At 38.7% G+C, this 72,089-nt stretch overlaps 1 protein-coding gene across 2 annotated transcripts; it reads right to left on the bottom strand.

Moving 5' to 3' along the window:
- Window positions 1-23,447: 23,447 nt before the first annotated feature.
- Window positions 23,448-58,695, bottom strand: LOC306864633 (divergent protein kinase domain 2A). Of its 2 annotated transcripts, XM_079408758.1 has the most exons (4): window positions 58,259-58,695; window positions 48,308-49,182; window positions 30,285-30,588; window positions 23,448-25,233 (listed from the first exon to the last, which is right to left on the bottom strand). In XM_079408758.1, exons 2-4 carry the CDS (start codon window positions 48,959-48,961, stop codon window positions 24,902-24,904), a joined length of 1,290 nt encoding a protein of 429 aa, XP_079264884.1. In that variant the 5' UTR covers window positions 48,962-49,182; window positions 58,259-58,695; the 3' UTR covers window positions 23,448-24,901. The 2 variants fall into 2 exon arrangements, with proteins under 2 accessions (XP_079264884.1, XP_079264885.1); XM_079408759.1 differs by lacking the exon at window positions 48,308-49,182 and having other exon boundaries at window positions 23,451-25,233; window positions 58,259-58,689.
- Window positions 58,696-72,089: the final 13,394 nt, after the last annotated feature.

Genomic DNA, 72,089 nt, shown 5'->3' on the forward strand with positions numbered 1-72,089 from the left:
AAAAACAGAAAAAAAGGGTTTCATAAAAACCAAAGAAACACCCATGACACTCATTGTGCACCCGAAATAGAAAAATGGTTTTATGAAGAGATTTCATTATTGATTTAAAAAAAATTATAATAATGACATCAATGTAAATGCCTGTTCCTGTTTTCTTTTATATAAAATGCAAATGCAACATAAAAAAAAAAGATCATGTGACATAGCATTCATTAGCACTCTGGACATTCCTAACACTCAGTCTGTCACTTCTCAGTCATGTGGGTGTGATAAAAGCTTGTGACAGCGGGTGAGAAAGCTGTCTGTCTTCCTTCTGTCACCCTTAAAACCACAGAGCCCTTTCTCTCATGAGGTGCCATGGGCTTTATATCACCTCTGAAACAGAGGTAGACAGGCCCAAGGCAGGAAAGACACAGTTGATTCAAATAAAGTTACCGTATAAAACATTGTCAAACATTTAAAATCTACAGTACTTAAATTCTTGAGAAAGATGTGTATATTTTATTTTATGTTAAATATGAGTTCAGATGCAAAAACCTCTAAGTGCTGTCTGAAATTTTCTTCTAAAATGAGCTTTTTTTTATCAGGCTCCTTTGTGTAGGTTCAGTCATTTCACATTAATGGCAATGCATAGGTTATTTGTATTGCTATTAAAGCGAACTGAACATAAACATAGGAGTCTAATGCTAATTTTCGAAGAAAATTTCAGACAGCACTGTTCATATATATTTTGGTATTATATTTTTGCATTTTCTATGCTGAATTTATAATGGAAATAAAATACTGCACTTTTATTTGAAGCACTTGATTTTATATATAAAATAAATAAATAAATGTGACCAGGTGATAAGGTTTGATAAGGGTCAAAACCAGTCATAAGGGTCAATTTTTCGAAACTGAGATTTATACATCATCTGAAATCTGAATAAATAAGCTTTACATTGACATATGGTTTGTTAGGATAGGACAATATTTGGCCGAGATACAACTATTTGAATATCTGGAATCTGAGGTTGCAAAAAATAAGAAAAAAGAAAAAGAAAATTGCCTTTAAAGTTGTCCAAATTAAGTTCTTAGCAATGTATATTACTAATCAAAAATGAAGTTTTGATTTATTTACAGTAGGAAATTTGCAAACTATCTTAATGGAACATGATCTTTACTTAATGTCCTTTTGGCATAAAAGAAAAATGGATGGAAATTTTGACACACACAATGTATTATTGCTCCAAATATACAGCGACTTAAGACTGGTTTTGAGGTCCAGGGTCAAAAATATATAAAAGTCTAACATATACATTGTGAACAAATTCTGCACGTCTGTGTTGTTCCCTAAGACCAGATACAGCACCTGAACTCTTAAAGTACCATGGTACAATGATAGTACCAGACTGTAATAACATGCTACTAAATAGTCAGTAGGTGTATATCATGGTATTTGCATGTTATCCCATGATACTTCAAAGAATACATAAAACAAATATTGTATGTTAAAAAAGTGATATGCGTGTAATATTGGTATTATCCTAAAAAAATATAGAGTAGCTCCATATATTTTTGCATATTAGTACTCACAAATTAAAGAATAGAATAAAATAGAATTATATCATGAATGACTGATTCTATTCTAAGCACGTTTACTGTTTATTTAAAACCAAATGTCAAATCCTTAAATGTTGCTTTGATCATTTCTTACTTGATAATAACACAATACATCTGTTTAATTGAAAGACTTTCATTTTTTTCCAGTAAATATCTATTTGTCTGTTTGATGGGCAGATTGTTTTGCTGAAGAGCGGAGTGTATTTCCAGAGCTAATATCACCACAACCACTGAAGAACTGACACTATCACGCTAATAGAAATAAACGCTGTGTGCCTGAGCTATATTTAGAGTTTGTCGCTGCATAATTTGGTGATGATTATACCAGAGTTGCATCGCCTCTGCGTGAGCATAATTTGTTCCTTGCTCGTCTTTTTTTTTTTTTTTTTTTGACAAGCCCACTGGCCACAAGAGGACTGAAATGATTAAATCTGCAGCTGTGAGGACTCAATAGTCACTCAGGAGCAGCGTCGGGAATGAGAGCTGGACAGGAGGCCTCAACATGTTGCTGACATTTGTTTTAAATATTGACTTCCTGGCTGTGTTAGTGCTCTGCACATTTCATATTTCTAGTTGAGGAGATGGATGAGGAGAGAAAGGAGATGTAGTGTGAATTGGGATTTGTGGAAGGAGCGGTTTGGAGGTAGTACTGCTCGTTTGTGTGTTTGTGAAAGTGTGTAGGAAGGATAAGGCATTCTCTGAAACCCAGCCCTACTGTCTGAGAGAGAACTGTAGAAAACTGTTTGAAATTGTTCTCAACTCTTGCTTCGCATGAACAGCCAGGCAAAACATTCTGCATGAAAACTCCAAGCACATTAGTCTTATGGCTATGAGAAGAAAAAAATAAAATAAAATAAAATGGAAAGACAAGGCCAGTTCAGGGATAGTTTACCACCCCAAAATTAAATTGTAATTAATTACTCACCCTCAAAACCCATAGCACCCGTTCATCCTCAGAACACATTGAAGATATTTTGGTTTCACTTTATGTTGATGGTCTATTTAACACATTCTGTTGACTATAAGTAACATTGCACCTACTGTACATTTCTACTAACTCTCATTAGAGTGTTAGTTGTGTATGAGTAGACTGGTAGGGTTAGGGTTAGAATAAGTTGACATGTACTTGCAAAGCTACTTACAGTCAGTAGAGTGTCTGTTGGGAGACCATCACAATAAAAAGTTAGCAGATATGAAGCAGACAGTCGAGAGTCTAATGAGAGTTTGTTGACATGTAGTTGCAACATTACTTAGTGTCAACAGAATGTACAAAAGGGACCATCAAAATAAAGTGTTAACGATTTTTAAATGAAATCCAAGAGGTTTCTGTCCCTCTATTGACAGTTTGTAACTTTCACTTTGAAGGCCCAGAAAGGCAGTGAAAACATCATGTAATTAGTCCATGTTCTAAGGTCAGAAAACATTTGAATTTTCTCAGAATATACATTTAATATTAGTCATTTGTCAATGATTTCGAAACGATTCATTCAAAGCAGTTCTGAGCCTAAGGCCTGTAAACCCCTGTGATAAGCCTACTATGCTCTGAATTGTCGGCTGGCCAAATCGGTTGTGATTGGTACAGAGAGGAGTACTTCAGCAAGTTAGCAAGTGCCACCATTGACAAAGCATGCACCTTTACATAAAACAATAATATAGTGCTTCAATCTGTTCTTAAAATAATGACATAAAAAACAATGATTCTGCTTTCACAGAGTAGAACACAGCATCTTCTCAACATGATGTAAACACACTAACTAGCGGAAGTGTTTGTGGGCAGGTCAGAGTGTTCGTATTTCGCTGTGGGGATTATGCAAATGTGTTACCTAGTGACGTATATTGGTAACAGGCAGAAGATTCGTAAATATGACTCATTAAGGCAGTTCAGAATCGACTCTTTCTTTTGAGAGACAATATCGTTATTTATCATGCACTTTTTTTGATTAACAACTTTGCAGACTGTTTACATTGAAGGATAGCTACGAACTGCAAAACATTTTTAGAAAACCCATATGACCTGCTCCTTAAGATTAAGTCATTTTAATTGATAACCTGCACCTGTAATCATATGCAATTTATTATTTTACTGTCTCTAGTGTCCATTTTAGCTGAAAACTGCAGTGAATTGTATGTATAAGTACGTCTAAATGTAGAACGAGGCATATATTTCCAATGAGACTATGATGAATAAAAAGGTTACCACAATTAATTGTGCCATTGGACTTGTACATAAACACAGTAAAAAGCTTTTTTGTATGTTTGTTTATTTCTTTCCCCCTTCAGGAAGAATCTATAAGACTGTATATACTGTAAGATTCAAGGATTACGGTTATTTTGTGGTTAGATGTGGAGCTGACAGCTGCTGGACAGATGATTGTGAAAAGTAATCCCTTCAAGCAGAAAGAACCTCTCAGGACAAAGTTCTAGCCGCAACTCTGAAGTGTAAAGTTCACACTCTCTGCCACGGTTCTGAACTCCTGAACAGCCAGATGGTGGGAGTGGGATGGTGTTTATCTGAAGTATAACTCTAAATACAGGTGTAAACAGGGCCCAAAGAATTGATCACTCAAACTATCAAAAGTTTATGATTACATTGCATTTTTAATATAAATAATTTGATGACTCCTAGACAACATGTAACATGTTAGAGGAAAACAGATCAAGGTTTAAACATAAGAATATAATTGTTAACAAAGTAATTTTGTTCAAACTAAATAGGTATGGACTGCAATATTTATGATTATTATTATTATCTGTCACCTTTAATGACAACATCCTATATAGTAAGTGCAAGAATATGACTACGATGGAACACCTGCCTGTTTAATTGGCACACTATACATCCTCTTTTACACACTTAGACACTCTGGTCATTGCTTACAGGAGTACGCATACTGATCTTATTTTGATCAGAGAATAATAATAAGCTTCTCGTATTTCTGCGCTTTTGACTCATGTCTTTTATGCCATCCATTAGTGCCTTTAGGGGTAATTATCATGACTATATGAAAGGTTGAACTGATACCAGGACCTTTCTGAATGGCACTTCATCAAAGTCCGGCCACACTGTAATGGAGCTTTTTTTCATAGACTTCACACAGACCGCAGCTCTTTCTTTGACCTGCCATGTAAGAGGATGCTTGTCTGAAGGATGGGGGTCAAGTGAGCACCACCCAGATGATACCATCAGGCTAAGTGGAGGTTAAGGTCTATTTCCTGTCCGCTGTTTGACTCAGATAGTAGATATTTGCTTTTAGAACAACACAACTTGCATTTTCTTTGTGGTGTAAATATGTGAAAACGGCTGAGTAGAGGCATTGTAATCAGAGAGGAACATGCACCTCAGGTACACGCCATGTATTAGCATACTACCATAAAACACACATCAGTTTCGCAGTATAGGTCAGTGGCATACCGCAAATCTTGGGGCACTGCCACAAACCATGAGATGAGGTTCCATCCATAAGTTATCACATCATATGCAAACATTTGAATGGTGGTGCCTCAACGAAAAAAAAAAAAGTGTAAACATACTGTATTCATGCCAATTTGATGCAGCATATGCAGTATAAATAGTGCTCTAAATAAGCCAGTTTAACCATACTAATATAGACTACTATAGTTTTATACAGGACCCAGATGACAATATGCAAATGTTCTGTAATCTCGGGATACCCTGCTACATTTGACAAATGGCATGTTTTGAACATTGAATCCCACAATATAATGCTCTCAGTTCCCTATCGATACTCCACTCGTACTGCGTCTTGCTAAAGACGCTAGGGGAAAAAGCCTTTTTTCTCCTTTACTGAAGCCTTATTCAATCACGCAGTGAAACTGCACGATCATTGGTTTGTGCAGTGTGATAAAACGAACCAATGTGTCGGCAGCGGAGCTGCACGAGCCTATGGCGACGGAGCCCGCCAGATCCCGCCAGAATGGGCGGGGTTATCTGGCTATATAATCAGCCGTCTCGCCATAGGATCCTCAGATTTCTTCTCCTTCAGCGACGACATCTCGCCTTCGCTGATCCCAAGAAGCCGCCTCGCCGTTGACACGCCTCGCAGCTGAGCCAGAGACCTCCTGCCAGCTGAGACGCCGCTTTCACCGCGCTCCAGCCCCGCAGAAGCCCCGGTCTGTTCGCTGCCGCCATCCGGTGAGTGCTATAAAAATGCATATTTATCGGCGTTGTTGCAAATGCCGCAACAGCGAGTGTGGCTCGTGCAGGGGATCCTGCACGATGCAAAAGAGCAGTGAGCGCGTGCCGCCTGTCTGGGTCTCGCCCACGCACTGACTGCGCGCTTACTGAGACAGCTCGTTCGAGTATGAGTCTCGCTCTTCCCGCTCGCTGTCCGTCTCTGTGGAGGCAGCTCCGCTCTCCCGTTTCCCCTCTCTCAGCAAAGCTCGGAGAATGAAACATCAGAGCCACGGAGCTTCCTGCAGCGCTCGGATCCGCCGGTGTTCACACGTGAGAATCAGAGCTCCTCCTTCATTGGGCGGCTCTATTCTCTTTGGCGGACCGGAGTGGAAAGTTATGTGTGTGCGTCACTGAGACTGCGCTCACACAGGCAGCCTGCTTTCACCGAAAGCCGGGCTTTACTCTGATTTGCTCGCGGTCCTCTATGTAGCAGGCCCCGCCTCCCCCCTTCTCTTCTCCCAGTCACCTCGGAGACAGGAACAGCGAGTGAGGCTGAGCAATCAGGTTGAGTGATTTTTCGCGCCGGCTTAGCCCCGTGTGTTTCACTCTGCATACAGCGCTTTGATCTGCCAGCGCGTGTGGATTAGCGCGCCTCATTACATTGAGTGGCTCAATCCTTCTGCGCGCATTGTAAAATGCTGCGCTGGGCGGCCACCCACTCACGTTTATTTTCTCCCAGTCACCTCGGAGAAAAAGACGGTAAAATCGCATGGCTGGGCGTTCAGGCTTGAGTGATTTTTCGCGCCGGCATAGCCCCGTGTGTTTCACTCTGCATACAGCGCTTTGATCTGCCAGCGCGTGTGGATTAGCGCGCCTCATTACATTGAGTGGCTCAATCCTTCTGTGCACATTGTAACATGCTGCACTGGGCGGCCCCGACTCTCGCGTTTCTCTTCTCCCAGTCACCTCGGAGAAGGAGACGGATAAAAAAAAAAAAAAAAAGGCTTGAGTGATTTTTCGCGCCGGCATAGCCCCGTGTTTTTCACTCTGCATACAGTCTTTGATCTGCCAGTGTGTTTACACTAAGTATTAGCGCCTCTTGCAGCTCTTTGATCTGCCAGCGCTACTTTCATTATGAAAGCTTCAGTCTGTCCCTGCCGCGCTCACGGTCCCTTTCTTCAATGAAGGTGGCCACGCCTCCCCTGCTCTAGTGTTTCTACTCTCCCAGTTATCTCGGGGAAGAAACTGCAAGCTCCAGGGTTCGCGCGATCAAGCTTGAGTGAATTTACGCCAGGGCAGCCCCGCGTTTCACTCTTTGATCTCGGCTCGCCTTCTTCAGTGAAGATGGCCCCTCCCCTCGTCCGCTACGAGCGGATCTGAGAGGATGCGCGCGGCACTTTTGATCTGCTGGTGTGTTTACACAATGGTAATTAATACCCCTCTTCTAAGAGTGGTTGATCCTTTTAGGCAGATCGAAAGCAAGTTGTCACTATGATTATAACTGACAGCTTCAGACTCCTGACGCTTCTGGGCTGTGCCCACGGCCCAAATGGCCTCTGTCATGCCTCCAAACACCCCGTTTAGCTCCGGGTGCCGATGGCAATGAGTTTGTGGTAAATACTGTTGTGAACACTGGGCCCTTTCAAAAAGCGCCCACACAACTGATCGCTGTTATAGCAAGGAAATAAGACACAAACATTTTCAAAAGGGAGCACATTCCTCTCCCTCTTATCACGAGCTTCAGGTCCCCGCTTGGCGGCCTGCCACTCGAGTTTATCCAGCCCCTTGCCACGCGGGCCAAGGCCTGGAGGGCCATCCCCGGAGTGTCAGAATGGGTTATACGGATAATAGAACGAGGTTACTCACTCCAATTCGCTCGCAGACCCCCGCGCTTCAGCGGCGTGGTCTCCTCTTCTGTAGACGGCTAGAACGCTCACGTTCTACGTTCAGAAATGATGATGCTGTTGAAAAAAGGAGCCATAGAAATGGTTCCTCCAGCTCAGAGCGAATCAGGCTTTTACAGCCATTACTTCCTCGTTCCCAAGAAGGATGGCGGCCTCCGGCCCATCCTCGATCTCAGACGCCTGAATCGCGCCCTCGTGAGGAGGTCGTTCAGGATGATCACACTGAAGCAGATCCTCTCGCAAATTCGCTCAGAGGACTGGTTCTGTTCCCTGGACCTGAAAGACGCATACTTTCACGTCCAGATAGCCCCCCCATCACAGACGATTCTTGAGATTCGCCTTTGAGGGAGTGGCTTATCAGTACACGGTCCTTTCCTTTGGACTGTCCCTGGCCCCACGCACTTTTACGAAGTGCATGGACGCGGCTCTTTCCCCTCTCAGGCAGATGGGAATCCGCATTCTCAATTACCTCGACGACTGGCTCATTCTGGCCCAGTCAGAGGTACAACTACTCTCACACAGAGCCCTCCTCCTCAGCCACCTAGAATGCCTGGGGCTCAGGGTCAATTTTGCCAAGAGCGCGCTGTTTCCCAGCCGACGGGTGTCGTTTCTGGGAACAGTTTTGGACTCAGCTCAGATGAGAGCTGTGCTAGCGCCGGAACGCGCTCTGGCCATTTAAAAGCTCGCAGCCTCCTTCCAGAGCGGCACCGCTCGCCCCGTCAAAGCGTTTCAGAGGATGCTGGGCCTCATGGCCACAGCATCGCCGGTGCTACAGTTGGGCCTGCTTCGCATGCGGCCCCTTCAGCGCTGGTTGAAACCACGGGTTCCACCCCACGCATGGCGACATGATCGCCTACATATCAGGGTGAGCCAGGCCTGTGTAACAGCCCTGGTCCCCTGGAAGAACCCACGATGGTTCAGAAAGGGTGTGGCCATAGGGATGGTCTGCAGCAGGAAAGTTGTCACAACAGACGCCTCCAACATGGGTTGGGGGCGCTGTGCGAAGGCAAACCGACCTTTGGTCGAAGGCGGAGCAGAACCTCCACATCAACTGCTTAGAAATGCTAGCAGTGTGTCGAGCCTGCCAGTTTTTCCTGCCAGAGCTAAGGGGACGACATGTGCTGATCCGCTCAGACAACATGTCAGTGGTGTCCTACGTAAATCACCAGGGAGGTCTCTCCTCGAAGCGCCTCTTCCTTATGGTAGAGCGACTTCTGGAGTGGGCTCAGCTCAACTTGCGCTCGCTGAGAGCAGCACATTTGCCGGGCAGATTGAACCAAGGAGCGGATATGTTATCACGGAGCAACGTCCCCTCAGAAGAGTGGATGCTCCACCCGCAGACGGTTCGAATGATCTGGAGAATCTTTGGCAAGGCCGAGGTAGACCTTTTCGCCTCCAAAGACAACTCTCACTGCCCAGCCTATTATTCGAAGGTCAAGGACGCGTTGGCCCACGACTGGCCCAACCTCCTCCTCTATGCATTCCCTCCGATCGCTCTGATTCCTCAGGTCATCAGGCGAATCAGGGAACAACGACACAAGGTCTTGTTGGTGGCCCCCCTGTGGGAGAACCAGCCTTGGATGTCAGAGCTGACCCAGCTGCTAACCGCAGCCCCCTGGCCCGTGCCCCTGAGACGAGACCTCCTCTCTCAGGCGAACGGTTTATTGTGGCACCCTCGTCCCGAACTGTGGGCGCTTCACCTCTGGCCGCTCAACGGGAGCCTACCAGCCTCCCAGAGCGAGTGCTAAATACCATTTCTGAGGCTAGAGCCCCGTCTACGAGACGCCTCTATGCCCTTAAATGGGCGGTTTTCTCCGAATGGTGTCTAAACCGCGGTGAGGACCCCCCTACATCTGAGTTGGCGGTGATTCTGTCCTTCCTGCAGGAACTGCTGGATAAAGGACGCTCTCCCTCCACACTCAGGGTGTTCGTATCGGCTATAGCGGCCTTCCACGCCCCTATCGCGGGCCAATCAGTGGGCAGGGACAATGTTATCGTCCGCTTTCTAAGGGGTGCCAAGACGCTGAATCCGCCTCGGCCCCTTACTGTCCCTACGTGGGACTTACCCACTGTGCTGAGGGCCCTGAGGGGCCCTCCTTTTGAGCCGCTCCAGTCTACGAACCTTCGGTCGCTGTCGCTGAAGACTGCTTTGCTACTAGCACTAGCGTCAGTCAAGCGAGTAGGAGACCTGCAGGCGCTCTCTGTGAGCCCTGCCTGCCTGGAATTTGGGCCAAACGACTCCAAGGTCGTCCTAAAACCAAGGCATGGATACGTACCTAAGGTACTTTCCACTCCGTTCAGAGCTCAGGTCATCACACTCTCCGCGCTTCCTCCCTCTGAGGAGGACCGGGAGTTCATTCTGTTATGCCCTGTTAGAGCCCTACGGATCTACTTTGAGCGTTCCGCCTCCTTCAGGCGCACGGAACAGCTCTTTGTTAGCTTCGGTAACCGCGCCAAGGGGCTTCCGGTCACGAAGCAGAGACTCTCTAAGTGGATAGTGGATGCCGTTACGCTGGCTTACTCTTCCTTGGGCCTTCAATGCCCCATTGGAGTACGAGCCCATTCGACTAGAGGCATTGCCTCGTCGTGGGCCTGGTCTAGCGGTGTGTCCATTACAGACATTTGTGTGGCGGCCGGCTGGGCCTCGCCGTCCACATTTGCAAAGTTTTATAAGTTGGATGTACCGACCTTACAGGCCAAGGTCCTATCTGCTTAGATGAGTATGACTTATGTTGTGGGAACATCCCTAACGGAGATCTCTTGACTGCATGGGCACTCAAGCTCTCTGATGGGTTCCTTACATATCTCAGCCCTGAAAGTGCTGAGTATGCGAGGAATACATGGAATGACCCGGGCCGAGCGTGACCTCTATGAGCTCAGCTCGCTTTAGCCCGAGTATACTATTATACTTCCCTCTGAGCATGTAATGCTTATGGAGATATTTTACACAGTCGTTCCTCTACCATAGCACGGCGTGATTGAATTGTGTTCCCATAGCGTCTTTAGCAAGACGCAGTACGAGTGGAGTATCGATAGGGAACGTACTCGGTTACTATCGTAACCTCGGTTCCCTGAGATACGGAACGAGTACTGCGTACTTTGCCGTGCCAGGTAGCTGCACGACTCAGTCGTCGCTTCAGTCGAAGTAAACCTGAGGATCCTATGGCGAGACGGCTGATTATATAGCCAGATAACCCCGCCCATTCTGGCGGGATCTGGCGGGCTCCGTCGCCATAGGCTCGTGCAGCTCCGCTGCCGACACATTGGTTCGTTTTATCACACTGCACAAACCAATGATCGTGCAGTTTCACTGCGTGATTGAATAAGGCTTCAGTAAAGGAGAAAAAAGGCTTTTTCCCCTAGCGTCTTTAGCAAGACGCAGTACTCGTTCCGTATCTCAGGGAACCGAGGTTACGATAGTAACCGAGTACGTTTGACTTCCTATTTCTAGTTTGGCATGGTTTTCGCATATGATGTAGTTTCACATATATTTAAATAAATTACTTAATTATTTAATTAAGTTGCATGTGGTCAATAATAAACATTAAGAGTCAATAAGTGAGTCCAAACAAAGCTTATAATGTACACGTATCATTTTGTTTTCTTCACAAAGACAGCCCAAAACCAGAATACCTAAGACACAGACCTACAGACAAATAAGAAAATAAAATTGATAAGAAAAAATGAAAAACTCAAATAGAGAAATGTAGATTTAATTACAGCATTAAAATACCCAACAATCAGGTCTTTCTCCCTTAGAAAGGAAATTAAATAAATGAATAAATAAATAATAAGAGACTCAAATCCAGGTAAAGATCTTAAATTTTTAATTTGACAAGTATTCACTTATAAGACATTTTCATTTAAATCAGTTTACAAATTAGAAATACAACAAAGGGATTCATCCCAAGGACGTAATAACATCAGATGTGTTATTAGAGTTCCAAAACACTGAAAGAGTACAAACTAAAACATGGAAGGAAGAAAGAAATAATTAGAGGATTTCTGGAAAAAAACACAAAGACAAAAAGTAACTAGACCCAGACTATATACATCTGTATTTGTATCCTCTTGGTCTCAAGACCAAGATGACAAAAAAATACTGTCCATTTGTCATTCTTTACTCACCTTTGCATTGAGAGTCAAAAGACTCATGGGGCCAGTTTTACTAAACAGGGCAAATTAGTTAGGCAATTCCAAAAGAGTGCCAATGGATGTGGAAATTTCTGCGGGTGATTTACTAACAATGTGCAAATTAAAGAACACAGATGCAACATCTAATTTACAAATCAACACAACACAATATACCAAGCGCAGAGCAAATTAGCGTAGTCGCAAATACAGAATAAAGAATTAAAGAAGCCACAGTACATTGAAAAGAACCTGAGGTCAAAAAATGAAGGGTTGCAAGAAGTTTTGATAGAGCTGGTATTGCGTGACTCTTAGTTGAGGGTTCCAAGTCATCTTTTATTTCCTGAAGCAAATTAAAAGTAACATGGCTTAGCAAAAGATATGTTCGGATAATGTGTTCTCGCATTGAAAATAAATTAATACGTGTGGAAAAATTCTCTCACTTCTACCACGCGCTCTCTGTTCTCTGCAGTGATTCCTCCAAGCAACGATAATTGCAGCCATTTCAAGCGTAAAATCATTTAAGACATGCTTTGGGCGTTAAATAATGGCGCAAAAACTAGTAATTTGACGAGCGCAAACATCAGTAAAACGCGTTGCGTGATTCATTTAAATACTCTCCTCCCATAAATTTTGCGTCTGAAAGGGAAATGCCTACAAATGCATATTCAATAAGGTCAGGTGCAAAAATAACACACCTTGTCACACACCTTTTCAGCGCTAATATTTCACTATGCGTCTTTAGTAAAACCTGACAGTACTATTTTAATGCCAAAAGACGGTTTGTGCTGGCACAAGCTGTTAGTAAAACTAGCCCATGATTGTGTAAGTTAACCCTTCAAAAACACTAGGGTCCAATCAGTAAGAACCATCCCTTAGGGTAACATTCGGCTGCATGCACTGGTGCTTTAAAGATGCCTCTCTGTATTGCATTCCTGAACAAGCAGATGGGCTGCTGTAACCCTGTCCAAACCTTGTATTGACCCCTGCTCACGCTGACCTTCAGTTGAGGATTTAGGTAATCCAGCGAGTGGTTGGTTTCACTCATGATAGTGTGTGACCCACATTCTGTCTGTAATCCTTTTGTTCCTAAGATCCTGATCTAATCCTTTGTGTCCATTTCTAGTGGGCATCATGTACACTTACACCTGTAACAAAGAATTGCAGGTTTAACTACTGTTAGCTAAAGACCTTTCAGCATATTCTGAATCATCAAAATCCAATTGTACCAAGAACCCAGAGAGATGAGAGATTATCTCCAAAAGCTTAAAGCGTGACATCACAATGCTCTACTTGGAGCTAAAAATATTTCCTCAAATGGACACAAAAGGAACAGGAAGATCTGCAAGGCTTGGCAGCATGACACAGAAGAGTCTCAACAAATTTATGTCCCCTTTGCACCATAGGAGCCACTCAGACAACAGTTTCCTCTTAATATGCATTGAGGAATTCAAGATCTGCTTTTGTTGGCAACCAGGAGTGGTGTAGCAGTTTCACATTTTTATCTGCTTTTCTGCTGCCAGAGAATCCCTTTGTGGTATTATTTCAGCAGTGCACCTTTGAAATTATCCTTGCGATGGAAGGTGACAAAAGTTGAGAGAATGTGACATGATTCCTACCGTAAGCCCATCAGACATCCAGACTACAAGAGTACAGGATGAAGTGGAAAGACACGGGAAGCTCATTCTCTGCAGAGTCAAGCAAGATGCATTTAAGGAGCAATTTGAGACCTCCAACTTCACATCATCCTCACAACTCTTGATCTCAATATTAAGAATGCAGTCTTCCAGTCTCTTCGAGAGGTCTGTAGGCTAAACCTTGGACACATGCAATGTTTTCTTCAACTCTCAAAATGCATCACACGTCCGAGCCGATAGCAGCGAAACAAGTCTCCTCTTGTGGCGCAAGCAAACGCCACAACCAGACCTCTTAATCGAACACTTTTGGAAGTGCCAAGGACATTTTAGCAGCAACCTCGATTGCATATCTTTACTATGGCGCCACTAATGGATGGACAAAACTACACTGGTGCAAGACCCCTAGAAGGACACCAAAGGGGGTGCTAGGCAGATGTGAAAAGCATCTCATGTCCCTCTGGCAGGCATACCATTTGGGGTCACATCAGTGTAAATATAGCTCAGGAGGGGTGTGAGTATGGAAGCCATGTGGAGTTTGAGTGTGAAAAGGGGCCTTGGATGGGGTGCACATGGTGAATGCTAGACAAGGGCAAGTAAAGTGCAGCATATGGGGTCATGGGCCTCTGGTACATCTCTCCCCCGCTCCATATCAGCACTTCATGGTCTACACATGCTGTGCATACTCTCATTGTCAGTTCAGACCACTCTGTAAGACTATTAGTAAGCCTTGCAGCAGTAAAAAAAAAAAAGAGAGAGATGTATTGATCGATACAATAATGGAAGTAGTGTCACACCATACCAGGAATCTGTCATCTGATGTCAATGGATTTTCTCTAATGAAAGGACACAGTTTCTTGAAGAAACTGTGAAGGACACTATATAAAGATGATTTGATTTTGCTTTCCAGTATACAGTAGGCGGAAAAAAAATATGTGACAAAAATAAGTACAGTTCTCATGTGTGAGCCTGGACCACAAAACCAGTCATATGGGATATTTTTTATTATTTTTTTTATTTTATGCATTTATTATTTTAATTGAGATCTTATTTTAATTAATCTGAAAGCTGAATAAATAAGCTATCCATTGATTTATGGTTTGTTAGGATAGGAAATTTTTTGGTCGAAATAAAACTATTTGAAAATCTAGAATCCGAGGGTGCAACAACATCTAAATATTGAGAAAATCACCTTTAAAGTTGTCCAAATTAAGTTCTTAGCAATGCATATTACTAATCAAAAATGAAGTTTTGATATATTTATGTAAGGAAATGTACAAAATATCTTCATGGAACATGATCTTTATTTAATATCTTAATGATTTTTGGCATTTATAATTTTGATTTGATGAATTTTTGGCTATTGCTACAAATATACCTGTGCCACATGGTACTTGGCTTTGTAGTCCAGGGTCACATATACTGTGAATTTGGACATACTACTTTTGTCACTTAAGTGTAGGTAAAATGTGGATAACCTACTACTTCTGGTGAGATTCTGAAATGTGCATATGATGGACACTTTAGTATTCCATGAGGCCTTGGAGGAAGATATGTGAATGGCATTGAACCGTCATAAATTAAGCTGGTAGGTCACATAATAATGACAACATGGGCAAATGTAGTACGTCCAAATTACATTAATTGAACATACATATATATATATATGTATATATATGTATATAAATAAATGTATATTTATTTATTTTTATTATTTTATTTTTTTTACTTATTTTTTTAGCAGTCGCTAAGTAATTGCTTGTTCAAAATAAGTACCTACTCAAGAGAGTCTGTGATTTCGCTAGTCCATCTCCAGGAACCTTATTCCAGTAGCATACAGTGATGCAGAATTCACAGCAGAACACTAGCTGACAGTCGGACTCTATGCAGTGTTACATCATCAAAACAAGAACTCTAATGCAAAACACAAGGGCTGAGGGTAGCATTTGGTATATTTGGAATTTGGGCCTGCTATTGTTGATGAATGCCTTTTAAACCTTACCTTATAATGCAATCACTCTAAAACATCATTAGGTGTAACCGTCAAGTAATTCGCAACAATTCTCCTTCCGCTACACTTTTTTTCCTTCTGCACAACCTGTAAACACAACACAGCTCACTGACTGGACAGTGCAGGTAATGAAACCCTTTGTGACCATATCTACCATAGATTAGCTCTGACACAGGATTTGGTTACCTGCATTACCTTCATTGTTATTCTTCACATAAGTGTGCATTTCCTCCAGTGTGAGCATTGGATCGTACATTGTTTTTGGCTGGGAGTAAACCTCGGATAAGAGCACACGCTGAAAAAACGATGTTTATTATAATGAAGCAGGGTGTATGCTAATGTGACTGGGGAGATAAGCAGGGGAACAGGAGATGGGGGAAGGGGGCAAGGGGGGCTCAAATCATCTGTCTATCCAAACCCCTCCGGTGTGGATAATAATGTGGGTTTAAGCTGCAGTGCGGGTGAGTAATGGAATTGCACTAGGACCTGTGAACCCCTGCTGGGTAAGCTCCAGACCTCTCCCTGACAGCTAGCCGGAGCTGGATACGAGATGGACAAAATCATCTCAGAGGTGGGGAAAGTGACGTGTAGCTAGGGTAACAAGCACAAAAGGAAATCATTAACAAAATGAAGCACCCAGTGCACATGATAGAAAGTACTTCTTTAAAAATGGGTTTCCTTATTCAAACTAATGGTGGATGGAAATTTGGACAGACCTGAACTCTGTTTCAAACCCTACTGATCTGGCCCTCAAATGGAACCTAAATGGCAACGCTTACCTGGTTATTTATGGGTGGCAAAAGCAGTCATTCACACGATTGTTGTGCTTCTCATATGAAGTGCACAAAAGATACAACGGAGAGTCTGATACTACAATAAAGTCTGATGTTAGCATATTGTTAAGCTAATAAGATGATATTCTAATACTGGGAGCATCAACAGTAAATCTGCGACAGGACTGCAGCATCCAGGAATTGTTGTTTCATGCCACAGCTAAAATGTAAAAGCTTCAGTTAAATGTGTTATTGTCCTTTCCAAAAAAAAAGGAAGTATTAATATATGATTGCATATCCATCCATTCTTCATTCTCCAATCCACTTGCACTATATAGGGTTGCAGGGATGCTGGAGGTTATCCCAACATCTCAGGCCCTGGATGGATGGCAAATCCCTCATCGGACTAACCCACACTTCACATTCACAATTTAGGACATTTTAGTGTATCTAAATCACCTATGATGGAGGAAACTGAAGCACCCAGAAGAAACCTAGCACAATACGGGGAGAACTCCAAAAAGAAAGGCTTCCAGGCTCAGCCAGGATTTGAATCAGGGAACCTTTGCAATGTATTTTTTCTTTTTTTTTTTTACTTTTCTAAGCACGTGTAAAAACCGTATAAACCTATTTTGGAAGAGGAACCCAAGCCAGAATATCATAAAGCTCATTTGACTTTTTTTACATTTGCCATTGACATACACTAGTAAAATTTTCTTCTCAACATGCAAAAATCTAGTTTTGCTGCCCACTGTTTGGAAGTGTTTGGAAGCCTATGATGCCAAAAAAAAAGGTTGCTTAGGTGAGCAGCTCACTGGGTACAGAACTTTTATGTTCTGCTTTTATATGTGTATTCAGTCAGCGGTTTTAACCTGACTTTTAGACCTCCATGTATCAAATATTTGGGATGTCATCATCAGCTTTACTTTGAAGATGGCCATTAAATCAGCTTTCATGCTTTGTTTGACCCTAACCTTTCAACAGGGAAGATCATTTACACAAGCAACCATTTTACCACCTGCTATCAACTACTGCAAACCCTCTGTCAGAAAAGGAGACCTTATGCACTGCCAAACCATATACTCTGGAGATGGATTTGGACTAGATCCTCAGAGTAAATTCTCCCGACCAACCCTGACAAACAGAACAACCTTTCCTGTTTACGCTGGCCAAAGTTATTTCCCAACAAATACACCCAGACTTCTCTAAAAACGCTTCCTCTCTAGCGTACATGCACTCCCTCTCTTTCTCTGGCTCAGCCTGACAAGCACTAAATAGACTTTTTATCAAGTTAGCGGAGCAACGGTGAGCTGGGAACATTTCCTTTTGTCGCTGTTCATTTTTCTTTCCATTCTGGCTCCGTAATGGAAGCCAGGGAGGTTTCTCACTTTCTGGTCTAAATGAGATATCTGGGCCTTAACACAAGCCCTGCTTTCTGACAGGCAAAGCTGGAGTTATATTCATATTAAGATAACATATCCCAGAACCTTCCCAGCATGCTTCTTATTAAAGTGCTTCTACTGATAAGCGAGAAAGTTGTGATTCAGAGGTGGTAGATTTTAGTTGCCCTGCCATTATTGTTGGGATGGGATCAAATGACAAGCGGAACATTTACAGGGCTGCAAATCATGTGGCCGACAACACAGAAACAAACTTTTGACTGTAGGCATAAAGGCTGCTCCACTTTGGAGATTATTTTGGCCAAGAACTGCCCGCTTTGACATTTGGATGAGTGGTTTAGGGAAGCTTCATTTGAAGCAGTTGATAACACAATAATACGCCAGCATGGAAACAACTAAATTAAAATAATTGCACATCAGTGTTATTCTGTTTCCAGATACATAAAGCACTTAAGAAAATTGTGAAGATGTGTTTGGACTTTGTAATTAGAATTGTATTTACTTATTTACTAAACTGCTCACAGTGCACACATAACTGTCTCAAACAAAACTAAGAAACCAAACATCTTTTAAACTTACTGTATGTTACCACTAACCTGGTAATATTTAGACAATCTAGAGATTAGTTCTTAGAATGTACTTGAAAGAGTACTAGACTACATTAGAAGTAGCACAAATAATGTATACACAAGGCACTATGAAGGGAAACAATCATTACAGCTATGTTAGGATTGTTTTATATCAAAGTCAAAAGCATAAATACTTGAAAGGGACTTTTGGAATTATTATTTTCATATGGTTCAACTCATGGACATTTCACTCCCAAGATTCTTTGCACTGGATTATAACCTCTCAGTCTGGGCCATTTGACATAAATCTTCTGAAGGTTTGCCAAGTGTAACATAAATTAAACCTGCAGCACCTGCAAACAAAAAAAAGCCCCCTGATGGCATGGTTTAATGTATTTTATTATTTTTCACTTTAAACATTTTAAACGTCTGACTTTTTATTGTTTTGTAATTGACTATGGCCATTGTTGTTATGCTGTAAATTAGTATAATCTGTTTTTGTTTTTGTTGTTTTAATATAGACAGAATTGAAAAAAAGTAGTATTTTAATAATTATTATTATTTCGCATGACATGGATTTTTTTTTATTATTATTATTTCAGTATGTTCCTTGAGGTTTACTTATAATTTTAATAAAGTTTTGTTGTTGTTGTTGTTTTGTTTATTACACAAAAACACATAAATATGTGGGAAAACTATCCACTTATTCCTAACACTGGAAACCTTCTGATATACAAAGACGTGGATAAGCTGTTTTAACCAAATGCGAATAAAATCAAATCAAAACGAATGTACTTTGTCTTATTGACGACAGACTCAAGTGCGTGGACTGTGAGCGGACGCACATCTGAACGTGATTTTGATTTTCACTTATGAATAGTCAAATGAGCCATTTTTGGAGCTTCTTAAGTGTCATCGTCCCACCTGTTGGTGCTCTTTTTTGTTGTCTTTTTTCTTACATTACAGTCTTTTAGAATCAAAACTTTTTATAATTTTGACAAAATGCATATCATTTGGATATACTATATTACCATAAACCAGCCGTTAACGATCTGTCCATCACGGACTGTTTTTTTATTTCTTTCTGCGACTAAGTGATAAATAAAATTTTGGTCGAACAAGCCTATTCTGATCGACTAATGGTTATTCGACTATTAGGGGCAGCCCTAGTTTATAATGAGGAGGACGTTTTAAGCTATGAAACTTGCAGAATTTTTAATGGTACAAAGACCTTTTATATGCCAAAATATCAAGGCAGATTTGATTTCTCACTTCATGACCCGTTTAAACATACAGAGCAATGTTTCATTCATTCATAACTGAACATTTGTTTACTTCTACACAGCTGAATATATGAGCCTAAATACAGATATTTTCAGCCCCAAGGCACTTTATCAAACCAAAGCTTTCACTGTAGAATTGAACACACCCCTTGTAAACATGATTTCCAAAAGTCTGTGAACCCGACTACCAGAGGTTGCATAAAGCCAGCCAATCAGATATGAGCTTCCATATCAGAGACTTACCAGAAACCGGGCTTTATTGTTGAAAAGCTTCCTACAGAGGCTTTGCAATATTTCAATTCAAGACAGCATCGCTCTGCAATGTTAAAAACTGCCTGAATCAGAAGATTTAGTGTGAGATATGAGTTTTAAATCATGTACCACGGATCATATTCAAGAAATAGAATTAGAAGAAGCTATTTGAATGATTCTTTGAGATACCGTATTTGACTCATGAGAGACAGCAGGAGTTTTTAAGCTTCCCCTCCTCCTGTGCTCTATCGTTAAAAGAACCGGGGATCGAGTCGGTTCAGGCTCGTGTTTATTTCAACAAATGAGGATGGTACGGGCCCCTGGAGTCAGATTCATTTCCTGCAGTGCTCCCCTATAAGCTCACACTATTGGAATTATTCTGCTCCATGAAGCACTTTAAGAAGACAATGTGTGTTCGAGTGTCTGTTTTATGATGAATACCGCCAACAATGTGTTTGTCAAAACAGAGAAGCATAATTATAGACTGGCAGACATGGAGATGTTACAGTACATCTACATCTCTCTCTTTTTCTCTCTCACACACACACACAAACAAACACATAATATAGCCACTTAGCAGTTCCTCCCAGCACCTCCTATATGCATAGATTCTGAAATGTGTTTTGGCTCATGTGTTTTGTTATGTGTTTTCAAGTAATTATTTTAGCCAGTGAAACATCTTTGAACATACACACAACTTCTGAAATGGGGATTGCTATCAGAGGAGCTGCTGCTGTAGTAATGAAGCTGATCCTAATAGCTGTCAGACTCTCTTAGCTGCAGCACAGGGACTCATTCCAGGTCGTATATGCTTCACATTAGCTAGAATTTCTCATCTTCAACACAGCTGTCTGGATAAAAAAAAAGAGCATAACATTTGGATGTGAAACTGAAAAAAAAAAAAAAAATTAGGTGCAGCTGTCCTGTCCCCTTTGCAGAAAAACAGACCCAAAGCATAATTTTTCCACCTCCATGTTTGACGGCGGGGAAGGTGTTCTTGGGGTCATAGGCAGCTTTCCTCTTCCTCCAAACATGGCGAGTTGAGTTGATGCCAAAGAGCTCGATTTAAGGGTGCTTTCATATCTGTAGTTCGGTTCATTTGGTCCGGACCAAAGGCAAAAAAATTATACATTGTAGCCATTTTTAGCCGTTTTGGTTCCTTTTCACACCACACTGTTTGCTCTGGTCCGAACCAGCTGAAACGAACCAAAATACAGTCACGTGACAACATCCGCTTCACTTGTTGGCTAGATGTGTCTTTGAACGCATTCCCTAAACTGCTTTTCGATTGGTCAGAAAGAGCGTGCGGGAACATTCCAACGGTGCTCCCGGAAGTAAACAAAGACCGGAGTAAAATGCAGCAGACAGCACACTGCTATTTTGATGCTCCACACCTCCTCACAACCCCAAGTTTCTCCGCGACCTGCCATGCTAAACTGCAAACTGTCAACAAACACTTCCGCATCCTGTAATGACGGCAGCTGGTTTAGTCCAAAAATGCGCAGTTCTTTTTGCAGTTGGGTCTGTTTGAGGTCGGATCGCATTCTCACCACAAACGAACCGCTCCAAGGTTCGTTTGAAAGGGTGCCGAGACCATGCTCTCGGTACGCTTGTTTGGTCCGCTTTTGGTGCGTACACGAGTGCGATTGCTGCTTTCTCACCTGTCCAAACGAACCGCACCAAGAGGGAAAACAAACTCTAGTGCGGTTCAAACAAACTAAATGAGGCAGGTGTGAAAGCATCCTTAGTCTCACCTGACCACAACACTTTCACCCAGTTCTCCTATGAATCATTCAGATGTTCATTGGCAAACTTCAGACGTGCCTGTACATGTGCTATTTTGAGCAGGGGACCTTGCGGGCGCTGCAGGATTTCAGTCCTTCATGACGAGGGTGCGTCCAATTGTTTCTTGGTGACTGTGGTCCCAGCTGCCTTGAGATCATTGACAAGATCCTCCCGTGTAGTTCTGGACTGATTCCTCACTGTTCTCATGATCACTGAAACTCCACGAGGTCAAATCTTGCATGAAGCCCCAGGCTGAGGGAGATTGACAGTTATTTTGTGTTTCTTCCATTTGTGAATATTCACACCAACTGTTGTCACCTTCTCACCAAGCTGCTTGACGATGGTCTTGTAGCCCATTCCAGGCTTGTTTAGGTCTACAATCTTGTCCCTGACATCCTTGGACAGCTCTTTGGTCTTGGCCATGGTGGAGAGTTTGGAATCTGATTGATTGCTTCTGTGGACAGGTGCCTTTTATACAGATAACAAGATTTAAATTGATCAATTTGAGTTTGAATATCATTTTTGACATTTTACGCAATGGAAAATTTACCTCAGGTCTTGAAAATAACCTAAGGACACTAGAGCAATAAAACTGTGAACTATGAACAAGTAGGCTAAGTTTTTTCAAAGGCAAATATTATATAATTCACTGTGTATGTATTTGGATAATGCTAAAACTGCTTTATTTATTGTACTAGAAACGTATCCGTAAATTTACCCATATCATCGAGAGTCTGTCCATACACTCTTCTGATTGGCTGGGATACTTGATTCATGATTGATTTTGTCTTGTCTTGCTGTGTCACTGTCTGATGTGAATAAGTACTAAAAATTACATTCTAAATGAATGTAACACAGACGTACTTCATTCGCTATGTTGTCATTGTCATGTGACCTATTCACTGCCTCATGGCATAACACAAACCTTTTTTTTTTTTTTCTAAATAGATGTCAATGGAGGATATAGGCTTTGGGAACACAGCTTATCATTTAATGAATCAACAGCCCATCAGCTAGTTTTGAACATGCCATTAAACATTTGTTTTGACTCAATCTATCTTTACAGTTTACAGCAAAAAAATGTCACAGACAGTTTTACGACAGGATTCAGTTGATGGCACGTCTTCTCATTCATTTCTGCAGTATCCGTAAAACAGTGACTGTCGCACATCAATGACAGAAATTGAATCATCTGTAATGTGATTGGTTATCAAGGCACATGTGATCGAAGTTGATCAAGTTGCTTTCTCCAGTGGTAGAGGTGCAGACCTTGGTATCTCCCCCCGAAAAAGACCATCTTTGGCAAAGTGTCAATTGTGTGCACATTTCAAAAACTCGCCAGTCATAAAAGTAATCCAGGTACTTTTTATGAGCACTGTGAATTCGAACATACTACACTTCACACATGCTGTTCTTCGCCTACTATTGCATAGGGAAATAGTCTATGCGATTTTGGGTGCAGACAATATCTAATTACATTTAGGCAATACATGGTGTAATAGTGACAAATGGTATACCTAGAGATGACCATGTACACAATACCCCCCCCCCCCCCCCCCCCCCCATTTCAAATCTTAGAGGGATAGTTCACCCAAAAATTAAAATTCCGTCATTAATTACTCACCTCATGTTGTTCCAAACCCGTCAGAACTGTTCATCTTTGGAACAAAAATTAAGATTTGATTTTTTTGATGAAATCCAAGAGCTTTCTGACCCTGTATAGATTAGACAACAACTCAACTGACACATTCAAGGTCCAGAAAGTTAGTAAGGACATCATTAAAATAGTCCATGTGACATCAGTGGTTCAACCGTAATTTTATGAAGCTACAAGAATACATTTTGTGTGCAAAGAAAACAAAAATATGAATTTAAAATTATGAAAACATAAAATAATAATTTAGTTACCTTAATAAGTTCAGGAAAATGCAGTCGCATCCAAAATAATTTAGACAACAGACACTGGAAGTATATATATAGATTCATTTATATATTTTCATTTATTCATTGATATTTAAACAGACTAAAAAGTTGTAAATACAACTTCTGAATGAAAGGCACAGTAAAATCAGACACAGCTGATATAATACTCAACTGAAACAGAAGTACAGTACAAAAGCGGACAGTTATTTATTTATAGCACGCAAAAAATCTCTCACGTGCCAACACCTAACGAGAGGCCATCCGGACACCGGTTTAGATTTGACCAGAGTGGAGGGATCTTCACTGATAATGGCTGATGGACACTTATTGCTTTGACTCTGACTAGCCAGAACCCAAACAGCGAAATAAAAAAAAAAATTAATTTCATTCATTTGCACTGGCAGAAACATCAAGTTAAAAAGTGATTAGCTAGCTTTCAAAATCCAGGCTCAATGGAGTGATGCTGTCAGTCAAGCGCTAGCGTACTTCATTATCTAACGCATACTCATTAGCATACTGATCTAATTCATTGGTCCACCAAGTGCAAAATCAAACCAAGGAGGGGGAAAAAAACAGCAGGCTGATGGCTCAAAGTTAAATGATCTTAAGTGTTAGAGACATTTAATTAAATTTTGATTAATTCAATTGCAGAGCTGTGAAATTGAAATGTTAAGATGGATTTTAAAGATAGAAAGTTCCATTTCAGCCTGTGCAGATGCACGTTCACACGTCAAGGAGTTGATAGTGCCACATCACACCGTGTGCCGGTACATTATTTATAGTTAATGGCCAATTAGAGACCTGGACCCCGCTCTGATTTAATAGCACCACGTAATTTGGATTCATTGTGGCCGTCTCTCTGGACTTTGCTTGATTAATACAAACACAAATCTTCGTAACAAGTCTAACCGCATTCATGAATTTGCTCCGGGGTGGTTTGACTACGCTCGGTTTTTAGGCTCTGCCCTTTTAGTTCAGAGGTTTGAGTTACATAGAACCAGACTCTTTGGTATATGCAAAGCAATTCCAACTCATTTCCCCTCTCCAATCTGCTCTAATTATGTACAGACTTCCACATCCTCTCTACCATCTCAAAATTATGCTTTACGCTAAACTCATTCTTCCTGGAATGTAAGTGAATCAATTAGGCAGAAGACGTATGCTGAAAAGTTTTGGACAGAGTTAATGCTCGTGTACTGACATTCCCAGCTGCCTTTCGAGGTGTCGTCATTTTGCAAGTAAACAGCGAGAAATCGGAGGATGTTGACAATGGTGACATAACCGCTGCCTTTATTGCAAAATAAGCCATTGAATAAAAGCAATGAACTCAAGATATTTCAATAATTTAAAGATAAATGTAAGAGAAACAAAATGCACACATAACAGATTGTGGTGTGAAGGATGATTGGTCTGAGATAGTCACAGAAGATCCTCAAACCCTAAAGATGTCGTCGGACATTGATGGGTGAATGTTGAGCGTTGCCAGGGATGGGCGGTCATTACCTAGCGGTACCGCTTAGCTGGGTTAGGTACTCCCGCAGTTCTTTAGCTGCCTGGAATCGGCCGTACCGCTTTTTAGGGTTGGCGCATTCGTCCAACAGGGCTTTGAGCTGGCCGTCTTTGGCTATGTGTGGCGGGGGGTCGTGAAGAAGTCCGCCGGAGCTGCCCCGCCACACGGCATATCGAGAAAGCAGATTTTGACAGATGGCGTAATAATTGTGGTCCACTGTGACCCGCGAGCACAACATGTCTTTAGAGAAGGAGAGACAGGCCTCCTTGTCGCACTCCTCAAACTTGCTCTCGTACCAGACGTCGTAGTTCTCAGGCTTATCTACAGGAAGATGACAGAAACAAGAGTAAATATGTAGTAGTTGAAGAAAATGTATCACAGACAAACCTTATTTCATGTTTTGTAGGTTTTTGTAAAAACTACGACAAATTTCAAAATTACGTAATGCTTTTTTTTTTTTGCACATTCTAAAAATGAATACAAAAATGCAATTAATTCATACAATGACTTGATGTTTTAAATGGCTAAATTAAAGTTAATTTTGATATTTAAAAAGTCAGGGTGATACAACTGCCCTGATATCATAATGCAGACAAAAAAAAAAAAAAACATTTTAATAATTATATTAATAGTAGAAATAATTAGTATTCACTTTCTTAACTTGAATTATTATTTCTTAGATTTAGTTTTTTCTTGCTATTTACATTTATTTATTTCTATTTAATAAAGATACTTATTTGGCACATTATACACCATTTTAGATTTGACATACATACATACATATATATATACACACACAAAGTCAGTTTTTTGCAGCTAGTCTGCTGCAACAGAACACAATGTTCACAGTGTGGCAACATTTTGTCTTGAATTGTCTTTTCACAATTACATCATTAAGCGTGTTTTAGGTTTGACATTTCTTAAAAAAAAAAAAAGGCCAGTATTTCTTAATTTTAAAATTGAAAATAATATCTGCCTTTAATAAATCATATTTGGACACACTCATTCAGTGTCGATGGACCAAGAGAGCAGTTTGTGATTTAGAAATAGCACAGAGGCAATCAGGTGGACATTTCTGAAGTACAGCATGTTCCTTCCTTAATAAAGGGACACAAATTGGTCTGTTTCTTTACCCAGAACACCGATCCATACAACCTTCATCTTCACACTTATTTTTCAAGAACTTGGCAACCGGTGCAAATAAATAACAATCTCTATGATGGGAAAGTCTTTGGAGTTGCATTAATGATCAAATCGATTAGAGTGAAACAACCCAGGAGATGCCAACCCCTAATCATGTTTGAGAAACTCGATGCACTCCAGCCCCTGTCCTTCCTCAATGACTCAATCCATGTTTCCGGCATCAGGCTCTGCCTCAGGCCCCAGACCAATGCCTAAACTCAATCATCGCTCAACACAGATCTGCAGATGCTGAGAGCCAAGGTGAAAAGATGTCATTTACTCTGCTAGACGTCTGTGTGACTGATGTGTGATCAGACCCTGTCTTACCTCTAATGCACAGATCTGTTACATACGTCTGTGCAGCAACACCAAGACATATGAGGTCTTAATGCAGGTCTGTATCTTTGTGTAAGTGCATATAGGTTTAAAGACCATGAAAGACCAATGCTTATTCTCGGTAAAGTACGTACAATATCTGTAGCATGCAGTTAATTAGATCAGTTTCTTTTCTTATTTTTTTTTCCTCTTAGCATTAACACCCTTACATTGGAGCAAGCAAGCATGCAGCACCACAAATTAATGCTATATGAAAATATAGCCACAAACGGCAATAATTACAGTCAAAGCACATGGAAAGAGGAAATGACCATGATTATTACATTTATTGTAGAATATATATCCTGAGGATGCAGTGCTTTGGGTGACAGCATAATGCTTAAAACGCTTTGTTCCAATAGTAATTACATTTATTTTGTTTTTATATTTTAAAACAGTTAATAAAGGAGTCACTACTGCTGTCAATGAATGTTTAAGTTTGCCGTTAATAATTTGCTTTAAAGTGCCCTATTATGCCTTTTCGAATATTACCTTTCATGCAGTGTTATGTAGCAGTATGTGAACATACACTTTCTGCAAAACATTTTTTTATAAATAATAATAATTATTAAAAGAGTTACATTTTTATAGGGTACGTGTTCCAAAAGTTTTTGCTATTAAATTAAACCATGCAATTTCACCAAAATTGGTACGGACTACAGACATTTACGTATTGTGAAAACACTTAATGGAACTTTTTGAGAAATGTTGTGCAAAAAAATATAAATGGAATAAGACAAGTAAAAAAAAATAAAAAATACAGATCAAAAAGAAGAGCATGTCAAAGACTTTGTCGACAAACTCTCAGTTTGCAATAACTGCATACTAAACATACCAATCGCAATATAGATAAAGCTTAACCTATAAACATTTTACAGTCCTCTACATTATATTCAAGTCTGAACTCAGGTTGTCCTCATCTTCTGAATCCCCTCCCTCTCTTCCCTCCTCTTTTATGTCTTTACAAACACATCATCGTAATCTGTGCTGTATTATGTCTGGACAAGACATCTGCCCGTTGCAAGGATGGAAAGAAGCTACTTGATCATCTTTAGCAAGCCAGAGAGACAAATGTGATTGTGAGCGTCAGTGGAGCGGAGCCATGCTCCAGATCAAAATTCATTTTAGGCTGTGGCTTTCCCTGCGTTGCTGGTTTAGACAAACATTCTGTATCCAAGACTTGTCCTAGGCTCTCTCCAAAGCACTGCAGTTAATTTCATTACAGAGCTGCGGATCAATGTCGCTTTGTGCTCTTTAAATACTGCACTGGTGAACTTGCAGCCTAATTGACTGGCCTTCTGTACCATCAATTGTTCATAACAAAGAGTCTTTTTGGTCTCAATCTATTTGCACAGTTGTCGAAATGTGTTTCTACGTCAAATTCTTGATGCAATGCAAAACTTCCCGTCAAGACCGATTACAATGGCTACCATTCACTAACCAACCGTACAAACACATGTGCATAAAATCATGATTCATCACATCAGTTTACAATCAAATTCACTCGAAATTTATTACAAAAATAACAACAACATAAGAACCAAAAAAAAACATACAGCAAATATAAAGATGAATGGATGGATGGATAAATATAAACTAAACTAGAATATATGGATGGATGGAAACAAAGATAGAGAGAATAAATGTGAAAAGATTATGGATTAATGGACGGAAGGATATATAGATAATATAAATAATGGCTGGATGGACACATAAGTACATATAAATGATGGATGAATAGTTAAATGTAAATGATGGATAGGTGAGTAAATATAAACAACAGAAATATAAATAGCAAATGGATGGATGGATAAATACAAATAAAATACATTATGCAGATGATGGATAGATACATATTAATAATATATAAATGATGGATGCATAGATAAATATAAAAGTTGGATGGATGGTTGGAATTAAAATAAAACAAACAAACAAATAAACAAAAACAAATATAAAATGTTGAACAAACAAATAAATAAAATCATATAATGTAACTTTGAGTATACATTTATTATTATTATTAGAAGAAAAAAAAAACATTAAGTAACCCACAATATGTACCAGAAGGGTCACTTAGTACCAGTTTCTGGGTTTAATAAAAAAATAAAATAAATACATAATAAAAACAAATACAAATAAATAAAGATTCATTAATTAAAAAAAAAATTAAAAAAAATATGAAAAGGATGGAATGGATTGTCCTTGAATTCAACAGATTTGGTGTTTGTTTTTCAACTGCTTGAGAATGGTGCAAGTGTCTGTATTTCTTTAAAGATGGTTATTGTGCAACAAGCCCTTACATGCAGATCAACTGGGTGTGTATTACGCTACTCATCAATAGTCTAGAATAATCCAGATTCATTAAAATCACAAGGGTAAGAAATCACCATGCGTATGCACCTGTTGTGAATCCAGTGGACATTTAGCAGTAGAATGCTTTTGATTCCCATAATTATGAAACTTAAAGGTAATTATTTGTGAATGAAACCCAACATCCTTAAGCTTGCTTGTAAAAACAGTGTCTAGCTTTAGTACACCTTCAAAGCTGAGCTAAAACAATTTAAATTCATCCTAGCGGAGCAGTTTGACTGGTAAAAGGGGACACCCTCCCCTCAAGGGCTCGCTCCCACTTCAATGACAGAGCTTCTTCTGTGAGGCTTTTGGCACTTTGACAAGTCGCCATTGAAGAAAGACCCAACTGGCGTCACTCTGTCCTCACGTGTGAGTCTCTCGCGAACCCGCCCGCACAGACACGTATCCTATCTGAGGCTTTCAGGAACAAGCCTTGTTCTCTGAATAGTGTTCTATCTGATGTTGGGTATCTCCCCTGAGATTCTGGTCACAAAACACAAAGGTACAACACAAAATGTCTCTGTACGCTGGTGACGCACTCGATTCTGATGTGGTGGGTGTGTAACAGCACTTTCTGCATCATTCTGGGTTTTAAAGGCGTTTATCGGGGTGTATAATGAACGAATGTAGAGCTATAGCACAACTGGTCACTGCCTATTATTATTATTATTATTATTATAATAAACAAAAAAAAAACAAAGTTACAAAAGAGATATAGAATGATATGAGGGCGAGTTAATATTAACTTAATTTCCATTTTAAAAAAGGGAAAAGAGTTGCATCTGATGCCATTGCCAATTTTGGATTCTTAAAAAAAGAAAAAAAACTGGTTACTTGCCTCAGCAGCCTTTACTTTTAATGCATTCATTTATGGGCTTTTTATGACTAGAAAGAGAGATAGAGAAGGGTTTGAACTTCACACAAACACACCTGCACAGGCACTACTGCTGCGTTGAAGCTTCTCTGAACATCATATCCTCATTATATTTATGCATATGTAATTAGTTTAATCTTGTAGAATAGTTAGCCTTCAAAATTCTGAGAATATTATGACATTTTGACAGAGAGAATGAAGACAGAATGAACTACATTGGCCAAGTTAGTGACAATGGCATTTGTTTGTGACAATGAATCCTTTAATGTCATAATTCATTCAATAATTACATTTCTGTCATCATTTTGTCACTCACATTGTTCCAAATATATTTCAATCATGTAATTTGTAACAGACTACAATTTATAAGTAATATCCAGCACCTTCTGTAAATGATAAGATAATTTTCTTTTCTGGGTCAGATGAAATTTTCATTTTTATATTCAAATTATGTGGATTATGTATATTTCTGGGGAGAAAAGTTGTGTGTAGGATGCCTTTATTTCACTACAGTAAATAAAGAAACTTTGTGTGTACAGGCAGAGGTTTACTGTACATACAGGAAACAGGCAATCGGTTCACTTACTCTGTTTGATCAACCTCTTGTCAGCCACCACAACATTCTCCGCATCCACCACGATGACCTTCCCGTCCCGCGGGCCCACGGCGAAGTTATCGAAGCTGACGTCCAGCAGATAGAGAGCAAAGTCGAAGTCGTTGTTAGTAAGCTGCTCCGCAATGTCCATCAATTGCTTGGCCAGGTCTACTCTCTTTTCCCAGGGAGCATTGAAGAAACTCCACAGCTCCTCGCCCACGTAGTTCACCGCCACCATCCGCCCGCAAGCACCCAGGTACTTCGCAAATGGCCAGCCTTCGTCTGAGGGGAAACTCTGAAAAGAGCACACAAGGGAACGATTTGGAGTTTATATTCAATAAAAGTTAAAAGACCCTACTAAGCGAGTTTCGAAATTCCCATCGTACCCCATCACCGAACTTCAAGTTCAAATGAAACCATTTCTTCGGTCAAACTAAGTTGGCTACTCCATGTGAACTTCAAATACCTTCATAGAATAACAGTAAATTGGACTACGGGGAATTGTGATTGGTTTCAACGCTGACGGTGGTGCTTCTAGTGTCCAGACGTCAAATTGAAATGTTTTGAGATGAAAGCTAACAGCTCTGGTAGGAGGGCTACTTGAAGAGGGGGAAAAAACACAACATCAATTGCATGCAAAACAGCAGGCTATTATTTTAATATGATGCTTGTTTTGTCTGACTCACATAGAGGCAGGAAATTTGTGGATGCTGGGGAGGCATCTGTCAGTTGTGACTTTACTTTGCTAGCCTCTTCAGATACACACAAATGAGGCAAGTGAAGCAGCTGTACCCCAGCAACTGGGTTGGTCTCTCAGGGCCCTGAGTGGGCACGTCTCATTACAGCTCCTCTGTCTATTCCATCTACTGCAGCGTGGAAGTGCAGAGTCAATTAGATATGAAAGAGCACAAATTAGAGCAAAATAAAAGGAAAAACCAAATACATACACTGTCCTGACTACACAATCTGGTTTATTCAATCAGAGTGCCACTCTATTTTAATGAGTCATATTTGCAATGTACAAAACCTTCGTCTTGTTTTGCTCTGGGACCTTCTGGCTGATATTCAGCAATAATTTCACATGCTTCATTTTTCCAAGCTACTCAAATGACTCACATGAGCTTCACTGATATTGACAGACAGCGCTGCGCAAGGGAAAAAGGCGTACGACTGCAATCGGATTCGCTTTTATTTCACAGTCAGAGAAATTTAATAGCCTACTTTAATCTGCCTCAGAATCTGGTTAAAGTTTAATGCGGAGTCTCATTAATATTTCACCATACACATATTATTTAAAAACATACAATCAGTAAAAGGATGCAGAATAAAACAGCTTCTGTTCAGTCCGAGAGCTTTGTGTTACCCACTCTTAAAATGGTAATGTAGAAGGGGAAAACACAAGAGGTATCTTCATGCGGCTATATTATGTATGCTATTTTTGCTGTATGTGTATTGCACACAGTATGCGAATACTGAAATTTGGGGTGATGGCAGTACTCCTGAGATGCTATTGGGTCAGTATCACATAACACTGTCCAAATCTTTTTTAATTTCTTTTGTAGTGTTTATGTTGGTTTTGAAAATGTTTTTTAGACATTAAATTTAACAGTCTAATCATCAAGTAAAAGTTTATATATTCCTTACACCTTGAAAAGATGGAATGTACACATCCTAATCAATTTCCAAAAATAAGTAAATATTTTTTAAATAAATAAATAAAATGCCACACACATTCTATCAGCGGTGTACATGCAGAAGCCAGACAGCTTTGAAGCTGCACTATTAAGGTTGGCCTTTAGCAAAAAAAGACCTGTGTAAGGAGGCCCTAAGGCTGTTCGGCATCACATTTACAGCCACTTTTATGTAGTTCATGCAGCAGCAGCTGTCAGTCTGGGACTCAAAGACGGCTGCTGAGTGGACTAGGGCCAGTGTGAGAGAGAATTTTGGGCCAGCTGACAGAACTGTCAAAATTTGGGGATGGCACTCCACTGGAATATGCTAAATTCTTCCTGTGCTGACCAGATGGGGGTTAATGGTTATCAGTTAATTGTTTTAACATGTGAAAATACAATATTTTATATGATAAAAATATGAAAATAAAATAGAAAATACAATACAACACAACACATGCACACACTACTGCTCAGAAGAGTTTGACAAAAATTATTCAGCAAGGATGCATTAAATTGATCAAAAGTGGCTACAACCAAAGATTCCTTTTTTAATCCTGAAAATAAAGTACCACTGTTTCCAGGAAAGAAAAAGATAGCAGCACAACTGGTTTCAATATTGAAAATAATAAGAAATGTTTATTAAGCAGCAAGCCGGCATATTAGAATGATTTCTGAAGGATTATGTGACACTGAAGACTGGAGTAATGATGCTGAAAATCCAGCTTTTCATCACAGGAATAAATTACAATCTAAAAATATTTTAAAAAGTCTTCACTGTATAAATTAAATCTAATAAATCTGTGTTAAAGCTACAAAAGTGATTTTTCTCTGTTTTGTTGTTTGATTAATATGACACAGAAAGCAACAGGGACATTAAACTGATGTTTTTGTTATCCTCTTTCTTTCTCAATTGTTTACCAAACTGATTTTTTACAAGTATACTTGCAGAGACATGCATTTTGACATAGTTTCACACATGTGCCATTTCAGGCACAAATAGCAGCATAAGTGAATTCCATTGAATTCCATTGCATCGCACCACTCGTGTCCAGTGGTGCGATGCGACACGACAAAATGCAACAGAACCCGTTATAATCAGTGATGCTGTGTAATTGACTGCGCTCTCCTCGATGATGCTGAAGTTTCAACAAAGGATAAATGGATTTTCCAGCACTGAAAATCGCTTGCAGTAGCTCTGCTACTAAATTTATTTAAAAATGGATATCTCTTGTGTGTGAGCAAAGAAAACGATCAGTATAAATTAGGGCCGGGACTCGATAAAAAAAAAAAAAAATCTAATTAATTAGAGGCTTTGTAATAAATTAATCGCATTTTAATCGCATATAAATATTTGACCTGAGAACAGTGAGAAGTAAGTTTTTTCATATGGATTTTTAAATTTCCCATCCACAGGGCCAACCAAAGCGGTCTCATCAGCTTCTTTGTCCATGTTCACTGTGGTTTGTTTTTGTCTGAACGCTAGTTGGTGCTCCAGTATAATCGGTCCGCCGAAACTCATCCAGTGAGAAACGTTCCACGGTGCGGTTAAAATGCGTTAAATAAATTTAACGCGTTATTTTTGTGTAATTAATTAATCTAAATTAACGCGTTAAAGTCCCGGCCCTAGTATAAATATTATAATCAGTATAGGCCTACTAAATATCACACATCCTGCGATGTGACTATCGCGGATGTGCACATCGCGAGATCGATGAGGAAACTATATATTGTGCAGCCCTAGTAAACAGTTATTTTATATTGTAATGAGATTTACCTTTTAACTGAATTTTGATCAAATAAATGCGGCCTTGAGCAGAAAAGACTTAATTTTTTTTTATAAAAATCGTACTAACTCCAAGTGTTTGAACTGTATTTTTATTATTAGTAGTAGTTGTAGCAGTAGTAGTAGTAGCTGTTAGAATGACATTATGACTGAAATATAATTTTTGTAACTCATTTAAATTTTTGCCACTGTCATGTTAGCACACTCTTGAACACAGTATATCTGGAGAAAAAAAATAAATAAATACAAAATAAAAAAAAAATAATATATATATATATATATATATATATATACACACACACAAAATATTTATCATCATTAAATTCCCAATTCACCCACTATTTGGTGATTTTATGGCCTCTTTAAATGGCTTCACAACAAACATTTAAATAATTGCCAAATAATTTAGAAAAAGTTAAGTATTTCAGTGTTTTAGCCTACTGATGTTCTGCAAATACTCTGCTTATTTGACGTCCCCCCCAATGCGCTTAAAACTCTAATCCAGTATCCAGGAGTTATTAACGTTACCGATGAGGCGTTAAAGTGGCAAAATAAATTGGAAACTGGGGTCTCATTTAACATTGACTAAACTTTAATATTAATAAAAAGAGGTGCTTGCGTGGAAATCTTTCCCTTTATCTTTCGCTCTCTTTTTATTTATTTTTTATTTTTTAAGCAGCATCTATTTTATGAGAGAGAGAGAGAGAGAGAGAGAGAGAGAGAGAGAGAGAGAGAGAGTGAGAGAGCGAGAGAGAGAGAGAGCGCGTGTTAATTGGTGGCATTAAGAAGTGCTGCGGGAGCACAACTCCACCTACAGTGATACAGTGGCCGCTCAGAATGATCAGTGGGACATTTCCATTCTTATCCAGACAATAACCAGTGGCTTTCTCCCTCCACTGTCATTTCTTGAGAGGAGCCATATTCAATATTACTCTTTTTCCCTGAAATTAACTTGCTGCTTGCTGTGCCCTATAGCAGCTCACATGGATATTTTTGTCCTGGAGTAAATTAGACCATCTATCAGCCTATTCCGATATTTTAATCTCCTTATTGAGAGGTTTGAAAATTGTTTAGTTGGTTATTTTAATCAATTTTGATAACGTCCTTTAATTTACATTTAGTAGCAGCTACTTCATTTCTTCTATATACCAAATGTTATACATGCAACTGAATTGAACCCATATGCATGCACACAGTCTTGTCTTATTTCAATGGTTTTTTGAAATGTGCAACTCAGGAGCCCAATTAAAATCTTGTAAAACCAACAGGAACCCCAATCCCATTTTTAATCACAGTCCTGATAATAACCGTAACCACAATGGCATTTAGAATATAGCTACATATAATAACAACATAATAAATAAGGTATTAAGTATTTGTGACTTGTGTAATATTTATTTTGGCAAAATGTCATACTTATTTAATAAATCATAAAAATGGTCAAACCGGGAGGATGAAAAAAAAAGAGAGAACAAATGGAGAGAATGAGACAGAAACCGGTGTTCCCAGCAGATCTCTAGAGAATCTAACCCTGCTGAAAATGAAACAGCCTCAGACAAATGGTTTTCCTCCAGAGGAGAGGATGAAAAGAGTAAACCTGCAGTTTTTACAATGTCATGCCCTTCCAAACAGCATCTCGCATGAGAGCAGCTCTGTTGTGTTCTTGTGTTTGCAAGAGTGGATCTTTGGGTCAGATAACAATTTGCTAAAACTATTGTTGATCAATGTGATTTCTGCAATCGGACCCCACACATGTAAAGACAAATAAATGTGTGTTAATTGGATTTCTTTGACAAGTTTTGTCAAATAACTACAATTTGTACTAATATACAGAGACAGTTCACCCAAATATGACTTTTTTAATGTGACAGAATTGGTGTCATTTGATGTGCTTCAGAGTTGTTTTTCCATAGTGGGTGACATTTGTTTATATTCTTATCTGTAAATTCACAAGAGTATTACCATTTTTCAAAAAGGTTTATCCTGGCTGTAAGCGAGACCCTATTAAACATCAAAGACTTCATTAAATCACTGAGTGCATATGTGTATTAACCACAGAGTGCAACAGAAAAAAAGTGTCATAATCTGAACTAAAATATTTGTTGAGGTTTAACATTTACTATATTTTTATTGAAATCCTTCATGTAATGACCATTCTACTGCTTATATGTTAATTATTTTGTGACTATGTTTTACTTATTTTTTTAATATTTAAATCAGTTGAGTCCATTTTTCAGGATTCTCGGATGAACAGAAATATCCAAAGGTACGGTGTACATTTTAGGACATCCTCAGAACTCAGTCATAAAATTATTAGGACATCCTCAGACCTCAGTGATAAAATTAAACGGTGTCGTGCCTCAGACTGAAAGGCTTCAGGTGTACATTTTAGGACATCCTCAGACCTCAGTTATAAAATTAAACGGTGTCGTGCCTCAGACTGAAAGGCTTCAGGTGTACATTTTAGGACATCCTCAGACCTCAGTCATAAAATTATTCGGTGTCGTGCCTCAGACTGAAAGGCTTCAGGTGTCAGGAAAAACGACATCAGGTCTCATACAATTAGGCATCAGGCAAAACGTACTCAGATTAAAAGGCATCAGATTAAAAGGCATCAGGCGAAACGGACTCAGATTAAAAGGCATCAGATTAAAAGGCATCAGGCGAAACGGACTCAGGTAGAGTGTGACGTGTCGCGCTGCCCCGCCCCATGTGACGTCACACGCACGCGTTTCAAAACAAGTGGTGTGGAATGGTTGAGGATGGCGGAAGGAGGTAAGCCGCTCCTGATATATTCTAACAGTTTCAGTTAAATGTTAAACTAATGGGGCGGGGCGAGGCAGCGCGACACGTCATACTCTACCTGAGCCCGTTTCGCCTGATGTCTTTTAATCTGAGTCCGTTTCGCCTGATGCCTTTTAATCTGATGCCTTTTAATCTGAGTCCGTTTTGCCTGATGCCTAATTGTACGAGACCTGATGTCGTTTTTCCTGACACCTGAAGCCTTTCAGTCTGAGGCACGACACCGAATAATTTTATGACTGAGGTCTGAGGATGTCCTAAAATGTACACCGTACTAAGGTCATCCATCTGAAATAAAAAGCTTTTGTACATACATGCATACATACAGTATTGGAACAGTAAAGACAAAATTGCTCTGTTGGCTGTGGAATCAAGGCTTTAATGACTACTGTTGTTTTCTCAGCCGATCAGGTAGTTGGTGGTTGCTGGTGTCGCTGATGGTTTTCAAACTCTTGATTTATCCATGCCCTTTGTTTTTGCTTCTTTTCTTTTAGCATCCAAATTGCTTGCTTTTCTCTCAAAGTCATCTCCCTCATCTTCATCCTGGTTTGTGTGTCATCATCGAATGCAAGATTCAGAATACAGAAGTAATGGATATAACTGATACGACACATTCCCTGCTTTTAATATCTGAAGAATTAATGCAACAGGACACAGCTGATCACTTAGAAAGACCTGTGAGGCAACTGTTCCAATACTTAAGGCCAAAGTATACTTTCCTTCCGCCTTCCGTGCATCATCTGCATTACGTCATTTTCGTCATCAAGAGAGCTCGCACCCAGTCCGCGTACAGCAGCGCATGCGCGAGGTGAATGTCGAGACAGCGCAAGTCAACTTGGTGGTCCTGCACGTGTCGAGCTCGTCCATCCACACTCTTCTGTGTCTGAGTATACTTTGAAAGCTGCGCAGACGCGGTTGTCGCGACACGGAACGGAGCGCAGAAAGTGAAGTATACCGGGCCTTTATGCTCACATCAGATAGAGGGATGAAACTCTAAAAGTGCTGAACTTCTTAGCTGGTAAAACATGTGTTGAAACGGCTAATAATAAAATGTGACATTCTGTAGTTTTGTCTCATATTCATCTTTTAATCATATTTGTAAATGTCTTGACTCCACAGCCAACAGAGCAATTTTGTCTTTACTGTTCCAATACTTTTGGAGGGCACTGTATATATATATATTTTTTTTCTTTCTTGGGGGGGTGGGAGGTTATACAAAGTAACACTTTTATTCAGCAAGGATTCTTTCAATTGATAAAAAGTGATGATATGTATAACATTTATAATATTTACATAATTCTAATGTTACAAAAAATGTATATTTATGCTGTTCTTCTGAACATTCTATTCAAAGATACCTGAAAAAATATATATTATGAAGTTTTCATAATAATAATAATATATTTGAACCGCAAATCAGAATATTAATGATTTCTGAAGGATCGTGTGAATGGAGTAATGACGCTAATAATTCAGCTTTGAAATCACAGAAATAAATTCAATTTTAAAATGTATTCAAATAGAAATCTTTATTATTATTATTATTTAAATAACTTACTGTTAATTTAATTTACTGTTTTTGCTGTACTTTGGATCAAATAAATGCAGGCTTGGTGAGCAGAAGAGACAAAAACAAACAAACAAAAAACAACAAAAGCATTAAAAATCTTACTGTTCAAAAACTGGTAGTGTACATAAATTAATTTAATAACTTAATTATCCAATTTTTGTTTATATTATGATGAAAAATAAGACTGTATTTTTGAGCCTGGTTGACTTTCTTCTTACAGGATAAATGTTGTGACAGACTAAGAAACTTATTTTTAAATGCAAGTACCTTCTCTAAATATAACCATTATGTTGGGATTTGTTTTTGTCAAAAATATATTTTAATTAATATTGTATTATCTGAATGATAGTATTAACAACATGCATGAGTATTTTAGTTTAATGGAGAATTTGTATTCAATCCACCATTCATGTGGAACTCCAATTACAATAATCTGCATTTAATACATTTTGTTAAACAAGGGTATTGCTGGGCAGCTATGTAAAATCCACAGCACCTACAAAATATGATTGGCTCTCACGAGAGATGCTGGAATCTTTGAATTAGTCAGATACGGTTAGAGAGTGTGTACTGTAGCAGCCATATCACCCTGTAGCCCAAGACTGGTTGCCTACTGAAGCTAAGCAGGGTTGAGCCTGGTCAGTACCTGGATGGGAGACCTCCTGGGAAAACTAGGTTGCTGCTGGAAGAGGTGTTAGTGAGGCCAGCAGGGGGTGCTCACCCTGCGGTCTGGGTGGGTCCTAGCGCCCCAGTATAGTGATGGGGACACTATACTGTAAAAAGCACCGTCCTTCGGATGAGACGTTAAACCGAGGTCCTGACTCTCTGTGGTCATAAAAAATCCCAGGATGTCCTTCGAAAAAGAGTAGGGGTGTAACCCCGGCATCCTGGCCAAATTTGCCCATTGGCCTCTGACCATCATGGTCTCCTAACCATCCCCATATCTACTGATTGGCTTCATCACTGTCTCCTCTCCACCAATAAGCTGGTGTGTGGTGGGCGTTCTGGCGCACTATGGCTGCCGTCGCATCATCCAGGTGGATGCTGCACACTGGTGGTGGACGAGGAGATACCCCCCTTACTATGTAAAGCGCTTTGAGTGCCTAGAAAAGCGCTATATAAATGTAACAAATTATTATTATTATTATTACTGAAGTTCGAGATGGCCCTATGATACGTGACTAACATGCCTTTTAATTATTCCGTATAAAATGCAAATATAGGTAAAAATGTCAAAGGTGAAATTGGCTGGAAATATGCGCTGATGTTTAATTTAACAACATGGCACGAACATCATTAAGCAGATGTTCTTGTTAGTGCTTCATCTTGTCCTGTACTGGATCAGTCACATAATTAATTTGTTGGCCCAATAAAATTTCCATCACAAACTTCTTGCTGTTGGCTTGTCTGCCTGTCTTGTAATGCTGCTGTTCTGTCAACCAACACCTGCTAACACATTAAAACAACCCTAACAAATAATATGGTCCCACTATTTCATTGCTCTAGTTTAAACATCTTCCTGTGTCAGCCAGAGTCCTTTTTATAACACACTTGTATAATAAAAAATTGTGCCAATAGCAGATTCTCTGCTGGAGCAAAACCCTCTGAAACCAGGTGCGCAATATGCTGATACCATATCACAGCAGCGTTCTGTCTATAAGCTTTGCAGACCCAAACCATCTGAGAGAATGAACTCATGGACGGACTAAATATTAACATTACTATAAATTCCCTTTTCATTTGAGGTGTAACATAAGGCTTACATAAGAAACGTTACGTTCTGTAAATGATTTATTTGCGATACTATGCCATTTGTCAGCACATCTATACCAGTTACAGAGGGATTCAGGCAAGCAGATCCAGAACAGCTTTGGCACCTAAGATCTATTGCTATGAATCATCATTATTGTTTTGGGTTCTCAATATTTGGTTGGTATGTGGGTGATTGCATGCACAAGAATGACACTGAAAATGACACTGTATTGTATGTCAAATTTACTTGACTATACCAATTTAAGAAAAATAATTGTAAATTATCTTTTTATGAAGCAAAGCAATTTTTAAAAGTCCACTGAAAACACATCTCACTTTACTTGGCATAGACAGAGTATGATACACGTTATTGGGCAATATGCTTGCACAAACTAATCAAAGTGAAAATTTCTGAGAAGTTTTACTGTTCCATTTGTTTTCCCCATGCTTGTTCAATTCTGCATTTGACACTTGCCGCTTTTGTGCACATATACTAGGGCTGTGCAAATAATCAAATGCGATGATCATGCGCCTCTCGTCAATAAAGCCGTTTCTGTGATTCGTAGTAAATCTCCACCTGTTTTCAGATGGAGCAGCATTTAATACACAGAGCCATAGTTCAAGTCAAGTCAAGTCACCTTTTTATATATAGTGCTTTTAACAATACAGATACAATAACAGTATTAACAGTATCAAATTGGAGGATAGTGTCAGTAATGTATAAAAATACGATTAAACACTCAATTTTCAGGAATTCAGTGATGTCATTGTCTAGCTCAGTTTAGTTTAAATGTTATCTGTGAAATCAAATTGACGATAATCGCTAGAAAATAAGTGTCCCCAACTGAGCAAGCCAGAGGTGAAAGCGGCAAGGAACCAAAACTCCCTCTGTGACAGAATGGAGAAAAAAAAAAACAACAAGCTCCGCAATATCGCGATCATAATCGCAGACGATACCTCGCCAGTAATGAATGCGATATTGGGTAGCTTGTCAGTGAACTACGGCTTTGTGTATTAAATGTCGCTCCATCTGAAAACAGGTCTTAGGGCAACTTTGATGAACTTTATTTATCGGGAAAGGGGATCGGGAAAAGTCCATGAGCTGGGACGCCCAAAGCACAACTGCACCATGCATCGGCGTGCTGCCCAAGAGTCTATCAGCACAGACTGAATAGTAATCATTTTAAATACTGCCAGATCCACCAAGTTGAAATCTGTCATGGTCATTTAGTTCTCAACACAATTGTTATTGAGCCAAATATAGCTTTAGAGCTGCAGTAAAAGACATTAGCTGATTATCTGATGGGAAAAAAGGCAAACAATTGGGAACTGGTAAAACATCTACTATAATATAATGAAAATTGTATGATATTTATGTTACTTGCAAAACACGTATACACAATTACAGCATCTTCCAGTCTGGTAGGGGATGAGTTTTAGAATTAGGGATCTCATTACCTTGGCATGCAGATGTGTGCGTTTACCCAAATATATGTTAACTGCACATTACAGACAACAGTAATTAGCAGTCATGCCTCCCAGTGTTTCACGTGTAACCGTCACTAACCGCCTTTCTCACGTAAAAGGCTCTGCCAGGGTGTGGTGAAATTCTTCACATTTTCTCCAGTCGTTAATCCCTAGAATCTGTAACACACATGTCAGGACAAGCATCTAGCACCAATTCAGATGAAGAGTGAGTGACGAAATGCTACAGAAAATGCGGAAAAAAAAAAAAACCTATGTGGATGAAAATATCCTCTCGCTGGCTGTGAAACATATTACACAGTCTGATAAGCCAATTTAAAGGGCTGTTGAGGAAGAACTAAACGCAAGTTGTTTTGTTCTTCACATTAAACGACTGCCCTTTTCCCTCAAACCCCGTCTTTGACCTGCAGTCTGCCACGCAGGCGTGGAAGCAGAACACCCCCGTCTGGCATTTTGCTTGGCCATTAAATTTTAAAACAGAGTCAGTCTACAGAGAGAACTCGTCCCTGCGGGGTGCCGTGCTTATTCTGCAGCTTGGCTGACTTTTCTCCATCCCTTCCCCCAAAATCTCCCTCTCTGCATCCCATCCCAGATTACAAACCACCAATCCACCAGCTGAGGACAAGAACGAGTGAAGAGAAGGAGATATAAAATGCTGAAGATTTTGTTCTGTATACTCAGTCTACTGGCCTATTTTTGAACAAGCACAAGCAAGGTCATTAAAGGCATACATATAGAGTTCATTCAACAAATTTAAATTATGTCATTTAATCATCAAGTTGTCAAACCTGCATGAACGTCTTTCAGTTGTTGAACACAAAAAGATGATATTTTGAAGAACATTGGTAACCAAAGAGTACTATTGGTAACCAGATGGTAGCCACTGACTTTCATAGTATGTCAATAAATTAAATAAATATTTACATACATACATAAATACTATGGAAGTAAACAGCTACCATCCTATGCCTAAAATTATTTTGATGAGATAATTTTGGAAATAGATTGTGTCCCACTGAGTTAACCAATCTGTGTACACTCAAACAAAACCCCTCTTAGCTGTACTAAATACAATTATGTAACAAGTTATGTAGTACACCTTAATGTTACCTCTAAAATGAGAACGGGTCACGAAACACCTGTGAGAGACACTTGCAAAATGGCTGAGGTGGTGAGAAGACATCTGTTTCTTATTGTGCAGCTGGACCACCATAGACTAGACAGACTACATCTCCATTTAGAAGGTGTGAGTTTTATTAGCTGACAGGATTGCAAAAGTGTGGGAGGCACCAGTGACCACCAGAGCAGAAAAAGAAGTTGGCATTCATTTTCTGCAAGGGCATCATCCTTGAATTTAAACAACCACCACCACAAAAAAAAAAAGACTGTGTGCTTATGAAAACTGACTCATTCCATAAAGCAGCACACATGGTGTTCTTGAACCTGTCTTGGTTGTCTTTTTACGGAGTTACCTCAGCTGAGGTCTACAAAGAAGTTACAATAGTTGTTTGTTGTTGTTTTGAGCATAAACCTCACTAAATTTAGTCATTGCAAAAGGGTAAGAAAATAAACTTAATGCAAGATATATTTTCTGAAAAGAAGTCTTAATATCTAATGCAATTTTGCTCCTTGTGTAAATGTTATTATTATGCAATGTTTAAATTACCTGCCTAGCCTGCAAATACTCATAACAATAGTAGAAGATAGGGAAGAGAAGAAAAAAGCTAACTTCTCCATGAACAATCTGAACGGGATTATTACTGTTATGGTTTACAATACACATTCAGCAAACAATGTGCAAATGCAGTGGCTTACACATCATCTGCTAATTGGCAATTGATCGAAACCCTTTAATGCAGTTTTTATTTAATGCTATCTTTGTTTATCAAAACCCTGCCCTCATTTGACTTCACAATCCAGAGGGAGCTTTCAGAAGTACCGTTTTGCCATTTATTCTCCAGCTGAACTCACAAACTATGTCAGGTGCAGGGAGGAGCGTCTCAACAAGCAACCATTCTGGAGGCAAGCACTGCACCCTTGACTGCGTTAAACCCACAGGCCTGTCATGTCCTGTTGTCAAGCTGGCTGAGCAGGCAGAGCCTATGCTAACGCGGGGGCTGTTAACAAAGTACCATGCTCCTGGCTAAATTTGAGCAAGGTCACCTAAACCAGCCTCTACATCTATCGAACATGACCTCATGCATCACAGCTTCACAGACAGAAGATAAAATGCAGGGAACGTCGGCTTATGAAAGTGTGAATTAATAACCATCTCTGCAAAGAATGTGGGTCACAGAATCTCCTCAACCTACTCAAGAAATCAGCAGAAAACAAAGCATAATGCTGCTTTAAAGGTTAAAATCTGGCTGCTTGAAAGAGGAAAATTTTACAGTTTATGTGAATAGTGTAAAATAAACAACGGTTGGCTTCAGCATTTCATGGCAGGATTGTGTGCCTTTTAAAACAAAGGTCTTTCATATCACATGCGATTCATTATTTCTGGCCATCGTAATGCTTTCTAAAAATATTTATTCCTTTGGGATGAATTGCTTTCCACGTGACTTGCAGCACCATGAATTGAGCGGACAGAAAAGGGGAGTGTGTTGTGGGCCAACCTTACAACAGCGCTGAGGATTGGTTTCCACTGACAAAAACAGGTCGGTTTTCTCACACAGCTGAGAGGAAGGGCCGCTTTCCTTCCAGAAACCTCACAGTAGATTGGAAACTGAAGCAGCGGTGAATGGCGTCATGGTATTTTACAAAAATACAGAGTAAAAGAAGTGGGAGTGAGAAGTTTTGTGAGAGAAAAACTAGTTCTGCTTGAATTCATTCTCAGAAAATGAGGTGATTATGGATGGCTTAATTACAGTACAAAAATATTCACAACATAAGGAGGGGAGTACCAGAAAGCACTATAATATTGCTATGCTAAATTGACATATACCACAGGAGTACTCTGGATTTTTTTTTTGGACTTGAAGGATGCACATTTTGTGGTATTCTTTAAAGGAACAATCCACTTTTTTTGAAAATGGGCTCATTTTACAACTCCCCAAGAGTTAAACAGTTGAGTTTTACCGTTTTTGAATCCATTCAGCCGATCTCCGGGTCTGGCGGTAGCACTTTTAGCTTAGCTTAGCATAGATCATTGAATCGGATTAGACCATTAGCATCTCGCTCAAAAATGACCAAAGAGTTTCGATCATTTTCCTATTTAAATATTGACTCTTCTGCAGTTACATCGTGTACTAAGACCGACGGAAAATGAAAAGTTGCAATTTTCTAGGCAAAATGCCTAGGTATTATACCTTATTAAGCAAGGTAATAATAAACACACTCTCATAAACTGTCTTTTTTATCATACTGTACGCAGGTTTGTGAAGTCCCCGAGACTAGATTCTAATTGTATTCATTGTATGTAGTTAACACATCTCTGTTTAATGCTGGCACACTAAATGAAGGTAAATACATCAAAATATTGCTCACATAAATAGTTTCAATTAGGGGTGTGCACAAATAGTCGAACATTCGGTCTGTAATTATTATTCGAACAATAAAAACACTATTCGAATTTTACTATGTGTTAATTTGCTGGCCGTAAATGCAGGGAATCCATGATGAATCCTAAGCAGTTATAACTACATGCACTGGGTGGCGCTGTGGAGCGTGTTAAGTTGATAGTATTTGATCCCAGAACGTCGTCATCTGCCTCGCGAAGTTTGGATTTACTTTGATCTAAATGATCTTACTAAATGATCTGACAATGTAATTCTGATCAAATGAATTAGTGAAACTGATTTATCATACTATCACCACCACAATGAGAAATCATGAAATCCAAACACAGTCGACTGAGGAAAGACAGCTGTCCATCACTGCATTCACGACTGCAGGTAAGCGCAGCTGTACTCCGATTGAGCCGAGAAGAGAGTTTATCTGATAGTGAAATTATCTTCAGACATATATAAAGTTTTCTCGAAGGATAGTGGTTTAACACAAAGCGCTAAGAAACTGTTAGCACACGTTATCTTTGTCAGCGCGTTCTTATAGTTATCAGACTGAGGAAAAAACTTTCACCCTAGCATGTGCATATTATTGTTTATAATATTCAGTACATTCTGTACTGTAGCCTAATTGGAACAGTCCGCTTGATTTTTCAGTTTGCTCTGCTTGATCTTGAATGCTTTTTTTAATGTATTTTGTGTTGTTGTTGTTTACACGATTACCAAAATAAAACCTTGCGATATAATGTAACGTTGTTGTAGACATCAGCAGCCATATCATCCTGCAGCCCAAGACTGGTTGCCCACTGAAGCTAAGCAGGGTTGAGCCTGGTCAGTACCTGGATGGGAGGTGTTAGTGAGGCCAGCAGGGGTGTGGGTCCTAATGCCCCAGTGTAGTGACGGGGACACTATACTGTGAAAGCACCGTCCTTCGGATGAGATGTTAAACCGAGGTCCTGACTCTCTGTGGTCATTAAAAATCCCAGGATGTCCTTCGAAAAAGAGTAGGGGTGTAACCCCGGCATCCTGGCCAAATTTCCCCATTGGCTTCTGACCATCATAGCCTCCTAATCATCCCCATACACTGATTGGCTTCATCACTCTGTCTTCTCTCCACCAATAAGCTGGTGTGTGGTGGGCGTTCTGGAACAATATGGCTGTCGTCGCATCATCCAGGTGGATGCTGCACATTGGTGGTTGTTGAGGAGATTCCCCCCTTCTATGTAAAGCGCTTTGAGTACCCAGAAAATATGCTATATAAATGCAACAAATTATTATTATTGTTGTGTAATGGCTAATCATAAGCTTGTTCAGAAATCGTGACAAAAACTTGATCATTAAAAATAACGTCTTTCTCATTAAACCTCATTTAAATAAACGAATATTAGAATATTTGTTTTTTATGAGCCCGAATATTCGAATGCACAATTTTTGGAAAATGCCCATCCTTAGTTTCAATGTAGTAGTTACTTTTCGTTAGTACATTTTAAAGCACTGGTCTCAAACTCAATTCCTGGAGGGCCACAGCTCTGCACAGTATAGCTCCAACCCTAATCAAACACACCTGATCCAGCTAATCAAGCTCTTCAAGATCACTAGAAACTTCCAAGCAGGTGTGATTTGGAGCTGGTTGGAGCTAAACTGTGCAGAGCTGCGGCCCTCCAGAAATTGAATTTGAGACCAATGTTTTAAAGAAACAAAGTACCTTTTTAGGAGTAGAGTTCCTGTAGTTTAGGTACTTTGAAATTGTGTGTTGCCAAACGATTTTAAAGAAGCTTCCTCGAACTTATCCACCTTTTTCTTTAATGTGGAAGTAAGCATATGGGTGAGACTCACGGCTCATTAACCGCTATAGGTAAATAATGAGGAGAATAACAACACGCAGAAAATGGTAAAACTGTTTGCACTACAAACCATTGTGATCATAATTAAGATGCATTAAAATAATATAAGACAAACCAATTTTCAATATCAAGCAGCAAAACAAACTGTTTTGTACAGCTAAAAATAGCTGGACGTGGATGAGACCAGAAGCTAGACCCATAGAATTTACAAATGGCCACGCCCATTTTTACAGCAAAAAAAAAGTTGGATATATATGGATGAGTAAATATATGATAATTATGATCTGCTACCATCACTGTACCCCCACAGTAGTTTCTAGCACCGCAAGGTTCACAACAATGAAAGTCTAGCCTTATAAAACAACAAGAGCATCTTCCCTGAATTGGTATACACTAAGCATAGATGCCATCAATTCTTTATGAGTTGGTGCACAACCACTCATTTCCTTCTGTTCTTGAAATATAAAAAAAAAAATTATGTTGTTGTTTTTGTGCGTGTGTGTGTGTGTGTAAGGAACAGCCAAAGGCACTAAACCACCCTTCAGGGTCTCCCAGAAGCTCCTCTGGTGCTTGTCCAGGTTATCCAAAGGAGGGGGGGGGGGGGGGGGGGTGATAAATCACAGGGTGCTTTGAACTGATATGTAATGGCATTACAAACTTTTTCTGGATGGCAAAAAGAGAGGCACTGCAGAAGAAGCAACAGAGAGTGAAAAACAAATAGAGAGACAAAAGAGGAGGGCGCCAAATGACAGGGACCACACACAACTAATCAGATTTTATAGATTGGGCTGATCTCCTCTTTGTTTAGCAAATGCCAGAGGGTGTCAGGACCTTGTGATGGATTAGAGGTCAGCAAGACACCGAATGTCTTCACAGGCCTTCCTTGTGTTCTTTTGTTGTTCTGGGCATTTACCAGCTGCGGTCAATGACAAGTGAATTTGAAATTGATCGTCCAATTGCAAATAAGTATTGAAAATTGGTCAGATAGTGGCCCTTATTATCATTGCCATGTCAAGATTGCAAGTAGCATGGTATTGCCAGGAGAAAATATGCTGGAATGAGGGCAAAAACAGTACAGAGTCTCATTAGATACATTATAACTGTACTGATAGGAAACCAGCTTATTCTGTAAGGCAGCGTATGCGATATCTTCAAGCTCTTAAGGCGATAAACACAGTTTTAGAAATAAAATTTTAATGACCATTAAGTTTTTGAATAATTCAGAAATCTTTAAAATATGCATTAAGGCAAGACAAACCCATCAGCTTTGGCTTATAAGGCTGCAATTAAACACTTCCCAATTGAGGTCCTTCAAGATTACTGGGGCAGGACTTCAAACTCGAGAATTGTGGCTTGCAAACTACGCAGTCAGGAATGGAAACAGAGAAGCAGGGAAAGTAGCACACCCTATAATTTACAGCGGCATTTTTTAACCTATTTGCAGCCCACCAAACTGACAGGTTCTATTCGACTTGAGGAATTATCAAAGGCAATTCAAGAGCATACGTAATGATCTGGCTTTTATAACCCAGACGATATATTACAGGCCCAGGGAGACTGTCAGAGAGAGATGGGTTAGAAGACAACACAAAAAAAGCCTACCTGAAGCACTAAGGGTTCTGGATTGAAAGCCAAGGTCATCAACAGCTGCATCCTTTCTGTGTCCTTAAGATTCTTGAGGAGGAAGCTTCCAGAGTCCTTTGTCTCAGCGTACCTCCTGACTATTCTGTCCAGCAGTCTTTGGGATGGACAATGAACAAGGTCTGACCAGCCTTCCACAACGTCTGGGGTTAGGAGTCTGACGTCCCCATTAAGTCGGGCAAACTCAGTCTTGTACATGGCCTGGATAAGATCGCAACGAGGTCGACCTGTTGCCCGCTTGCAGATCTTCTGGTCAATATCAGTAAGCTCTTGATTGGAGCCCAAACGCTTGAGTACAATCCTCCGAGTACCCTCACGAGGCTCCCCGTACTGGGCAAAGAAAACGTTTTTCACATTGAAGACATCCAGGAAGCGAAGCCGACCCCATGTCTCGAAGGATATTTGTCCATTCATGAACTTGCGACACCAACTGGTGCCAAAGCAGGCTGGGCACTTGTTGAGATTGATGAACCTTCGGTCGGTGAGTTCATTCTTTTGGAAAGAGGCAAAGAGGTTGTGTGTGTTCATCAGCAGGATGACAAACAGCCCAATGACAAAGAGAAGCTTCAGACACCGGTACAAACGGCCAAGCTTGAGTGGGAGGAAGCGCAGCATGTTCGTGCACTAGCCAGGCAGGGCAGGGGTAGAGGGTAAAGGGGGAAAGGGCAATGAATAGTGTCAGGGACTCAATGGATCTCCATCACTAGTGCTGACTCATCACCTGAAGTTCCCATAGGGGGAAAAACTAGCAGAGTCCCCTCTTGCAAGTGATCGCTGGTCTAAGACATCATCGCATTGCTCTGGAGTGCACAGTGCCGATGCATATAAAATCTGGCCTGCAAAGAAGCACACAAAAAAGAACAAACATATTATATGAAGTTGCATTTTACCAGCGTTACAGCATGGAACAAAGAACATGCCAATTTCCTATTACGGACAACTTCACACCATTTGAACAGCTACTTTCCATTTCTCCCAGCCTGAAATTTCTTCTTTCCCAAGGTATAAACCTCTAAGCAAATCCAAGATTGTGTGTTGTTTTGAAATGTTTAACAAATTGGAAATGTTCAGGTCATTTGAGCGAATGCATTGCTTTCCGAACTGTAACAAGATGGATTTCTGCCAGACCAATAAACGGCGAGACACTCTGTGCTGGCTCATATTTCCCTCAGAATAGCTGCTAACAACTACGGATAAAAAAAGAAAGTTAGTTTAAAAAACTGAGGCAAAAGTGAGTGTTTTAAAAAGTGAACAAACATTAAGAAAAATACAGCACCTCTGAAACAAAGTATGTTACAGAAACAGTTAACCATACTGCTTGTCAAAAACAAAAGCAAATGATCTGTGATTGTTTCCATCACCTGCAAATAAAGTGAGACACTTTCTTCTTTCAAATGAATGCGCTCGTGTCGTGCTGAGCGTAGTTTAACCTTTGATCGGAGTTGCCCTGGTAAGTTTTAATCTTTTTTTGAAGATTCCTCTTTGAAAAAGCCTGGTGTCACTAAGGTAATGTGGGGAGGTGAAACAGCGCCGTACAGAGCACCGTGTGAATATATCTGACTCAGGGGTGACACTGATACAGATGAAGCACATCAGCAGTCATGCAAATGCGGCATATGATGCGGACACCTGCAAGTGTTGCTGTCCTAAGCCTCCAAGTCATTTTTAGACTATGGTAAAACAGGCTATTACCACCCAAGTACAGTTTCCATGCAGAAAATAAGACCCATAGCACCAAATTCTTTATATGGCCGCTTACCATGCAAATGGGCCATTTTCAATTAAAGCTCATTACACCATGCCTATTAAAAGCGATGGCTTTCGAGGGCTGTGCTCATTAGTAGACGTTTCAGTGTGATTAGCCAGCATGTTGACGAATTTCTGTGCATTTTAATTGACCTAGTGAGATCTGAGTTGCTGGGGGGTGGAAGAGAAAATCGACACCAGAAATTATAACTCATATCAGTCCTGCAAAACCCTTATCCGACAGTGGTGTTAAATGACAAATATCACTAAACCATGTACTGGTCATTTCACATCTGAAAAAAAAGACACATTAATTATATTTGGAATATTTTTAGGACCATTAAGAGTTGATTTTTGACAGCTGACAATTAAGAACATTTTCCCTACAAATCTGCACTGCCCAGATGTTCAAATTGTTTTTGCAATTTTCATTAGATTCTCATCAAAAGTTAATGTAACACTAATCAATGCAAAAGTTCTACTGCCGATGTGAAGCATCTTAATGGTCCTAAAAATAGGCTACATTTTTATTAAACAAAATACTATACATTATGTTTAAAAATCCCATTAAATTATCTGACAAGCACAATGTTCTTTCCTGTGCTGAGTGGGACACATGGATGCCCATAGACTTTACTACATCACAGTTATGAAGTACAATCTTATGTTTTGGACATGTAACATGGTTTTGTATGTTCCATGTGGAAGAACATTGGCCAACTACAGTCTCCAATGAGGTCAAAACATAACTATAGGAAAAGACTGAATTAATAGTACATAGCAATTAAGGTTTGAACACCTGGGAAATAATTCATTTGGAATGCAGCAAACACAAGAGGCCTAACACAGATCTTGATAAGAAGAATGTGCATACTGCCTATTACAGAGGACTAGATTTACTGAACGTTCATAAAACAACTGAACACGATATGATCTCTGCATGCCATTTAACAGAATGACTTCCTGGTTTTTCACTCACTGAGCAGAGACAAAGATAAACTGCACATTTCTCTTCAGGAAAAATGAGGCAGTCAAGAAAAGCCTTTCGTGATGCACTGCCGTTGGTTTGAGTACAGATTGGCAGGGCGAAAGCAAACAAGCTTCACTGCACGCGCTGCCTGCTTCACACCGCACCAGATTAAGGAGTTCTCGCTCCAGCAGTCAGGTTCATGTCCACCCACAGTCACGGAAACTCAATCATAATATTTCAGGACGCAGGGGCCTCTTTTAAATGAATGAGATGTTGAAAGGTTTGGTGGGGAAAACGAAAGCATTTTGCAAAGGTTCCTGCTGATTCTTTCACTTTGACATTTATAGGGCTACACAATGTACTACAGAAACTACAGAATGTCACATTTTATTATTGGGTGATTCAACACATAGATGTTTTACCAGCTAAGAAGATCAGCACTTTTAGAGTTTCATCCCTCTATCTGATGTGAGCATAAGTATTGGACCAGTTGCCTCACAGGTCTTTCTAAGTGATCAGCTGTGTCCTGTTGCATTAATCCTTCAGATATTAAAAACAGGGAATGTGTCGTATCAGTTATATCCATTACTTCTGTATTCTGAATCTTACATTCGATGATGATACACACAAACCAGGATGAAGATGTGGGAGATGACTTTAAGAGAAAAACAAGCAATTTGGATGCTAAAAGAAAAGAGGAAGTCAATTAGAGCTCTAGCAAAAACAAAGAGCATGGAGAAATCAAGAGTTTGGAAACCACCAGCGACACCAGCAACCACCAACTACCTGATCGTCTGAGAAAACAACAGTAGTTGATGACAGACAAATCTTAAAAGCTGTGAAAATGAACTCTAAAAGTCTGTAAAATCACTAACAACTTCCAGAAAGCTGGGGTGATGCTCTGACAATCTACTGTCCTCCAAATAGAGTTTGCAAAAAAGCACAAAGGTGAGCCAGAAGAGTTTTGGAACTGTGTTTATGGACCGATGAGACAAAGATGAACCTTTATCTAAGTGATGGGAAAGCAAAAATGAGGAGAAAAAAGGGAACTGCAAATGATCCCAAGCATACAGCCTCATCTGTAAAGCATGGTGGAGGTGGTGTCATGGCATGGGCATGCATGGCTGTCTCTGGAACAGAGGCCCTCTCAACTTTACTGATGACTTAATGTATGATGACAGTAGCAGAATAAATTTGGAAAGGTACAAAACCATCTTGCCTACCAATAGTCAAGAAAATGCCACCAGATTCATTGGGAAGTGCTTCATACTGCATCAGGACAATGACCCAAAACACCCTGCCAGTTCAGTCAAGGAATTTATAAGGGCAAATAAATGGAAAGTCTTAGATTGCCCAAGTCAATCTCCAGATTTAAATCTGATTGAACACGAAGAGGAGAGTAAAGGCAGAAACACCTCAAAACAAGCAACAATTGGAATTGGCTGCATTAAAGGATGGGAAAAGTATTTCAAAGGATGAGACCAAGAGTCTGGTGATGTCTATGGGTCACAGACTCACTGCTGTGATTGTGTGCAAAAGATCTGCAACTAAATAATAGCTTTTAATCTTTTATATCTGCCTTATGTTCAACTGTCCCAATACTTATGCTCACATCAATGAGTGGGATGAAACTCTAAAAGTGCTGTTCTTTTTATTTGGTAAAACATGTATTTGTTGAAACGGCTAACAATAAAATGTGACATTCTGTAGTTTTGTATCATATTCATCTTTTAATCATATTTGCAAATGGCTTGGCTCCACAGTCAACAGAGCAAATTTGGCTTTACTGTCCCAATACTTATGGAGGGGACTGTACATGCTATATAAAGACACTGAATAGAGGTAGGTTACAATGCTAAGTTATTTTGAATCACAATTAACTTTGATTTGGTGTTAATTAAGCTAGTTTTGTGCCTTACTATGGTCTATGGAGGTGTACAAGACAAATAACAGTTTAAGAAACGATGCAGAAAACCAGATGGGCCCATTTACAAACAGACAAATTTACTCTACATTTATGCATTTAGCAGACACTTTTATCCAAAGCGACTTACGTTGCATTCAAGTTACAGTTTATACATTTTTTAATCAGCTCTTGCTTTCCCTGGGAATCGAACCCATGATCTTGGCGTTGCTAGCGCCATGCTCTACTATTTGAGCTACAGGAAATCTGTACCCTGACTTCACTGATGAAATGTTTTCATTTCCAACAACCTCATTCTGCCCCAGGCCTCTGTTTTGAATTACTCCATTACTCAAAATATCTCCTCCCTCTTACCCACCATTCAGGCAGTGAAGAAAAGTAGGAAACCCAGGCCTGAGGGCCACCAAATGCCACTTAACACCAAAAAGCAGCTCAGATTGTGCCAAAACAAAGGTCGCACAGTATCTTAGAAGAGTCAGTGCAAAGTAACAAACTGGCTCTGAAGAGGAACTCTGAGTACGGAGAAAGGATAATGAGCCAGCACTGGATTTTGCTCCCAATATATGCAACATTTTGAATGATTGCATGTGTTTTGCTACTTTAAGTCAGTGTACAAACATAATTGACTATTTACTTCTTTAACTCACATAACTGGTTATATTGTGAATGATTCATCAGTGCATAGTATTCCAAATAAAATTAATGCTTCAGAATCACAACGTAATAATTTGAAACTTTTGTGGCTGATGTCAAAAATCCCTTTTTAAATCCTTCCTCTGAAACCACCTGGACCCATTAAGGTATGGACTGCCCTCTTTTTTTGACAATCAAGTAAACAAGATAGTTTGCCCAAAAGTGAAAATTTTGTCATCGGTTAATTAAGATATTTATTGATGAAATCTGAGAGCTTTCTGACACAGACAACAATGGAACTACCTCGGTCAAGTCCCAGAAAGGTAGTAAGGACATTGTTAAAAAAATCCACGCATTACAATGTCCATCAGTTGGTCATTCTTAATTTTATGAAGCTTTGAGAATACATAAAGAAAACAAAAGTAACGACTTCATTGAACAATTTACATGTCTACGACACATGCTCATGACAATACCACGATGTATGCGTGTGCACACAAAAAGTATTCTCGTAGCTTCATAAAATTAAGGTTGAACCACTGACGTCACATGGACTATATTAATAATGTCCTTACTACCTTTCTGAGCCTTGAACCATTCTCTTGGATTTCATCAAAAATATCTTAATTTGTGCTCCAAAGACGATTAAAAGTCTTACGGGTTTGGAACGACATGAGGATGAGAATGTTCATTTTTTGGTGAACTAACCTTTTAGTTCCAAGAGATTAAAGTGCCCCTATTATGGGTTATGAAATGTTCATATTTTGGTTTTGGAAGTCCACAACAACAGGTTGACATGCATGCAAGGTCAAAAAACACTTTCATTGTCTTATAATATGCATTTATTTTTACATTATTTGCTCAACAACTCCTAAACGATTCATTCAACAAATTCCCCCTTTACGCGACGCTATTCTGTGGTGATTGGTCCCATTTTCATTTCATGTCTGTAATGTCTGAAAAAAGCAGCGTTTGTGAGCGCAGCTCTGCTTTGTATACAGCCGGGAAAACGTTATTTTTACGACACCAAAAGCGGCACCTAGTGGCAAAGAATGAATTTGCATTTTCATTCGGACCAACGCAAAAAGACCAACAAGTGGGCTTAATGTTTCATGTTGACGTCAACATGAAACGGCTAAGGATTTGTTTTAAAAACGACTCGTTTCAATGATTCAGAGTCCACTCTTTCTTTTGAGAGACGATAACTTTATACACTGTGCACTTTCAGATTTAGAACTTGGCAGGATGTTTTCATTCAGTTAGAGCTGTGTTACACACTGCAGGTAATTTTCAAAAATTCATAATAGGGGCACTTTAAAATCAAGTCCTGTCCTGCTTTTTTTTTTCCCTGAATATATTTAAGTTCATTCTCAGGAAAGAAACATAAGATTATGCAAAACTGATTGCAAATGCCAATACATGTCGAATGAGTTTCCTACATAGGCCTACTAATGTCAGAATGTTTCCTTGTTTTGCAAGTTGAGACAAGCAAAACATTAGTGTTAAAACAGATGTTTGAAGACAGATAAAACATGACTTAACCTTTTCACACGTTAAGTTTAAAGTAATATTCCAGCAAAGCTTAACATATTTCAGCAGACCCCCCCAGTGTAAATTTTTAGGCGACCGTAATTTTAGAACTTATCCCCTTATTGTTTCCATGCCAACAGCTGTAAATGAGTGATGTATCGCTTTTAATTTTTTTTCTGTTTTATTCAAAATAATCACAAACGTGTTGATTACATCAAATATCTGATATGCTGATTCTCAAATTTGTGCGTAAATGTAAATGCATTTGGTAGTTTAAACACCTTTATGACCATGTTAATTGATCTACAGCGGATGATGGGCGCCGCCATGTTAATTCGTGCTGAATCCGAGCTGTGCATTTTAAAACACGTAAATTTTTTTATTTTTTTTTTCCAGCAGTTTCAGAATTCAGCAGTTGATCACGTGACACACCGAACGTTCTAATCACACTGGTGTGATCGTAGGCTTCATTTCACATTGGCTGCATCCGAAAACAAAAATGCAGCCTTCGGAGGACACATTCCACGGTAGGAAGCCATCAAGGCACGTCCGAATCCAAAGTTGGCTTCACTTCCTGTCTCATGAGATACCTTCATCTGATCGATTTTTGAAGGCAGCATAGATGTATCCTTCGATATCCCACAATCATGTGCATTCCACTCCGTGACGGTTGAGCTAAAAAATAAAAGTGGCGTCTGAAAGTTGCATTTGGTGGTTAGTTTGTGTAAATGTATATTTCTGATTAACTTGTTGCACTTTTGATGTTATTTCTAGTGAGAAATTAGTAGTATAGTAATTAAATATTTGTTTAGTTATCACTATTTTGTTTCAGATCATTAACCCATTGCGCTGCCCCAGAAGCCTGTCTGAAATCAGTTTCGTGAGGTGCCTTCGTCCAAAAACGCTGCCTGCAAAGTCACTGCCTCATAAGGCAGCAAGTCAGCTGCCTAAGTTTTCGGATGCAGCCATTGTTTATTGCAATGACACTTTAATAAAAAAAAAAAAAAAATCAGTGATTCACACTCAAAAATCTTGACTGAAGTTGCTCTGCCATGCATGGATGGTTTGCAATAAAATCAATAACATGTAATCAATAACATTTTAATTTCATGCCAACTATAATCATTTGGAATGTCCTTGGTAACAATGGCTGTTTAGGTGAAATGATGGTTCCTCTGGCTGAAGAGGAAATACACATCACATTTAAAAAAAAAAAATCCAATTCAGAAAAACACAGGCTAAATAGAGCTATATATTTAATATCGCCAAACAGCTAAAAATAATAATATTTAAGCCAGACCCCTAATTCTTAACACATTGAATTAAGTTTGGGACTGTACTGAGTGGATTTTGTTAACTTTATTCCCATTACAATATGCATTTCACAATGGCCTTGCCATTAGCTTTGCACATGCTGAGCTGCAGGCGCCCGGGTGAAGAACTGCAGTTGCCAAGGTTATCGACTGCAGGAGTCAATAATCCACAACTGAGCCGCCTCAGTCCAGCAACCCGTGCAGACAATTATGAATGGAAACAAATTTTCTTTCACACACTAACAAATAAAAACTAAATTACTGATTAACCGCATTCCCATTCAAAGTTGACACCTGAATCTTAAACTCAATGATGTGGTTACGACGCATCTATAGCTTCTCTAAAAGCTTTCGATCGGGATATTCTGAAACGACTCCCAGAGAAATAACACAAATCCCAGTGTATGCAATTTATTTAGGCAAATGAGTGTATTGTACAGAGACAATCGAACAAATGCTTCAGTCAAATCCAACACAATGTTTGCCTTGTGTTCATGATCAACCAGACACCTTTCTGCCAGCTGCCAACATGATGTCTTAACTTCATTAGGAGGGTGCACAAAACTCACATTTACAAACTTTATAGTATACATAGCCTAGATTATCTTGATAAAAGTAAAGTTGTCAGAAAAGGCTTGGTGTCTTGTTTTTCATACTACTGGTGGTTATGCAAGATGCATATCTTGAAAAATAAGGCTTAATACGATGTCAACATTTGATAGTGAGTGAGCTGCGGTTTATCATACAGTTGTGGCTTTCTCACTTACGCTCTGCGTCCTAACAAATGGATGATCAAGTTACAGCATAACTCCACAGACAGAGGTGGCAAAGAGGCAAACAATAACATTTGCAAAGTCTATTTTTTTTTATTAAAATAAAACCATATGGGGTTCTTGGAAATAATAATAATTGGGTAGACGATCAAATACTAATATGAACCAGATGAACTAAGATGTAACGTGCTAAATAGCATTTTTATGCAGTATTTTGTTTGACAGCATTGTTTATTAACCTAATATCATTTGCGAGACTACTCTTAAAAAGGAATCTGTTTGCTCCGCAGGACCAATCGAAACTAACTAGAGATGGTGAAAGAAATGAAGACCAGTTACAGCAACTAAAACACCTTCATACATTTAACCTAAAGTCTATACATGCATTTTAATAGGACAAACAGTTAACCTAACACTTAAAAAATCCCGGCTTGATTAATAAGTCTATGGGTGTTAATGCTTAGTAAATCACATTATAATCCAGATATCTTGCAGACTGCTCTGAGGTCAGCAGCTGAATCATATCATGTTGTTATTTCAAGTGTCAAATCAGTGCCAAGAAATCTGAAACCTACTTCATGATCTCCTGAGCGGTGCTGTTTCAGAGAGCAAGGCATGATACATCAGTTATAACATCAGTTATAACAGTTATACCAGATACCTCTCACACATATATCTAATTGAATGAAACGTATTTCCATTATTTGTAAAAAAAAAAAAAAGAAAACTAAATTATTTAGCTATGCGGGTTCCCAAATCTTTTCAGCAATTTCCATGACTTTTCAGCCGTTCGTAAATAATGTGATTATTGGTTGTAGAAATGTTTTATTGAGACTGAACGGTTCTAAACGACAAAAGAGACACTAAAATAATCATAAATAGACATTTCCGAGTCTTTTCCCAGATATGTCGAGGTTTTGTTGAGTAAACACTGTCTAGAAACTAAGAAACGACCACCAAACGTGAACTGACTGGACGAAAGACGTTTCAACAGGACAGAGAGAGAGAAAGCTGCCAACAAACCTGCGAGTTTCTTCAGTCAGTCCTGCAGGAGCGAGTCTCTGGCTCGGGTACTGTTGTTCAGGCTGGAGCGCTCGCGCTGCTGTACTCTGTAGCGCGTGAGACGCTCCGAAAGAAGAAACACGAGAAACATTGTATCCCAGACGCTCAGCGGCTCACATCAGACAAACTCAGACGCTCTCTCCATTAGGAGATCAGCCGGTTAGCAACCTAGGCAGAGACATAAACACTGGTCAAGCCTTTAATTCTCAATCTCTTATATGAATCAAGTGCAAGACTTCTGGAGGAGGACTCTCGTTCTTATCCCGATCTGTCGAGAACAGGAGTTTGATCGAGCGCGGTCTACACACACACTGCTGCTGATCTCCAGCACTAACGACGATCCACAAAGACCGACTCTTTCCAACACCGAACAGTCAGTATTTACGACGTCCTTCATCGCTTTACGTTATTGGTTTGAGAGCGTTGTCATGGCGCCCACCCACACCCGCCTCCCTTTAAGCGCAGCACCGTCCTCGTTTTCCATGATGGGTGAATATAGCTTTGCTCTAGAGACCTAATCAATTATTTAAAAACATGTCATCTAAAGCGCAAACACGTCAAATAAATAAATAAATAAAATAAAATAATCCATAAAAAACACAAATAAAATAATAAATATGTATAATGAAGATATTTTAATCGATATGGACAATATTTTTCCCCCAAGAAAGAAAGAAAGAAAGGAAAAGAAAAGGTATTGAGGGATATGGATGACACTGAAAACATAAGAGGTTTCATGTCATCTAGATTAGGTGATCTCTGGCCTCCATGTTTTTTTTTTGTTTTTTTTATTTGGGGGTGGAAGATTCCGTAGAACCTAGAGCTTCGGTAAACTTCTGGCAAGCCGCCTAACCGAGTGGCACTTCTGAAATCCATTTCCTCACAAATGATGTGTGTAAAAGCATGTAGTCCTTAAGGGCGACTGTGGGCCAAAGCCTGGAGAGCCAGTGGCTGCTCTGGACTCGTTCCCAAAAACACACAATCATCTGCTGAAACAGGGGGAAAGCAGAAGAACCTGCAGTGAGTTATTAATGATATTACAAGCAACAAGCATATTTTGTTCCTGTATTACGCAGTTATATCCACTTCAACTTAAAAACATATTTAGACAAATATTTTGCTTGAAATTACACACAGGAATAACAGGAATTTATACTATTTTAATACGTCCACATTAAATGTCCCTTCAGTAAAAAAACCCCGCTTAGGCCTACCTTTGGATGCAAGTTATGATAATGTATATGCATATTAAAAAGCCTACAGATGGTGGTTCTGTTTTAATTAAAGTTTATTTTTAAATAATCATGAACGACAGAGACATAATTACAGCAACAAGGTTTTGAGATGCCAACTAAAGGAAATCAGTCTACAGCACTGATAAAGGAAACTGTTTGCATGTGCTGCTGCCTAGTGGTACATGAATAAAAAACAATCCCTTTACATCTTTATGTAGGCATACATTTATCTTTTTGTTTGACACACAACATTTATCATTTGTAATGATTACATTTTAAATGTAGAAAAACATATGAACTTTAAATGTAATATTTTTTATCGTAACACTAGTTAAATCATAATCAAGTTCTTGATTTAGTATGTTAATCAACGCATCAAAAGTAAAGTAAAATTTCTTGACATTATTAAAAATTCACTTTTAATGCATATTTAAGTGTGTTAAGAAACATATTGTACATAGTCATGAAAGTGTATTCTGTTATACATTGATTTGAAGTGCACTACAAATGTGCATTCAATATAAATACAATTAAGTGCACTTCTTTTTCAGAAGAGGCAGAAGAACTGGTTAAGGCAGAAACGACACCAGAACTGATGATTTAAATCCCTTCTCACATAATTAATACTGAATTGTTTACACTCATTTCACTTTATCCAGAGTGCCATAGTACTTAGAATGTAATAATAACTTTATGTTTTTCCATCATTTAAAATTGAAAGCCTGGGTCTAGTACAAGAGTTAAATAATAAAATAAAATGCATTTGAAATAAAAAGCAAATCACAAAAACCTTTCAAGTTGTAGTGTGACCTTCACATAATAAATAAATAAATACAATACAATACAACAATAAGAAAGAAAGAAAGAAACATGCTAGTTTTAATTCAAATCAACCCCTGGGGCATGAACGTGGCCAAAGCTGAAAACAAAGTCAAAGGCAAATTTTCTTACTTTCTATCATAAAATAAATACACTCATCCGGTTCACCAATCAACACAGAATAATTCCACATCATCTTCACTTCCTTCAATAAAAATATAAATGTTTCCCATTCAGAGCCCTTCGTGACAGTCGTGATGGAAGTTCATTCTCACAGTTTAAGGTGCATTGCTCACTTCCCTTCCGCTGGCCTCTCTAACAAGGGCTGAGTGTTCAGGTCAGCTGGTTCAAAGCGCTCTCAAAGACGGCACCAATTACTCTGAACGAATGCTTAGCCCCAGAAAGCACGCTTCATTTAAGCTTTTATTGTTGGAGACTGAGGATGAACAATGAACTTGGTGTATTCTAAATTACAACATTAAAATCTTCTTTAATTCTCTGCTTTTCTATTTTCTGATGGGGGAATGCTTGTGGAGAGTGGACAGTTAGGTCTGCTTTTTTTTCAGCGCAAGTCTTGAAGTCATTAGGCCTGAAGACAGGAAGAGAGGGATTTTATTTACAGTTTTTAACAGGGCACAATGTTTGGTAAATTATTACTGCAAGGACAATTAAACAAGCCTCTCATAATCTCGTGTGTGGTTTGTAAAACGTGTTTCTTAACCTGTGAAACACATGTATTACAGCTGTACAGCACACATATTCAACTTTTTTTTTCCTTAAGAAAACCTTGAATGAAAAAAAAATACTAATTATGGAAATAATATGCAAGATTATATTTAAGTGCGAACTGAATGTAAAATAAAAATGTAGGTGTCATTGTTACAGTGTAATTATACATTTATTGTACTGAGTAATATTATTTAACAACATGCCCTGCACTGTATACTATAGGATTTTGGTTATGATTAAGGTTTGGTTTAAAGTTAGTTGCATGTAATTATTCATAATTTACTATTTTTACTAAATGTAATGAGTAATAAGGAAACTACAAAATAAATTGTTACCAAAATGTATTATAGTTTTCTTGTATTTTAAATGTACTTAGCTCTTTAATTCATTGGTACTTTACTTAAGCCCTTTTTAAAAATGTAATTGTATAATTCTATTATTTATTATTTATTTATTTCAAATATGATTACTGGCTAAAGTGTACCACCAAATGTATTTCAGCTAAACTAAAATGTACTTTCATGAAGCTAATTTCTATTCAAAATTGTATTCCATGTATTTTTATTTTTTTAAATGTAATACTTAAATACTTAACTTGTAATATTGCATAATACGTTACTATTAAATTGATAATAAATGACTTTGTATGTGCTTTAGTGAACACATCATAATGCAGTAAGTCCTTTAAAGCATGACAAAATATTATCAACACATCACGATATAAAATGTAGTTTAAAGTAAAACTTTTACATTGCTATTATTACAAAGTACATTTATTAAAAAAGTAAGTGTTAAGAAACATAGTCGTGAAAACGTACTCTCCTTGATGAAATTAAAGGCTATTTAGGTGGACTGAAAAATAGTAACCTAAACATGGTAACATCTAAATTAATTGGACTTATTCAAGTAAAAATAAAATGTATCTAATATCACCGAATAAACCTAAATACATTATATCACACTAGCAAGAGTGCTGTTTTTTTTCCCGAATATCTGCACAAATGCAAATAATATTGATTTTAAGGCTGGATTAACTCATGGGTGACTTTTTCATAAAGTCATGTTTGAATGAATCAGTCGAAAGAATAACTAAATGACTCCCTCACTCATTAAGACAGTAACTTGTCGCCATCTACTGTCAGTTTTAGTTTTATATTTAAACTACCATTTATTTTTTTAACCATTTCATATTTCAGTATTCAATTACAAAACAAACAAACAAACTTAATACCATTTATTATCTTTATCTATCTATGCAATCCTGAATCAAAATATATCTTTATAAAGATTTTTTTTTTTGTAATGTCTATTTAGTGTTTTTCTCATTTAACACAATAAATACTATAAATTATATTTCGGATGATAATTTTTTTTCCGGCAAAATTGATGTGTGATTCATTTGTGATTAATTAGATTAATTAATTGACACATCATGTAATGAATTAGATTAACACTTTTAATCACTCGACAGCCCTACTGTATATATATATATATATATATATATAATCATTTGAAGAACACTAAGTGCACATTCAGTTATTCAACAATTTATCACGCTTATTTTTCATCCGGGAACCAGTTGTATTAGTGACAAACAGCTATTAACAAAAGAGCTGCATTTGCCTTCTAAGAAAAAAAAAAAGACCACGGGTTTGGAATAACATGAAAGTGGGTCCAGAACAGTATTTTCATTAATGGGCAAACTGTTCCTTTAGGAATGATTGTGTTTGCTGTTTATTGGACATTGGAATGGTTTATGTTGGGCTTTGTGCCATATGGATCATAGCAATTGTGAAAAGTAATGTATGTCCAACTGAATAACGTTTGAGTGCTAATATTATCCATTTACGCCTCTGGCAGCTGTTGTCTCTTTAGAGGTGGCTGACTGCACACAGCCCTGAAGGAAATAGGATGCTACATGTCCAGATTAGCTTTTCTCCCCACAGGGCAATCTCTAACCCCTAATCAGGCCCACTCATGCCTGCCTTGCCAGTTTAATTTAACCACAGCAAATTATTTATCTGTATAATCATTTCTAGCAAAGTGCGATGGGCTTTGAGCAAGGCTCATATTTTGCTCGGGCCAGGATCCACACACCCAAAGAAACAATGTTATCTGTCATTTAAACCTAAAAACAAACAAAGTAAAAAAAATAATAAAATAAAAAATAAATAAATAATAGTTTAATCAAATTAGCAAATTTGTGCCATTGATTATGTGAACTTCATATAGATTGTCTGATTTCATTTCTTCTGTTGAAGCACAAGATGCTTATTAGATCATTTGCAAATCCTGTTGGACAGCATGATATATATTTTTATTTCCTCAATGCAACTTTTCACTCGACTTGTTTTGATGTTAAAAGTTGCATTATTATTTTTATGCATTTGTTTTTAACCTAGAATATAATAGAATAGAATGCTGCACTTTTGAATTAATCAAAGTTCTTTTTTTTATCATGATTTCCCAAAAATATTAACTTTTTTTTTTATTTATTATTATTATAGTGTTGAGCATATTAGCATATTAGAATGATTTCTGAAGTATCATGTGAGACTGAAGACTGGAGTAATGGCTGCTGAAAATTCAGCTTTGCCACCACAGGGATACATTACATATTAACTTATATTCAAATAGAAAAAATATTTTAAATAATAAAATAAAAAATCTATATTATTTCTATAATATATGTGTAAGACATATAAGTCTTACCAACCCAAAACGTTTTTATTCTGCACTGACTGGAAGGACTATTCGGTGTTACCAGTTGATTTCTTTCCAAACTATTTTATAGTATACGAAAGACATTTATTGAAATGATGCCTTACATTACATTCTGACTTATATCATTTCTGCATTAGAAAATAAAGACTCGAGCCCATTAACTGTTCCATCTTCTCTGAGGGCAGGTGCTGTAGAGCTGAAGCATGCCCCTGACTGACTCTAATGAACACATATAAACTCTCCAGTTCAGAGCTCCACAACTAATTGGATTCCAGACTGCATGTGTCTGATACATGGAGACCAAAGCCTTTGGAAAAGCTACCTTGAATAAGCGAAAAATACTATTCAATTTCAAAGAAGAGAAGAGAGAGATTATATATTATATTATCTATTTGTAAATGCTATACTGGCTTTCACTTCAAGGTTTTAATAATGTATTAATTTATTTATGTCAAACTTTATTTTTAGGTGAAACAAAAAATATTTCATAAAATGTCTATGACTTTTTTCTTAGTACAAAGAATATGTTTGTGTGTGTGTGAGTGTGATTTATGGACAAATTTAATTCATATATTTTGATAATTTATTTGTTTAATATTTATTTAATTTAAATTGAATTCAAAGAGTACTGAAGTGTAAAAAGTACAGTTTTTATAAAATTAATAAGTCATAAGGGACATTGCTCCCTTTAGGGACTTACTGTACATTTGAAGTCGTTCATCCTTCTGTGAAATAACAAGCTTTCTCTAGATCTCTGATAATATCTGACAAATGCCACCCAGAATAGAAAACACACACAAGGTCACCTGTCAAAATTGCACAAAAGACCACAAATTGCAATGCCTCTGATGAGATAAGAGGGAAAAAGAGGATATGGCTGGGCAAAAATTGACTAAACTGAGAGATGACTTCAGATTGCTGTCATTCATGAACTGTAATATTTTTCAGCTGTGACAATCTTTCTTCTGCACCTCAAACTGTTTGTATGGACCTGTCAGTCATCACTGGACAAGGCAATTTTATGGATAGAGGACTTGTATTTAACCAATGGTTTGAAGTTAAAAACATTATCACAAATACAGAGATGTTCGCTTGATAGGATGTTAATAGATCAGAGTCACGTGGATTGCTTGTGGATTATGATTATGTTTTTATCAGCTGTTTGGACTCTCATTCTGACGGCACCCATTCACTGCAGAAGATCCATTAGAGAGCAAAAGATGTAATGCAAATTTCTCCAAACCTGTTCCAATGAAGAAACATACTCATCTACATTTAATCATCTATAAATTATATGGTAATGCATACTTTTTTCTTTCAAAAACCACACATTTGACAGTATTTTACACTAAAATTACACACACAGTCAGTAATGCAAAGTCAAGCCATTTTCAGTTTTTTTTTTTTTTTTACAGCATGTTAAATAACATACAGTTAACTATGAACTTTTTTTTTTTTTTTTTTGCTGTACCCTAGTATTTCCTTTTTTTTTCTCTATAAAGCATTTTTAGAGTGAACCTATGCATGTTTTTGATTATTTATATATTATTTGTGGTCAATTTATTTGTAAAAAAAAAAAAAAAAAAATGCTCAACGTATTTTGTTCCATGCTAAACATTTAACCAAATCAGAACAGATTTGATCAAGACGATTGGACAATAAAGAGTAGGCTATAATTAGTTTTGTCACTTTACAGTGCTTGATGTTTAGTTGCACAACAACATTCATTATTATATCATTATTATATCAAAAACATTAGGGTTCATGCAGTCATGATAGACAAATAGATGCTTGGGAACTTCATTTACATCCCCCACTAGATGGCGGTAGTAACCTGCAAGTAACTAGTGACCCACTTGGACTAATCACTGAAATGAAAGCATGTTTCTTATAAGTCTTCGTGTGTGAGTAATGTATGAGAAAGCAGTGATGTTGGAAATATCTCAAATCGGAATAATTGGTCATTTCAATACAAAGTTTTGGCAGACTTTGGCTTTTGGTCTTTAGTGCACATCAGGGAAATATTGATATAATTATCCTCCTCTCTCCTTGGCTAACACCTTGGTTGAGACCAAAATGAACTCGGATTGGCATGAAAATGTAGTAATTTGACCTTCTATACTATAGCCTACTATAAGCCTGTTTTACAATCGACACATGACTTTATGTCCTGGTTAAAGAAAGGAAAACCACACCTCACATTTAGTAAAACAAGATGAAATAATGGATAGTACTCCCTGCTGAAAAAAAAAAAAAAAACTCTCTCTTTCTGGCTGATAACAGAATACCTTATTGTAACACAGAAGCAAGTATTTTAAAGTTGGTTTTAAACAGTATGTATTGTGAAATGTACGACTTAGAAATAAAAATCTTTATCTTAACACCTGAAACAATGTTCGTCATAGATTTTAAGAGGAAATTTTTTATATTCTATACCTTAAAATCAGTTTGTATTTTTAACTCAGGCAGAAGGACCAAGATGGGTCTTGTTGCTCATGTTGGGTCCCACCTAGTGGCAAGTGCAATCCTATATTAAATCCATGTGGGCAGTTAACATGGGGCCATTATGCAACCCGCGGACAATCCCATATAGAGCCCATTTTTTCAGCCCATTTCAAACCCACATTGGCCCCACATACAAAAGTTAGCTGGGTTAAAACTGGGACTGAGGTGGGTCTTGTGCATGTTGCCCAGTTGGGTCCCACCTAGTAGCAAGTGCAATCTTATATGAAATCCATGTGGGCAATTAACATGGGGCCATTATGGAGCCCTCGGACAATCTTACATTTTCTACAGTTCTAGAGTGAGGACAGTTATTCAGAGAATGCTCACTCCCCAGCCAACATTTGTATGTGGGGCCCATATGGGTTTGAAATGGGCTGAAAAATACACATACAAATGTTGGGTGGGGAGTGAGCATCCTCTGAATAATTGTCATCACTCTAGAACTGTTGAAGAAATTTGGTGTGACATAATTGCCTCCTGTTCCAATGCACCGATTACAATGGCCAACAGAGATGAGTGAATGTAAACTTCACTGCCAACATCCTGTCATTGCATACAGTCTTTCAAATCAATCATTTCTGTGTTTATACACAGTGCATGATGTATAATTCGGGAGTTAAATATTGATGTCCTGTACTGTGGTCCAGGTGAGCACTGCAATGAAACTTACAGTGGTGTGAAAAAGTGATGGCCCCCTTCCTGATTTTTTTTTTTTTTGCATGTTTTGAAGTTTTTTTTTTTTTTATTATGAAGGGAAAACAAAATCCAAACCCACATGGCCCTGTGTGAAAAAGTGCTTGCCCCCTAAACCTAATAACTGGTTGGGCCACCCTTAGCAGTAACAACTGCAATCAAGCGTTTGCGATAACTTGCAATGAGTCTGCTACAGCGCTGTGGAGGAATTTTGACCCACTCATCTTGGCAGAATTGTTGTAATTCAGCCACATTGGAGAGTTTGAGCATGAACCGCCTTTTTAAGGTCATGCCACAGCACCTCAATAAGATTCAGGTCAGGACTTTGACTAGGCCACTCCAAAGTCTTCATTTTGTTTTTCTTCAGCCATTCAGAGGTGGATTTGCTGGTGTGTTTTGGATCATTGTCCTGCTGCAGAACCCAAGTTCGCTTCAGCTTGAGGTCACAAACAGATGGCCGGACATTGTCCTTCAGGATTTTTTGGTAGACAGCTGAATTCATGGTTCCATTTATAACAGCAAGTCTTCCAGGTCCTGAAGCAGCAAAACAGCCCCAGACCATCACACTACCACCACCATATTTTACTGTTGGTATGATGTTCTTTTTCTGAAATGCTGTGTTACTTTTACGCCAGATGTAATGGGACACACACCTTCCAAAAACTTTTGTCTCGTCAGTCCACAGAGTATTTTCCCAAAAGTCTTGGGGATCATCAAGATGTTTTCTGGCAAAACTGAGACGAGCCTTTATGTTCTTTTTGCTCAGCAGCGGTTTTCGTCTTGGAACTCTGCCATGCAGGCCATTTTTGCCCAGTCTCTTTCTTATGGTGGAGTCATGAACACTGACCTTAACTGAGGCAAGTGAGGCCTGTAGTTCTTTAGATGTTGTTGTGGGGTCTTTTGTGACCTCTTGGATGAGTCGTCGCTGCGCTCTTGGGGTAATTTTGGTCGGCCGGCCACTCCTGGGAAGGTTCACCACTGTTCCATGTTTTCTCCATTTGTGGATAATGGCTCTCACTGTGGTTCGCTGGAGTCCCAAAGCTTTAGAAATGGCTTTATAACCTTTTCCAGACTGATAGATCTCACTTTCTTTCTCATTTGTTCCTGAATTTCTTTGGATCTCAACATGATGTGTAGCTTTTGAGGATCTTGTGGTCTACTTCACTTTGTCAGGCAGGTCCTATTTAAGTGATTTCTAGATTGCGAACAGGTGTGGCAGTAACCAGGCCCGGGTGTGGCTAGAGAAACTGAACACAGGTGTGATAAACCACAGTTATGTTTTAAAGGGGGCGGGGGGTGACTTTTTCACACAGGGCCGTGTGGGTTTGGATTTAGTTTTCCTTTCATAAAAAAAAAAACCTTCATTTAAAAACTGCTTGTTGTGTTTACTTGTGTTATTTTTGATTAATATTTAAATTTGTTTGATGATCTGAAACATTAAAGTGTGACAAACATGCCCCAACACTTTTTCACGCCACTGTATATCGTTTGGACTGCATTCTTTTACAATCTTTTTGGTCTAAATATAGGATGTAATGATTTTTCTAGATAGTTTCTGCTTCCACTGCAGCTGTGCAATAGACTTATGTTCCTCATAAGAACAATTTATCATCATTACCAGAGATCTTTGGGTTCTGACAGATTCCTGAAACATTAATGTGAAGAGACTGACACCAGGAAGTGGGAAAAGGAGAAACAACGAGAGTTTGTATGTGTGCTAGAATGGATTTGAACATGGATATGTTTAAAAATAATTGTCAAGACCAAGGTCGAAAAGCCCCAATGGGACATGAAAATGAAAAATGAAATGGGAGAGAAAAAAAAGTACATTTCAATGATTTTATGTTTGCACACAAATGTTTCCAGTTCTCTTAAGAAACTCACAAAACGTTGACTCATTCAAAAGTTAGTTAATTCATGTTTTAATGAGTTATTCACTGATTAAGACTGAATGAATTAAAAATAACATACCATACTACCACAATATAAGCCCTAGTGAAATATTTATATACTAAAATACATTTATTTTATGCTAAGTATACTACAAACACATTTACATATTAATGTACTTAATAAAAAATACCCTGCAATTGTACTTTTAGTGTATTAAACTGTATACTTAAAGTCTGCTAAATTGGAACAACTAATTTTGTACATAATGCACTTTAATTGTGTGGAAGTAGTGCTGAGGTCCAACTAAAGATAAACTTAAGTATGATTGTGCTAAAGTGGAACTATTGCAAGTATACTTTAGGTACACTTTAAAAGTCTTGCTTTTAAGGAGTGCTATTATTCAAAGATCATACAGTCCTCATCAATAATGATATTAAAACACGTTTCAGGCTTAATATTAAGAAATGTGCACTATGAACAAGTGATGCTCGGAATAAAGTTTGATTATAGTGATTTTATATCATTACGTCTCAAGCAGTATGTCAGTAAATATGTAAATAGATTTGAACTATACTCGGTATTAAATAAATATATTACTAGGTGTCACGAATCCGGTCCATGAACTTCCGTTCACTCACCACCAAATGTCACCTGCTCACCGCATGGACTCTTGCACTACACTACTGTTGCACTTCACCATTGGACTACAGTTCCCATCATCCATTGCACTGACAACACACACACAGCTTATTGCACTGATTACACAGCTGATTACACAATCACACACGCTTTATAAGCCTTGGACTTCTTCTCTGTCATTGCCGAGTATTGTATAGCGTCTATCACTTTCCTAGGGATAACTACTCTACGGAGCCCATTTAGTTGTCATAGTCTTGCCCTGCCCTGTGTGTTTCCTAGTGTTTTGATTCTTGCCCGTGTTTCCTAGATTTACCCTTAGCCTTGCCGTTGGGACTTTGTTTGCACCTCTCTTGGACTATTGCTCGTCTACCTGGATTATCTCTCTGCCTTGCCCTGTTGGATATTGTTCGCCGACCCACGCTTGCCCTAGGATTACTCTTTGTCTTGCCTCGTCTATGTCTGTTTGCTGTGTATCGAACAATGCTTGTTTCATGACCACGCCTTCTAATAAAAGCCTTGCAAATGGATCCGCACGTCTCACGTCTCACATCTCGTTCGCCTCGTTACACTAGGGAAGACATTACTTATTTAATTGGATTGGTAACAACATTTCAAATTCTTAATTTAAACATAAATTAGAATAAGACGTGTGTCTTATTCTAATTGAATTTGATGCAATTTAATAATTTCATATAAAACAGGACGCATTTAATAGGGTTAGTAAAAAATGGTAAAATGTAGTAATAAGTTTTTAAAAAAGCCATGGGAAATTAATTTTAGGTGCCAAATATTGCCCCTTAATGAAAAAGTTAATTTCTGTCACTGGTCTAGCCCCACCATGAGACATCATTGCATTCTAGGCTATTTATATGACCAGTGCGGTTATGAGAATAAGGGTAACTTAGTCATTTACTTTAGTTCTTTAATTTTCTATATCATCAGCTGTATGGAGTCTCTTATAGAAGCTTTCATTCTCTTAATTCTCTGCATTCCTTTATTGGTAAGACTCCAATTTCCTAGACTGTCCCTCTGGACATGCAGCAGAAAGAGCTTTGGAGAATGAATCATTTGCAGTCTTTAGCCAGCACTTAGTCATGAGCTCCTGCTAAACTAGAGCTGATATGAGTAGACAATGCTTTATTCAGCACATACTTCAGAAGGCAGCAGTGTAAGTACAGTCTAACAACATGAGGTTAATGAATAAAAGAGCATTATAAATAACTGCAACATCCTCTTAATTAATATGCTCATTGGTTTATATGTCTTATTTTGTGTATTATTTTGTACATTTGTACACCACATGATTTTGTAGTATAAATAGTGTGTTCACACTTAAAATTTGGTTAAGGGTATTTTGATTTGAACCTTCAAAACAAAGGTTTGCTAGGTAGTGCACACACGTCAAATGCTATGGAGCGATTTTTGTGCCAATATTCATCAAACAAATCCAGTGTTTTGCAAATAAACACAATCTGCTTTGCAAAGAAAAACTCGACTTTCAAACAAACGCAAAGTGATTTTCAAATACAAAACTCTTTGAGAGAAAATCCAGAGGTATGGACAAATATATGTATTGTGTGTTACAACTGTGAGACTCATTTGCCTTTTTATGAGGAAACTTGACTTGATTTTCTCACAAAAGCGACAGGCTGATTTTCTCACACGAGTGCAATTGAGCAACTTTCTTTTCCAAAACAGCAGATGGCGCTGTTGGTCAATTTACGCTAGTCTCCCGAGACCTGAAACACGTCTTTACCTTTTCAGACCAATATGAGTGGGGAACAGGTGAGTTTCTGTCTTACTAGATCTATAATTAACCATTTAGATGTGTTCACAAAGCGACCCTACTACAGTGTCAGTGAAATTCACAACAAGTGCTGTAACGTTGTTAACATGATTGATTAGTTCAAAAATCAAGAGTGATATGGATAAACATTTAACTAGGCTGTCTTTCCCTATAAAAACTGATCCATTCTCCGTACCTCCTATCCTCTGTTGGATCGCGGGATATAGAATATACATATATATTGATACAATTGTTCAACATTCAAAATGATGCAAATGTATAATAGATAGCAACAATATTGTGTACCAAAAATGAAAGCTTAGACAATTTAATTTAGTATCAGATATAGTAATATCACCCAAGAGGTCATTAATTATTAATAAAAAAATGAAAACAAATCACATTATTTGGTACAATATCTAAAACTTTTTTTTTTAATGATGTAACTGTGCAATCATTTGTCTAAAATAATTACGTATTTTTTAGCTTAGCAAAATGATGAATATTTATTTTCTGGTGTCACTCTTGTCCTGTCAATTGGGGAGAAGGATCAAGTGATAGGATATAATACTAAATTCATAATTTTAATAAACAGTGGTTTAATAAACAGCGTGCTACACGGGTGAAGACACACTCTGGACAGCGAGGACTCTTCTAGGAGTGACTCAGATGACCAACGTTTGCATTTTAAAGAGCCACTAATATAATTCCTGACGGTAGCCTTTTATTCTTAACTTCATGAGTTAAAATGTTAATCGGCCATATATAA

The sequence above is a fragment of the Barbus barbus genome (genome assembly GCF_936440315.1).
Source record: "Barbus barbus genome assembly, chromosome: 46".
NCBI classification, from domain to species: Eukaryota; Metazoa; Chordata; class Actinopteri; order Cypriniformes; family Cyprinidae; genus Barbus; species Barbus barbus.

Excerpts from the sequence above, each read along its gene's own strand:
- LOC306864633 (XM_079408758.1), bottom strand. The coding sequence starts at position 48,961 with ATGCTGCGCTTCCTCCCACTCAAGCTTGGCCGTTTGTACCGGTGTCTG. Across the intron at positions 30,589-48,307 it reads CAGAACCCTTAGTGCTTCAG|AGTTTCCCCTCAGACGAAGG; the intron begins GTAGGCTTTTTT and ends TGCTCTTTTCAG. Across the intron at positions 25,234-30,284 it reads CAAGAGGTTGATCAAACAGA|ATAAGCCTGAGAACTACGAC; the intron begins GTAAGTGAACCG and ends ATCTTCCTGTAG.